This window comes from Helianthus annuus, chromosome 16 (assembly GCF_002127325.2).
Source record: "Helianthus annuus cultivar XRQ/B chromosome 16, HanXRQr2.0-SUNRISE, whole genome shotgun sequence".
NCBI lineage: Eukaryota > Viridiplantae > Streptophyta > Magnoliopsida > Asterales > Asteraceae > Helianthus > Helianthus annuus.
The window spans coordinates 158,214,740-158,286,828 of record NC_035448.2 but is presented as its reverse complement, the minus strand read 5'-3'; positions in this window follow the sequence as shown (position 1 = coordinate 158,286,828).

Genomic DNA, 72,089 nt, shown 5'->3' with positions numbered 1-72,089 from the left:
ATAAAAAGTTCTCAGTGATTTTTGATGATGCTGGCTGCTATGTGCTGAAACCTGGATTCAAAATTCCACAAGAATGGATTCTCTTATCGGCTCCGAGAGTTAATGATCTTTATATTCTCGACATGAGCCAAGCGATTACTACATCTGCACAAGTCACTTGCTTTGTCTCAAAAGCCACAGAAAAGGAGTCTATATCTTGGCACAGAAGAATGGGACACATTCACTTGAGAAAGATGAACCATTTGGTGAAAAATAATCTTGTGAATGGTGTGCCTGTAAGAAGTTTTCATTTGCAAGATATCTGTGTCTCGTGCCAAAAGGGGAAGCAAACAAAGAAGTCTCACCCTTTGAAGAAAATCAACACTGTCAGCATGCCTCTCGAACGTCTTCATATGGACCTTTTTGGACCTATGAAGCACAAGACAACGTTTGGTGATGCTTATTGTTTAGTAGTTACTGATGACTACTCTAGATTTTCTTGGGTATCTTTTATGGCACACAAGAGTGAAACTCCTGGCATCCTCAAGGATCTTCTTACAATGTTAGAGAATCTCTATTCGTTGAAAGTAAAAAGGATCCGAAGCGACAATGGAACCGAATTCAAGAATCAAGTTATGGATGAGTTTTGTACTTCTAAAGGCATTCTTCATGAGTACAGTTCTCGTTATACTCCACAACAAAATGGTGTCGCTGAGAGGAAGAATCGGACGATTATAGAAACTGCAAGAACAATGTTAGTAGAGTCGGAACTCCCTATTCAATTCTGGGGAGAGGCTGTATCGGCTGCTTGCTACACGTTGAACAGAGTTCTTACAGTTAAGAGACATGGCAAGACTTGCTTCGAACTCCTTCAGAAAAGGAAACCGGATCTTTCTTACCTTGAACCGTTTGGTGCTCCTTGTACTATGATTGAGCCAGATGGAAAGTTTGGTGCAAGAGCTATCGAGGGTTTCTTCCTTGGATATGCTACTCCGAATTTTCGTGTTTGGAATCTAGCTACCAAGAAGATTGAGCTATGGAGCGAAGTTAGGGTTCAAAGGTACACGAGTCCTGTTAGGGCTCCGGGTGATCCGTGGATGTTCGATTATAATGGGCTATTTGACTCCTTCAATCTGCCAACCTTTGACGAAGAATCAGCAGCGGCTCGGATGTTGTTGGAAAGTGACAATGCTGCTGTCTCGCCATTGGTTAGACCTATTGTTGTTGACCCTCAAGCTTCTTCGTCAGTCAACAATATGGTTCAAAATGAGGTTTATGAAGATGCTGTTGATTATAATGACTCTTCTGAAGATGATGAATATCATGATGCAGCCGAAGGATCTTCAGCTCCAGCTGCTCCTGTTCAAGGTGCTTCTGTAGATACACCTCATACGCAGAATGTAGACACTGCTGAAGGGAATGCATCCACCTCTACACACATTCCTGGTGTGGAGTTGGTTGTTGATCTTAATCTTACCAACTTGGGTATCAACGCTCGTGTGCCAGATAATCCTGAAATGAGGATTCACGATACCCATCCCCAGCAGAACATAATAGGAGATGTCCATCGCGGTGTGCAGACGCGTAATCAGCTGAGAAACAACCGGAATGCTGGTTTGTATTCAGCTATAAGAGAATCTGGTCAACAAAATGACTGGTCCTTCGCGTGTTACGTGTCACAAGAAGAACCAAAGTCGTGGAAAGAAGCATTGAAAGACAGTGCTTGGGTTGAAGCCATGCAGGAAGAATTACAGCAATTTCACAAGCTTGGTGTTTGGAAGCTTGTTGAAAAGCCTGAGAATTACAAGAAGATTGGCACTCGATGGGTCTTCAAATGCAAGAAAGACGACCGTGGAGTGGTTATTCGAAACAAAGCTCGTTTAGTCGTTCAAGGTTTTCGTCAGATAGAGGGGATCGACTACAACGAAGTCTATGCACCAGTTGCACGTCTGGAAGCTATTCGGATCTTTCTGGCTTATGCCTCATTCAAAGGATTCAAGGTTTACCAGATGGACGTCAAAAGTGCATTTCTACATGGTGTGGTTGAAGAAGAGGTATATGTCGAACAGCCTCCAGGTTTTGAAGATCCTGTTCATCCCGATCGGGTTTGGTTGCTCAACAAAGCTCTCTATGGTCTTCATCAAGCGCCACGAGCTTGGTATGCAACCTTATCTACATATCTGCTGGAGAACGGTTTTCGAAGAGGTCTTATCGATTGTACTCTCTTCATCAAAGAACAAGATGGAGATCTTCTTCTGGTACAGGTATATGTTGATGATATTATTTTTGGTTCTACTAATGATGTTTTGTGTAGGAATTTCGAGCGCATCATGCAGGATAAGTTCGAGATGAGTGCTATGGGGGAAATGAATTTCTTCTTGGGCCTACAAGTGCAACAAACGGAGTCTGGGATATTCATCCATCAGACTAAATATGTTGGTGACATCTTGAGTCGGTTCCAGATGTCCGATGCAACGCCCATTGGTACCCCATTGCCAACTAATCACGGAATTACTCCTGACTTGAAGGGTGAACCTGTTAGCCCTTCATACTATCGCGCGATGATCGGATCCCTTATGTACCTCACAGCATCAAGGCCAGATATAATGTACCCAACGTGCCGACTTGCCAGATATCAAGTTAACCCGAAGGCCTCACATCTTGCAGCTGTCAAAAGGATTTTTCGTTATTTGAAGGCGTACCCTGACACCGGTCTGTGGTACCCTAGGGATAATAACTTTGACTTGGTCGCATTCAGTGATTCTGATTTTGGCGGATGTAAAATCGACGGCAAATCCACAACGGCTGGATGTCAGTTTTTAGGAAATCGCCTAGTCACATGGCAGTGCAAGAAGCAGACGTGTGTCGCTACATCAACATGCGAAGCTGAATACATTGCTGCCTCAAGTTGTTGCTCACAAGTTCTTTGGATCCAACAAAAATTGCGGGACTACGGTTTTGAATTCCTAACTACTCCTATATACGTTGATAATTCTGCTGCTTTAGATATCACTAAAAATCCTGTGCAGCATTCAAAGACCAAACACATCGAAATCAAATATCACTTCATACGTGATTGCTTTGAGAAAAGGCTAATCGATGTTGTTAAGGTCCACACCGATGACCAACGTGCCGACCTTTTTACCAAAGCATTTGACAAATCAAGATTTGACTTTTTATTATTGGTAAACGGCATTAAGGTCAAGCAAGAGTAAAACCAACATCGGAAAATCATTTTTGTAAATACCCTTGTGTTTTTAAATTTGTCTTAGTTTATTGATTTTAGGGGGAGTGAATCCAAAAATCGGAAAATCCAAAAACATCGAAAAATTTCAAAAACACAAAAACAATAGAAAAACAAAAATGAGTTTCCTGGAGAGCAAAAGAGAAAATGATAGTACATCAGTGGTCTATCCAAACCTCTTTAAACCTTAAATGAAAAACGATAAGCAGCTCTATATAAGATGTATCGGTAGGCTCACAATCATTTTAAAGTGTGCAGGGTGATATAAATCTTAATCGACTGAAGACCAGGTGGGAACCATTCATTGGCATATGGTCTTAGTACCGAAATTTCGTTTGATAGATTGCCGAGGTTCTGAGATATTCGGTCTTTATGCTGCTTATCATCTGGGTATCATGGTTGTATCTTTTACCGAAAAATAACGGGGACGCAAGTCTAGATCTTCCATGATACTATACATACGTGTACATATTACATACTGCATTCGACCTCAATAAGTGATAAACAATCACATGTCCAAAACAAATAAGTGATAATATATCACATTTATCCGGGAGTCAAGTTCGTCTCTCTGCTGTACGAAAGTACTGACCTGTTCACGGACTTGCTCCTGTGCCCTCATGCATACGAAAATCAAGTTCCTCATCAATAAGTGATTATATCACATAGGGCTTGTTTTCAATTCAAAATAAGTGAGTATCTCACATTTTATACGGTCAAACAGATGATAATCGGTATACTCACCGGTAAGATGAACTCTCGTGCATACCTTGATACGGGAATGTGTCGTGATGTGGATGAACACCGGTCGGTAAGTATAAATCATACCTTAACGTATCCCCTCGCCATGATTACATCTGATAAGTTGAGCTTAAGTGGACAACAATACCGATAATTGTTATAGGATGCTTATCTTAATATTAACTAACTGAACAACAAGAGTGTTTTGGCATGACCGTACACTGATATGATTCTCTTACCCTCGAAACTCGCAAAAAGAATGTCTGTATATATTTATTTACTGCTTAACTTTTATTGTTGTCGTTTTAAACAGTTTCGTCGTTTGGTGCATATCAGCACGACATTAGCGGTGATGTCGTTTGATAACACTCAAAGGATTTTAAATTGTTGTCTTTTAATTTCAAAAATACCAAAAAGATTTTAGGCATGTTTTAATATAAACTTTATAAAAGCCAAAAAGATTTTCTTTCTTCTTTATTTTCGATCGTACGATGTTGGAGCTCGAGTCTTCGTTACCTGAAACCTGAACGAAAACCGAATTGACTAAATCTTCATAAACGGTCGAAATTTGCAAGTTTTGAAAGTTAAAGGCTAAAATTGACAAATTTATTAAACTTTCAAACTGTCGGACGGTGTTTGATTGTGACATGGTCATTCGTGTGTCATTTGTTTATACTATATTCCAAGCAGTTGTTCTCATTATGCGTTTAGATTTCTTGCATGTGCAGATTCTAAAGGCAAGGAGAACATGGTCGATGACAAGATTTGGAATGAAGACACGACGAGAAGGCGCTCAAAAGATGAAGATGATCGAGTTGCCGCTGGCCATCATCAACACCACTAGGATCTCACTTCATAAAGTTAAAGTATTTCACGAGCATAACTCAAGGGGGAGCTTATGCTAAGGGGGAGTTTGTCAACACACTTCCTACATGATACGGGTAGTTTGTTGATACACTCTCTGCTTTCAAGACGTGAAGACTTTGAAGATCCTCCGACATTGAAGACTTGAAAGGACATCAGAGTTTTGGTAACTCGAAGACCAAAGACCGTCGAAGTTCGAGACGAGTCTACAACTATAGAAGATAAAGACAAAGCTACAGCCAAGGGGGAGTTTGTTGGTGCACTTGTGTCTGTACTTTGTCTGTATTCGGTCTGTATGTAAACGATGTCCTAAGTTAGTCTGTAAGTTGACCAAGTCAACTATCCTCCTAGTTTGACTTGGCCAATAAGTTGTAATATGTTTGTCTGCATCGATGTTTGTCTGCATCGAAGGATAGCCTCGAAGGATACTGTTGATCCTTCGAGGTGCTCGAAAGATATGCTTCGAATGATTAGACCTCGAAAGGTGATCTTTCGAGGTCCTTACTGATCCTTCGAAAGCACTATATCCGAAAGATGATCCTTCGGACCATCTATCGGATCCTTCGACCAGACATCATGGGCTGGGTATATATATACCCATGCAGTGTTGTGTTTAAAGATAGATGCACACAGACAGAAAGTTAGGAAGTTGAGAGCATTCTGTCCGAAACACACACACACACACTCTTTGAAAGTTTGCAAACTGATTGTAAACATTGTGCTTGTAACCGGAAACTTTCTACGTATTAATACAAGTGGTGTTAATCGTTGAGTCTTGTGTGTTCTTGTGTTTTGTTCTTGCATCATCCCGGTTTGCTCGCTAGCTTGGATTCCGCACTCGCTAGTGAGTTTGTATAACAAGGTTTAGGTTTGTTCTCGATCCTCCGAGAGGGACCTACAATCCTAGATTGGCCAATGCATTAGCTTCTGTATTCTCCTCCCTTGGTACCTGTGTAAAACTGAAGGAAACAAAGGAGAGTGCCAATTCTTTGACTATCTCTAAATATTTGGTTAGTTTTTCACCTTTAACAGCATAGGATCCATTAAAGTGATTAGTGATTAACAATGAATCCACGTATACCTCAAGATACCTGATCCCCATATGCTTAGCAATTTGTAAGCCAGCGATTAAGGCTTCATATTCAGCCTCATTATTAGTGGCTTGGAACTCACAAGCTATGGAATGGGGTATTATGTCCCCCTGTGGCGATTTTAGTAGTATACCAAGCCCCGTGCCTTTAACATTTGATGATCCGTCAGTATGTAGTATCCAAGGATCCTTAGTTTCATCCAGCTGCTGGACTTCCAATTCGGCTTCCTTTTATAAATCACTACTGAAATCAGCCACAAAGTCTGCTAATGCTTGGGATTTGATGGCTGTTCTGGGCTCATATCTTATATCATGGGCACTAAGCTTTACTGCCCACTTAGCCATTCTTCCGGACATCTCTGGTTTCCTGAGGACATTCTTAATTGGGAAATTAGTTCTAACAACAATAACATGGGTTTCAAAATAATGTCTTAGTTTAGTAGATGCCATAATCAGTGCAAGAATAAGTTTTTCAAGGTGTGAATACCTGGATTCAGCATCAAGTAAACTCTTACTTACATAATAGACAGGATATTGTGTACCTTCATGATCCTTAACAAGGACTGCACTTACTGCTTTTGAGGATACCGCAAGGTATAAGGATAACACATCTCCTTTTTCTGGTTTCATCAATGCTGGTGCTGAGGACATGTATTCTTTTAGGGCTTGTAAAGCATTCTCATGCTTTTCAGTCCATTCGAATTTCTTGTTCTTTCTTAGGATATCATAGAATTCTTTACACTTTTCTGAGGATTTGAATATAAATCTGTTTAAAGCTGCTATCCTGCCTGTTAGTCTTTGCACATCCTTAGCGTTGGCAGGGGATTTGATATTCACCAATGCTTTGACTTGTTCCGGGCTTGCTTCAATGCCCCTCTGGGTTACCATATATCCTAAGAATTTACCTGCTTTAACACCAAAGTGACATTTTGAAGGATTAAGCTTCATGTTATAATTATCAAGGATTTCAAATGCTTCCTCCAAGTCCCTTGGGTGATCCTCAGCTTTTTTGGATTTCACCACCATATCGTCTATGTACACTTCCATAGTTTGTTCAATTTGATCGTTGAACATCATATTCACTAGCCTTTGATATGTTGCACCTGCATTTCTTAATCCAAAAGGCATAGCAATATAACAATATAAACCTGTTGGGGTCATAAAAGCCGTATCCTCTTGGTCAGATGGTTCCATCTGGATTTGTTGGAATCCAGATGATGCATCCATAAAGGTTAACAGTTCATGACCCGCCGTTGCATCCACCATGGAGTCAATGTGGGGTAATGGGAAAGGATCCTTGGGACATGCCTTATTCAAATCAGTGAAATCGACACATACCCTCCACTTTCCATTTTTCTTTTGAACAACAACCACATTGGCCAGCCATTTTGGATACTTCACTTCTCTGATCATACCTGCTCGTAGTAATCTTTCTACCTCTTCCTGGATAATGGCATTTCTTTCTGGTGCAAACTTCCTTCTTTTTTGATGGATCGGTTTAACTGACCTGTCAATGCCAAGTTTATGAGTGATAATATCCTTAGATATACCTGTCATATCCTCATGTTTCCATGCAAAGGTAGATTTTCTTCTTTTGAGGAAGGATACTATGTCTTCTTTCATTTTATCAAGGATCCCTGATCCGATGTAGATCTTGGATTCAGGATCATCAGGATCCAAGAGGATTTCGTCCACATCCTGCTCTCTTGCCTCCAAGACACCCCTTGGAGGATACTTTAATTGCTATCGCTCCCTTGATTTCGAGGCTGGTTTCATTGATGAGGTGTAACAATCCTTAGCCTCCTGTTGATCACTATCGATCTTGATTATTCCTCTGTCAAATGCCCAAAATCTTCATGGTATGCACACCACTTTGATTTATCTTTAGTTGCGGCTGTTTTGTCATTTTTTCTGGGCCATCTGGCCTTTTCTCCTAGATTCTGCATTGCAAGGATTAGTTCATGATTATCAACGGAAAAACAGTATTCAGGAATTGGAGGATAATCTTCATCATCCTCCTCTTGGTCTACAGCATGCACATTCTGATTGTCAGTTCTGTTATAGGATTTGAATTTGTTGCTTTTGAAAGAGGATCCTTGCTTTTCTTGTTTTGAGGATCCTACTTGTCTCTCCTGGATCCTCTTGTCATCCTCTAGCCGGATGAACCTGAGTGCCCGAGTTCTTACTTCGTCTAGGTTCCTGCACGGTGTCATAACAAGATCATCATAGAACAATGAATCCTTAAGCAATCCCATCTTGAAGGCCTCAACAGCTGTGGCCACATCCAAGTTAGGAATGTCCAAGGATTCTTTACTAAATTTGGTTATATAATCCCTTAATGATTCATTATGACCCTGAGTTATCCTATATAAATCGCTAGTCAATCGTTCAAATTTTCTACTACAAGAAAATTGATTATTGAATAAGTTAACTAAATTAGCAAACGAAGTAATAGAGTAAGGGGGAAGACTTAGCATGTAACGACCCAAAATCTGAATGTTAATGTTTGTTGTATGTTATTATGTGACACGTCAGGAAATAAATAACTAGGCTATTTAACCTAGTTAAGGGTATAGTCAAAAGTCTTAAATGATAAAGGTAATGTCAGTTATGTTTTAAAAGTAAACCAAGGGGCTAAAATGGAACAAATGAAAGTTAAGTTATAAAATATCTAACACACACAAACACACACATACGTGTGTTCGAGAGAGAGAGAGCAGGAGGCTCCCATGGAGCCTCAAACCCTAGTTCCATCTTTATGCTCAAATCGGAAGGCAAGATGAAGCTCAAATCCATAACCGAGCATGGATTAATGATCTCCAACACGAGGGGATCATAAGGTATGTCGAAAATCTAAGATTGGTGATCATGTGTAAAATGGGTTATGTTCTAATCCGTGAGTTCAAGTGAAATTGAGCATTGGTATGTGTTATAATCATCATATAGAACATGGATTATGCATGGTTTAGGTTAATTTGATGTTTAAGGGTGAAACCCGTTTGTTATGGTGAAGATGATGACATGGATAAATCATCTATGTCTAAATTCTTGCTTAAAATTGATGTATTTTGATTTGTAAGATGGATTCTTATGAGGGGAATTGAAAGAAATGTGATACTAGTATGTTTGATGTTTATGCATGTATGATCCATGTTGATTAGAAGGAAGAAATTGATGAATTATGTATGAGATTAGAAGGATATGCATGAACTAGTTGTACACTATGCTTACAAGGTAGTACACATATCAAAAGCATGATGAAATTATGAAGAAATTAAGATTAGATCACTTGTAAGTGATTAATAAGTAGTTATGAAGTGGGTTTTAGATGATGTAATGTAAATTGATGATTTACTTATGTTAACAATGTTTGGAATCATACATGTGTGTGAGTGTTTAAAGAAATTGGATAAGAAATGGTGAATTGTTGTTAGATGAAGTGGACAAAATGTGATGATAATATGTATGATGTTTAATTTTAAATACCACATGTTGATTAGTAGAAGGATTTGATGAACTATGTATGAATTTAGAAGATTGTGCATGAATTAGTTGTACGTTATGCTTAAAAGATGGTACGCACCCCAATCGTATGATAAAATGTATGTATTGTCGTCCGTATAGTCGATTATGATGTTGCGGGTATATAATGATAAGTCGAAAGTTAAACTAAATGAACCGTTGAACTTCTAAAAGTCAACCGTGTATAAGAAGGATGGTTAGGCGGGTTGTCCTAATTGTAAGATTAAGGTAAGTTATATGGAGCGCGTTTGACGAATGTGTGTTTAATGCGATGACATGATGGTTTACATGAGTTTGAAATGATATGAATTTGGTCACATGTATTATGCTTGCTAGAAGTAACTAATGAAAGTCAAATAGGAATTATGCGATCGATATGATCGTTAACATGTACAATTATGTATGCTAATAAGAATGTGATTTCGATGACATGGAAGTATAGGAATCATGTCGAGACGGAATCAAGCACGGAAGGCTAACGGGTCAAAAGTGGCGAGGAAAACGAGTATGAACATGGACGCACGAGGTAAGTGATTTCCGTAATCACTTCGTAGTACAAGTAAGTAATAAAGTGTTGTAATGAATTAAATATGATGTTTGAGGTCAAATATGTGTTAAAGTCTTTCGTCGTAAATGATGGGTTTAAGGTTGACCAAAATGCCCATGATGGGTATTTTGGGGTAAACGAACTTAAAAGTGGTTTAGAAGCAAGCTATTCGATTAGAGTAATGTTTTGGACAGGTATGGAAGTGGGGATGATGGTTTGGTCAGTCGTAGACCAATTAATGCGCGAATACCCTTAACGGGTCAAATAGTTAGATAATAGTTAAGTCGAATGTATGTAAGTTAAGGATTTCCGTAATCCGGAGGTAAGATTTTATGTTCATATGATAGAATGTGAATTTACAAGCATGTAGGAAGAAACGGGAGGTCAAACGGGTAAACGGTTCAAAAGTTACGTGCGTTTTAGTGCGTACGGACGATGAAACGAACCTGCAGAAAACTGCAAAAACTAGAGGGCGTCGCCGACGGGTAGGGGGCCCAAAGGTGGGATCCTAAAGAATATGTAGTAATATGGTACCCAAAGGTGGGATCCTAAAGAATATGTAGTAATATGGTACCCAAAGGTGGGATCCTAAAGAATATGTAGTAATATGGTACCCAAAGGTGGGATCCTAAAGAATATGTAGTAATATGGTACCCAAAGGTGGGATCCTAAAGAATATGTAGTAATATGGTACCCAAAGGTGGGATCCTAAAGAATATGTAGTAATATGGTACCCAAAGGTGGGATCCTAAAGAATATGTAGTAATATGGTACCCAAAGGTGGGATCCTAAAGAATATGTAGTAATATGGTACCCAAAGGTGGGATCCTAAAGAATATGTAGTAATATGGTACCCAAAGGTGGGATCCTAAAGAATATGTAGTAATATGGTACCCAAAGGTGGGATCCTAAAGAATATGTAGTAATATGGTACCCAAAGGTGGGATCCTAAAGAATATGTAGTAATATGGTACCCAAAGGTGGGATCCTAAAGAATATGTAGTAATATGGTACCCAAAGGTGGGATCCTAAATTAAGAATTTCCTTAAGTAGATACGTATGAAGGTATGTATGTATGCATGTATGTATGTGTGAATATAAGTGGTATGTATGAATGAATGTATGTATGTATGTATGTAGGTGTGTATGTAAGTAGTATGTGTATGTGTATATATATATCCAAGTGAGTATGTACGAAAGTGTGTGCACGTATGTAGGGTTGTGAGAAGGCATGTAATAGGTATGTATGTAGACATGTATGCATGTATGTATGTAGGTATGCACGTATGTAGGAACGTACGTATGAATGTAGGTACGTGGGTTTGTAAGTAGTTATGTGTGAACGGATGCACATATGTAAGTATGTATGAAAGTATATACGCATGTATTCAATGAAATTGAGTATTGACGATAACAATAATGTGCCTTGTGAACGAAGTGTAACGCAGGTAAAATGAGAAAGTCTCACCACGGAATGTACGATCAGATGGAAAGCTGGGATGTAAAGAATTAACGGAACAAAAGTAAACGTGAATAAATCTTGTATGTTTATAATGCGTACTAATGTTATGAATTTAATGTGGTGAGCGCAGGTAGTACGAGTCATGAGGATCATCAAGGAACAGAGATCGAGGATCGAGTCACTAGTGAGATTGTACGGGAACGTTGATGTATATAATGTAGTAAACATAAGCTATGTTTTACTTAGTAAATAAGTTGATTGATGGATTTATGTGAAAGAGTTATGTTAAAGTTAATTTTTAAATAAGTTAAGGTGTTTATAATAAAAGAAAGTTTATGGCTTGAACTTCCGCTGCGACTTTTAGTCAAATACGTATTAGGGTCTTACAAGTTGGTATCAGAGCCCTGGTTTGAGGGAATCAAGTACGAGAAGGTAAGTACTTGAACTCAAACTTGTGTGCTCTTGAGATAAGAAATCCGTACAATCCAAGACTCGATCAAGATCCAAAGGTAAAGGGTTGATGAAAGTATGCATTTATGTATACGTATAACAAAACTGACGGTTTTGTATGTGCAAGGTAAGCATAAGTGTTGGAAGAGGATGATCCGTGAATGCAGCCTAGAATGAATACTAAGGTAGGCAAAGAGGTAATAAGACAAGTAGGCAAATGAACCCAGGTATGTGAATTTAATGTAAGGATGTAAGCAATGGTAAAGTTCATTAAAGGAAGGAAAAGTTTTAAATGAAAGACAAGGATTGTATGTAATGAGGTACTGAAAGTGATACACGCGCCGAAACCTAAGTCTACGGACATAAGGTGACAATTACATGAAGGCACGAAACTACTATGTGGATTGCGTACCTGGCCAGTACACGAGAAACGTATGACGTTCGTGAGATTATGATAATTGTTACAGGTATGTCCGGTAGAGTTGGGTAGCAGGCGGGCGTGTGGGGGAAATGGGAATTAAGACTCTCGGGAAGTTGAGAGTACTATGTAGGAATGAAAAGTATGAGTGATAAAAAAAATGAAGAATGTTGAATCCGTAAGAAGGTACGGATCAACAAGATATGAATGCAATGTATGAATGAAATGTTTGAATCCACGAGATGGATTCAAGGAATGCAATGTATGAATGAAATGATTTGAATCCATGAGACGGATTCAAGGAAGGAAAGATATGAATAATATGTCTGAATCCGGGAGATGGATTCAAGGAATGAAAGCTATGAATGCAATGTTTGAATCCGTGAGACGGATTCAAGGATGAAAGGCATGAATGATATGTTTGAATCCGTGAGACGGATTCAAGGTATGAAATGCATGAAGAGAATGTTCGAAACCGCTAGACGGATTCAAAACATAGAAATAATGAAAGGTATGGATGCTATGATTGCGTCCGAAGGACGAGTTAAAATATAGAAATGATGAAAATAGCCCACATCGCGATGTGTCAATAGTTTGACCGTGGTTGTGTCAAACGAATCATGTGAGTAAGTGTAAAGTAACTGGATGAAAGAATGATTAGGATTGGCATGCAAACCCAAATTTTTAATTTTAAAATGAAAGAAAGAAGTTTTGAAACCGGGATGAGTTAGATGTGTTAGTAATCGACTCGTGGGAGTCATAATGTAAGGCGAGCTACCACCCGGACAATAAGTTAAGTATGAATAAGAAGGGTAAGCTTGGTCACGAGTACCAGAATAATGTAATGAATGTCTTTTCAAGTAAGTATGAATGGAAAGAAGCACGAACGTGTACCTCGATGCATCTATGATAAGTAAGAGATGTCAGTGGGACTTGAAGGGTCAAACCGCAAGGGTGACGAAATAAGTAACTAGAGTAAAAGAATTGTATGTAAGGAATGAAGTATGGAATGTGTTATAGCATGTACGTAGGAAAATTGTAGAAGAGTTATAGATGGGTAATCACCTAGTGTAATGAATGATTGAATGATATATGCTAACCGCTGATGTTGTTGGTGATAATGTTGGATTAGTGATGTGATGAAACCAATCGTATTGGTGAAAGGACGTGCACGAGCGGAAGCTCATTACACGAAGGAATGAAAGTTGGCCTAAACGGTTAGTACTCGAGAAGAAGATGATCGATCTGGGTTGCAGATCGTGGTTTAGGAAATGAAAAAGAGGTTAGTGAAATGTTTAACTCATGATTGGAGAGATATGAACTATTTATATACGTGAACTAAGTAATATATGAAGAGAAAGTAATAGTAATGTAAAATGAACGAAATGATTTAAAGATAATATAAAGGTATGCAAGGTATACGTAACTGTCGAAAACGTAGAGTAAGATTAACGTTAGAGTTAAGCAGGTAGGTGTGACTATGAAATAGTAAGTTTTGTGGTGGTAACAAAACAAAAGTTGAATGTTATACAGAGTATGTAGAGAATGTAAATTTTTAGAGGTGAGATGGAGTAATTAGATCCATTAAGAATGGATCATATTAAAGGATGGAAGAGTATGTGTAATGACCAGTTATTGACAGGTCAAGTAAATGAAAATGCAAATGAAATAGGAAAGAATGATCAGGCAAGTATGGGCTAGTGGTCGTATGGATGGACTGGAAGAAAAGATAATGTGTGTTCGATGAAAGTGAGAAAGGTTTCGGGGACGAAACCTTGTTTAAGGGTGGTAGACTTGTAACGACCCAAAATCTGAATGTTAATGTTTGTTGTATGTTATTATGTGACACGTCAGGAAATAAATAACTAGGCTATTTAACCTAGTTAAGGGTATGGTCAAAAGTCTTAAATGATAAAGGTAATGTCAGTTATGTTTTAAAAGTAAACCAAGGGGCTAAAATGGAACAAATGAAAGTTAAGTTATAAAATATCTAACACACACAAACACACACATACGTGTGTTCGAGAGAGAGAGAGCAGGAGGCTCCCATGGAGCCTCAAACCCTAGTTCCATCTTTATGCTCAAATCGGAAGGCAAGATGAAGCTCAAATCCATAACCGAGCATGGATTAATGATCTCCAACACGAGGGGATCATAAGGTATGTCGAAAATCTAAGATTGGTGATCATGTGTAAAATGGGTTATGTTCTAATCCGTGAGTTCAAGTGAAATTGAGCATTGGTATGTGTTATAATCATCATATAGAACATGGATTATGCATGGTTTAGGTTAATTTGATGTTTAAGGGTGAAACGCGTTTGTTATGGTGAAGATGATGACATGGATAAATCATCTATGTCTAAATTCTTGCTTAAAATTGATGTATTTTGATTTGTAAGATGGATTCTTATGAGGGGAATTGAAAGAAATGTGATACTAGTATGTTTGATGTTTATGCATGTATGATCCATGTTGATTAGAAGGAAGAAATTGATGAATTATGTATGAGATTAGAAGGATATGCATGAACTAGTTGTACACTATGCTTACAAGGTAGTACACATATCAAAAGCATGATGAAATTATGAAGAAATTAAGATTAGATCACTTGTAAGTGATTAATAAGTAGTTATGAAGTGGGTTTTAGATGATGTAATGTAAATTGATGATTTACTTATGTTAACAATGTTTGGAATCATACATGTGTGTGAGTGTTTAAAGAAATGGATAAGAAATGGTGAATTGTTGTTAGATGAAGTGGACAAAATGTGATGATAATATGTATGATGTTTAATTTTAAATACCACATGTTGATTAGTAGAAGGATTTGATGAACTATGTATGAATTTAGAAGATTGTGCATGAATTAGTTGTACGTTATGCTTAAAAGATGGTACGCACCCCAATCGTATGATAAAATGTATGTATTGTCGTCCGTATAGTCGATTATGATGTTGCGGGTATATAATGATAAGTCGAAAGTTAAACTAAATGAACCGTTGAACTTCTAAAAGTCAACCGTGTATAAGAAGGATGGTTAGGCGGGTTGTCCTAATTGTAAGATTAAGGTAAGTTATATGGAGCGCGTTTGACGAATGTGTGTTTAATGCGATGACATGATGGTTTACATGAGTTTGAAATGATATGAATTTGGTCACATGTATTATGCTTGCTAGAAGTAACTAATGAAAGTCAAATAGGAATTATGCGATCGATATGATCGTTAACATGTACAATTATGTATGCTAATAAGAATGTGATTTCGATGACATGGAAGTATAGGAATCATGTCGAGACGGAATCAAGCACGGAAGGCTAACGGGTCAAAAGTGGCGAGGAAAACGAGTATGAACATGGACGCACGAGGTAAGTGATTTCCGTAATCACTTCGTAGTACAAGTAAGTAATAAAGTGTTGTAATGAATTAAATATGATGTTTGAGGTCAAATATGTGTTAAAGTCTTTCGTCGTAAATGATGGGTTTAAGGTTGACCAAAATGCCCATGATGGGTATTTTGGGGTAAACGAACTTAAAAGTGGTTTAGAAGCAAGCTATTCGATTAGAGTAATGTTTTGGACAGGTATGGAAGTGGGGATGATGGTTTGGTCAGTCGTAGACCAATTAATGCGCGAATACCCTTAACGGGTCAAATAGTTAGATAATAGTTAAGTCGAATGTATGTAAGTTAAGGATTTCCGTAATCCGGAGGTAAGATTTTATGTTCATATGATAGAATGTGAATTTACAAGCATGTAGGAAGAAACGGGAGGTCAAACGGGTAAACGGTTCAAAAGTTACGTGCGTTTTAGTGCGTACGGACGACGAAACGAACCTGCAGAAAACTGCAAAAACTAGAGGGCGTCGCCGACGGGTAGGGGCCCAAAGGTGGGATCCTAAAGAATATGTAGTAATATGGTACCCAAAGGTGGGATCCTAAAGAATATGTAGTAATATGGTACCCAAAGGTGGGATCCTAAAGAATATGTAGTAATATGGTACCCAAAGGTGGGATCCTAAAGAATATGTAGTAATATGGTACCCAAAGGTGGGATCCTAAAGAATATGTAGTAATATGGTACCCAAAGGTGGGATCCTAAAGAATATGTAGTAATATGGTACCCAAAGGTGGGATCCTAAAGAATATGTAGTAATATGGTACCCAAAGGTGGGATCCTAAAGAATATGTAGTAATATGGTACCCAAAGGTGGGATCCTAAAGAATATGTAGTAATATGGTACCCAAAGGTGGGATCCTAAAGAATATGTAGTAATATGGTACCCAAAGGTGGGATCCTAAAGAATATGTAGTAATATGGTACCCAAAGGTGGGATCCTAAAGAATATGTAGTAATATGGTACCCAAAGGTGGGATCCTAAATTAAGAATTTCCTTAAGTAGATACGTATGAAGGTATGTATGTATGCATGTATGTATGTGTGAATATAAGTGGTATGTATGAATGAATGTATGTATGTATGTATGTATGTAGGTGTGTATGTAAGTAGTATGTGTATGTGTATATATATATCCAAGTGAGTATGTACGAAAGTGTGTGCACGTATGTAGGGTTGTGAGAAGGCATGTAATAGGTATGTATGTAGACATGTATGCATGTATGTATGTAGGTATGCACGTATGTAGGAACGTACGTATGAATGTAGGTACGTGGGTTTGTAAGTAGTTATGTGTGAACGGATGCACATATGTAAGTATGTATGAAAGTATATACGCATGTATTCAATGAAATTGAGTATTGACGATAACAATAATGTGCCTTGTGAACGAAGTGTAACGCAGGTAAAATGAGAAAGTCTCACCACGGAATGTACGATCAGATGGAAAGCTGGGATGTAAAGAATTAACGGAACAAAAGTAAACGTGAATAAATCTTGTATGTTTATAATGCGTACTAATGTTATGAATTTAATGTGGTGAGCGCAGGTAGTACGAGTCATGAGGATCATCAAGGAACAGAGATCGAGGATCGAGTCACTAGTGAGATTGTACGGGAACGTTGATGTATATAATGTAGTAAACATAAGCTATGTTTTACTTAGTAAATAAGTTGATTGATGGATTTATGTGAAAGAGTTATGTTAAAGTTAATTTTTAAATAAGTTAAGGTGTTTATAATGAAAGAAAGTTTATGGCTTGAACTTCCGCTGCGACTTTTAGTCAAATACGTATTAGGGTCTTACATAGCAGCCATTTAAGAGCTGATCCAGTAAGAGTGGATCCAAATCCCTTGCACAGGCATGCTTCCTTTAACCTTTCTGGAATAGGATTGATCTCCATCCTCTCCCTGTATTGTGCTATGTGTTCCTCAGGATCCGTCGTACCATCATACAGCTTCATAGTAGGGATATGGAATCTTTTGGGTATCTCAGCATCACAAATTGGTGGTGCAAAACGAGATACCTTATGGCTTCCATCTGCAATCTCCGGGATAGGTTTGACTACCCCTGGAACACTTGATATCATATCCTTCAATTTTTGTAGTTCTCTGGCCATAGCATGATTGATACCTGTATCCTGCATGAATCCATGGTTAGTGGTAAGAGAATTATTAAAAGTGTTACCTCCCATCGGGTTCAAGTTAGGAACATTGGATGTGAATCCATATTGCTGGGATTCTGGGATGATGGATGGACCTGTGGAAGCAATGGTCTGCATCGGAATAAAATCTCCTTGATGGACATCTGGACTTCCTGTTTGCAAATTCTTCAAGGATCCTAGTATCTGAAGGGATCCCTGAATATGGGATGATCCTAGAACTAAGGAGGATCCTTGAACCTGGGATAATCCTGGAACTAAGGAGGATCCTTGAACCTGGGATAACCGTGGAACGAAGGAGGATCCTTGAACCTGAGATGATCCTGGAACGAAGGAGGATCCTTGAACCTGGGATAATCCTGGAACGAAGGAGGATCCTGAGTTCATGAAGGATCCCATATGCTGAGTATAGGATCCTGCCGGTTGGAAATATGATCCTGATGCCTGAGTCACTACTGTTGGGCCGAAATGCACTCCTCTTAATCCACCCATATGTTGAACGTCTGGAGCCTCTGATGGCTGTGAAGTAACCATCGGAGTATCAAAATTCAAAGATTTGGGCATCAGTGGGGAATGATCCTCTGTCGTTTTCTTTTGTCTTTTGAGATCTCCGATTTCTCTGAGGATCCTATCATTAGTTTCATCCTGCTGCTGCATACGATCCCTCATCTGCAAAATCAAAGTAAATATATCACTAGTACTGGGAGCAGAAGAAGTTAGAGCAGAAGATGAAGGTTTAGAGAAGATAGGAGTTGGTCTCTTCTCAGCATTTTTCTGAGATCCAGCTGGTGGTGGAGGCAAAGGTGGAATGCCATTAGATGAATTGACTGCAGACATCGCTGTGGACGTATTCTTCAACGATGAAGCCATGCAACACTTCCGGAATGATCACCAACAGAAAATCTTTCTTATGAATGAAGCACCAATGGCCCCACGGTGGGCGCCAAACTGTTTTGGTCAAAAATCACTTAAAGATAATGCAACCAAACTTTATGTAAACGGGGAATGATGCTTGGTATGATGAACAAAGTGAAGGATCACTCAAATGTAAAATGCACAAGTGACACAAGGATTTATACGAGGAAAAAGCCCTTGATCAATGAATGATCTCCGGCATAAAAAACCTCGGGTGATGGAAACTACCGATCACCAAACTTCAATATAACAAACAAAGTTTACAACTTCGGATGGTAAGCTCGTTACCCCTTTAGAAAATAGAAGTAAATTTAGCCTAAATAATCGCCCTTGAATTGTGCTGAGTTTCCATATTTGTCATAACGTCCATCTTTGATTATGCATGTGCGAGATTATCGTGACAGATTCCTTGTTTACGTTGCTAAGACCGGATCCAACTCGTAATTCCTGCAAGATAATATTAAGTCCAAAGAGAACAGTCGTTAGTATGAGGATCCTTGGAATGATCCGTGATCCTGATCCTGGAGCTCCTCTGAGGATCACTATCAGCCAAAGAAACAAGGATCACTTGTTAGGATCACATGTTAGGATCATATGTAAGGATCATAGGTCATAAAAATCCAGCCCTAACATTAGTGATATAATCCCTTAATGATTCATTATGACCCTGGGTTATCCTATACAGATCACTAGTTAAACGCTCAAAGTTTCTACTACAAGAAAACTGGTTATTAAATAGGTTAACTAGATTAGCAAACGAGGTAGTAGAATAAGGGGGAAGACTTAGCAGCCATTTAAGAGCCGATCCAGTAAGAGTGGATCCAAATCCCTTGCACAGACATGCTTCCTTTAACCTTTCTGGGATGGGATTGATCTCCATCCTTTCCCTGTATTGTGCTATGTGTTCTTCATGATCTGTTGAACCATCATACAACTTCATGGTTGGCACGTGGAACCTCTTGGGTATCTCAGCATCACAGATGGGTGGTGCAAAACGAGATATCTTATGGCTCCCATCAGCAATCTCCGGGATAGGCTTGACCACTCCTGGGACACTTGATATCATATCCTTTAACTTTTGCAATTCTCTGGCCATGGCATGATTGATAGTTGTATCATGCGTAAGGCCATGGTTAGTAGTATAAGAATTATTGTAAGTGTTACCTCCCATTGGGTTCAAATTAGGAACACCGGATGTGAATCCATATTGTTGAGACTCTGGAATGATCGAAGGACCAGTAGAAGCAATGGTCTGCATTGGAATAAAATCTCCCTGATGGATATCTGAACTCCCTGATTGCAAACTCCTTAAGGATCCCGGAATCTGGAAGGATCCATGGAACTGAGAGGATCCTTGAACCTGAGAGGATCCTTGAACCTGGGGGGATCCTTGAACCTGCGAGGATCCTTGAACCTGCGAGGATCCTTGAAACGGCCAGAACCCTTGAATCTGTTGCGCTCCTGAGTATCCTCCTGAGCTAGCGAAGGATCCTATATGCTGAGGATGGGATCCTACTGGTTGGAAGTATGATCCTGAAGCCTGAGTCATTGCTGATGATCCGTAATGCACTCCTCTTGGTCCTCCCACATATTAAACGTCTGGAACCACTGAAGACTGAGAAGTTATAACCGGAGTATCGAAATTCAAAGATCTGGGCATCAATGGGGAATGATCCTCTGCCGATCTCTTCTGTTTCTTGATGTCTCCAATTTCTCTAAGAATCCTTTCATTGGTCTTATCCTGCTGTTGTATATGCTCCTTCATCTGCAAAATCAGAGTAAAGAAGTCACTAGTAGTAGGAGTATAAGAAGCAGAAGAAGTTGGAGGTTTTGAGAAAATGGGAGTTGGTTTCTTCTCGGCATTTTTCTGAGATCTAGAAGGTGGTGGAGGCAAAGGTGGAATGCCCTGAGATGAATTGACTGCAGACATCGCACTGGAAGTGTTCTTTGATGATGAAGCCATCTGCTTGGATGCAATGAACTGAAATGATCACGAAAACGAGAATCTCTTAGGGATGAAGCACCAATTGCCCCACGGTGGGAACCAAACTGTTTTGGTCAGAAATCAAGCTAAGACAATGTAACCAAACTTTTTGTTGTGAGGAATGATGCTTGAATTGATAAACAACAATGAGGATCACTCAGAAATGAATTGCACAAGTGACACAAAGATTTATACGAGGAAAAAGCCCTTGATCAATGAATGATCTCCGGCATAAAAAACCTCGGGTGATGGAAACTACCAATCACCAACTCAAATTGAACAATAATCGTATTACAACTTCGGATGATAGCGAGCTAAGTACAAGGATCACTATAGTGTATCGTGTAAAAATGTGTGAAAAAATGCTAAGTGCTTTGCCGAGAGCTAGTGAGAGCAGTTGTACGAGTGTGTGTAGCCAAAAAATAGCCAAGTGTGCTCTAATTAGCTCGCTACCCCTTTTAAAAATAGAAGTTAACTACACTAACTAACATTCCGCAAATCATGCAAGTCTTCCACGACTCCATAATGTCCACTTTCAGCCAAGCACGTGCGGAATAAACGTGGAATATTCTCCAGGAACATTGCCAAGACCAAGTCCAAGCTGATACTCCTGCAAAATAATACCGAATTCAAAGTAGACAATCATTAGTATAAGGATCCTTAGGATGATCCATGATCCTGATCCTGAAGCACTTCTGAGGATCACTAACTGACACAGAAGTAAGGATCATCAAACAGGATAATAATTGAGGATCACAGGTCATTAAGAAATCCTCCCCTAACAAGAATAATACCTGATTACTAGCAAATTTTGTTGACTAAGTAGTGAAGACCCAATATATGAGAAGTTACTAGGGATAGAATGATCAAGTATTTATATGTGTGTGGTTTGTTGATGAATAACCTTGCCTATGATGTATAAACATTAGATAAATTGATATGCAATAAAGTTTGATTGATTATTGTAGAATGATTGAAGAAAACTAGCTTAAAAACATGTTTTAGCAAGATAGGTAAAAGTCCCAAAAATGCGAAACCCGCCATGTGTTTGATGAAATGCTTGAAAGAACAATTATGTGTAACTTGGAAGTTAATGGAACAAAGTTTGGGATACTAAATGAACGAATGATTATGTTGATATAGGCGTGAAGGAGGAGGGCTCGAGTGCTAAGAAATCGGAAGGATCACAAGATCGAGGTATGTTCCGTTGCATACAAAAATCTTAATTAAATCTCGTTTTTATTTCGATAAATAGCCATGATGTAATGATAACAGTGACTAGTAAATAAGTAACAAATCTTTCGTGGATTTGGTTATGTTAATAAAGGATATATTAAGCTAAGCAAGCCAACCGGTTCGAATCGAACCAGGTCAAGTAATGAAATGGTACCACTCGTCTAGAACGGGTGGCCATAAATGTAAAGCGAATGTATAAGGTTCAATCCGTTAACCGGAACGAACTAGGATTATGTTGGAAGCGAATAACCCAACTATACGGGTTAAATGTGTATGCTTAACTCTCATTAAGAGTGTATATGCCAAACCCAAGCAATTGGGTAGTTGAAAGTGTAAGAAAGATGTAAGCTCATATTACGGATGAAACTAAAATGATGAGATTATGATTTAGCAAGTAGGATGACTAATTTTTAAAGCTTTGTTGTTGAATGTAGGTAAATCCTCACTTTAGGCTATTTGGAGAATCGGAGCGAGCACGTGTCCATGTCATGTTATACCAAATGCTTCCGCTAGCTTATGTTCATCTTTTTGGTCCATGACTTGTTATTTTGTCCAACTTTGTTAGTAGTCGTACATTTGTAAAACTTGTTGTCTTTGCTTTGGGTAGTTTAATGTCAAACAGATCGTAGAATGTTGTTTAGTTAATTATGTTAAAAACAGGGGGCATGTTCGTTTCACGAACGGGTCATGCCCAATTTTTGTAAAAAAAAAATTACTATGTATCAAAGTTGGTATTTTTGATGTCTTTAAATTACTCTTGTAAGTAATTTATTATTTATGGAGAAGCGGACCTTACATTATATGGCACGCGATGCACTGTTTACACGGATCACAAGAGCCTACAGCACATCTTCAACCAAAAGGAGCTTAACATGAGGCAAAGACGCTGGGTAGAACTGTTGAATGATTATGATTGTGAGATCAAGTATCACCCAGGGAAGGCGAATGTGGTCGCCGATGCCCTGAGTTGGAAGGAAAAGATCAAGCCCATATTGGTCAGGGCTTTGGAAATGATTGTCCTGACAGACCTCTCATTGCGCATTCGTTCCGCGCAGAGAGAAACTCTTAAGGAAAGGAATATCGGGGATGAGTATCTCCGTGGGATGGAGAAGCAATTGGTACCAGACGGGGAAGGAACTTTGTGCTTCATGAAACGAATTTGGGTTCCTTTGTTTGGTGGTTTGAGAAAGGTTATTTTCGATGAGGCTCACAAGTCACGGTACTCGATTCCTCCCGGTGCGGATAAGATGTACCAAGATCTAAAGGATTTTTACTGGTGGCCAAGGATGAAAGGAGATGTTGCGGTATATGTTGGGAAATGTTTAACTTGCGCCAAAGTGAAAGCCGAGTACCAGAAGCCTTCAGGTCTTCTACAGCAACCTGAAATACCCAAATGGAAATGGGAACAGATTTCAATGGACTTCATAACGAAGTTACCAAGGACGCCCAAGGGCCACGATACGATTTGGGTGATAGTAGACCGTCTAACGAAATCTGCGCACTTTCTGCCTATCAAGGAAAAAGACAACATAAGTAAACTTGCTGAAATATATATGCGAGAGATTGTTGCACGTCATGGAGTGCCTCTCTTAATCATCTCTGATAGAGATGGACGCTTCGTGTCAAGGATTTGGCAATCCTTTCAAGAAGCATTTGGTTCTCAGTTGAATCTGAGTACCGCATTTCACCCGCAAACAGACGGACAGAGTGAACGAACGATTCAAACACTCGAGGACATGTTGCGAGCTTGTGTAATGGATTTAGGTGGAAGTTGGGACACCCACCTACCATTGGTTGAATTCTCATACAATAACAGTTACCATGCAAGTATTCAAGCCGCACCGTTCGAAGCTCTTTATGGACGAAAATGACGATCACCGATTTGTTGGACTGACGCGGGTGATAGACAACTAGTTGGTCTGGAATTGGTCCAGGAAACGACAGACAAGATTGCACAGATCTGAGAGCGCATCAAAGCAGCTCGTGATCGACAAAAGAGTTATGCGGACCTAAGAAGGAAACCTCTGGAAGCTGAGGTAAGAGACACGGTTTTATTGAAGGTTTCACCCTGGAAGGGTGTGGCACGCTTTGGGAAGCGTGGGAAGTTGAACCCCAGATACATTGGTCCATTCAGAATTCTGGAACGAATTGGTTTGGTAGCATACAAGTTGGACCTACCTGCTGAACTTAATGGTGTTCATGATACATTCCATGTATCAAATTTGAAAAAGAGTCCAACTCAAGAAACAGTAGTCATTCCTGCCGACGAAGTTCATGTTGACGACACACTCCACTTTATTGAAGAACCAGTTGAGGTTACGGATTGGAAGATTAACAAAACACGCCGGAGTAGTGTCAAACTTGTCAAGGTTCGTTGGAATGCACGACACGGACCAGAATTCACATGGGATCGTGAGGATCGAATGAAGGAAAAATACCCACATTTGTTCCCCAAGACCCCGGCAACAAGAAGCAGAACCTAAAACTTTCGGGACGAAATTTTCTTAACGGGAGGAGAATGTGACAACCCTCACAATTATAGGTACTGTACAATTAATTAATTTTAATAATGTGCTTAATAACTGTGCTTGATTATAACTGACAGTTCAAACTACTTTATGATTTCTGCATCATACATACATATGCATCATATTTTATACTGTCACTCCGTATATTACACACAAACTTTAGTGACATACTTGATGCACAAAGCACAGTTAGCACACTGAACGGATAATTCAGAAACATGCTGACAATGCCAGCAATAGACATACAGTGTTTTTAAGGCCCAGTATGGGCCAGGGATAAGGTACTACACTAGTATGGAGTGTCGGGAAGTGAGGACCATAGAACTGCGTCACTAGGTGCTAGTTACAGTGCCAGGAAGTGCCTAAAACACACTTTAAATGCAGAATTCTGCACTCATTAATAAAATTCAGCATTTTAAAATACTAGTAAAATGCAAAAAAAGGGCAGAATGGTCCTGTATACTTTCCTAAGTACCGGGGATTAAAAGTGTTGCAAAAATATATATATAAGATACTTTAAGGAATAATTAAACACTTTAAAGGAACGACATCCAACCGAATGACCGGACATTACCCGGGACACCAAATTTTTGCCAAACACATTGTTTATTTATTTCTTGGCTTGTAGTGATCCCCGAACACCCTAACACTCACTAAATATCAAATAAATAACATATGGAAGCTTATTACTTGAAATCTAACTATCCATTACCTGTTAGTTGAAAATATTGCAACCACCCCCCCAAAACCGAAATCGGTCCCAAGGGACCCCACCAAATCATCTTCACCATACTACACATCTTCTACTAGATTTAATTCTTTTTTTAATAGATTGGTTGCTTGTTGAGTTGTACAAAATATAGGAAGACATCTATTTAAGCATGGCCAAGATCACCACAACCATACTTCATCATTTCACTCCCTCACTTCACTCTCTTCTCTCCCTCTCTCGGCCACTCTACCACCGCCAACATCACCACCATTCCACCACCATCTCGTCCATATTTGAGCTTCAAACAAGCTTGTAAGGTGATTCAAGAAGGTTGCAAACTTGTGGAGCTTCAAAGGAGTCTTGTTCTTGCTTGTTCATCATCTTTTTCTCATCATCTTCTTCACTAGATTCTCCCTAGTCTTGTGCTAGTAGTAAGTCTTGTTACACTTTGTTTCATCTTGTTTCTTAGTTAAAATATGTAGTATGATGATTATGTTTAAATCACAAGAACAAGAACACTAAGAAGATGAACATGAAACTTTACATTAAGCTTGAACATAAAAGGTTAACTTGAAAGTGAAATGCTACTAGTTTGATGTAGTCATGAGTATGTCGTTAGTTTTATGATGATTTTTGGTTTTGTGATGTTAATCACCCTATGATCTTGTTAAATAATGTTAGGAAACATGATTTATCAAGAAAAGAAAATGGTTATGGGTTACGAAAAAATAACCACTTCCTAGTTAGACATGAACTTGATGAAAATGATTTTTTTTCACAAAATATAAATTAACTAGTAAGTTGATGAGTTTGTAAATCTAAGAGTTTACAAAGGATTTTTGTAAGAAACCAAGTTAGAAAAGCGGTTTTTGGAAAACCATGACAATTACAAACACTTACACTATTTTTAGAGATAAAGACAAGTATGGAAATGTTTTATTTACAAGAAGAGTTCAAGAGTTTTATTTTAGCAAAAAAATTGTTTACAAGTTGTAAACACTAAATATTTCTAAGAAAATGATTTTTAAAGAAATAAATACGTTTCGGAAGGTAACTAAGTCTACTAAGAGCTTTACCAAATTACTACGCGTTTTCGAAATATATCAAGTTCATGACTAGTGTGAAACGCATATATTTTGCTCTTGGTAATGTAAAAATGATTCAAGGATTGTTGTTGATTGATTTTGAAAAGAAAATGATATGTTAATAGCATGGACACCTCCGTTTTTAGGGGAAACTCTGGCGAAATTTTCTAAAAGTAACAAGACTTAGAAAATATTTTTCCAAACCAATATTACAAGTATATTTTATGACTTGTGTTTCAAATATAAACTTCGCCATAAATTTTGTAACAAAATAAAAGTATCGGATGTCACACCCCAACCGATGGCAGAATCATCGGTGCGCGGCACTGAGCGAAACAGATTGTTCAAAGAAATTCCATAACAACTATTATTACCAAATAGTTTCAAATATCACGTCCCATACCGTGACCCATAAGATAAATCTAGTTATTACAGACATAGATATTCTTCAAACAAAACATGTTCCGACAACTCAGATTTAACATATAAATATAAATTGTCTTGGTTTCTAGACTCTTCCTAGCCTCGATTTCATCACCACGCGTCTAAGCATCCTAGCAACTTAAGCACCTGTCACATACGTTAAAATAAAGTCAATACATAAAATGTAAAGGTGAGCATACAAGTTTGATAATAGCATATAGAGTTCGAATAGTTTACGCATAACCAGCACGTACACAGAGAGAGCAATGATGCATGTAAATTATCAACATGGACCTATCAATACCAGTGACTGCGGGTTGACTGTCCGAGACAGTTCGCAATACATGATCACCACCGTAAATCATGCAAGTAGATTGTCCTTAACAACCCCCGTGTGAGCGGGTGCTGAGTCCAAACTATAGTACTACGTTGCTAAGGCAGGTAGACAGCTTTCCACGTGTAAACATAATAACAAGCATACATTTAATCACATAATACATGCGATTGGTTAGCGTTCAAATAGTTTGTATAGTGTGTTCGTTTGTGATTTTGATAGGTAACGTATGTAACACCCAAAAGTGCTAAAGCAAAAAGGGTTCGAGTATACTCACAGTGATTGATTGTGGATTGAAGGGAGCACTGAGAGTAAGATTAGCCTGAATAGTTCGATAGCATAACGATAAGTAACGCGGAAAAGTAAACAAGTATGGGTGGATCGAATGGGCTGGTCGATCGAACGGCAGGTTCGATCGAACGGCCTGTTCGATCGGCTGGTATAACCGATTGGGCAGTCCTGTTCGATCGGCCGGTTGGCTCGATCGGCTGGACCATTCGAGTGGATTGTTTCTTCCTCTGGTGTGTTTGTGTTAGAGGATTTGAACTTTGGAAGTTTTTGTTGCAGTATTTGAGAACACTGAAGTGTTCCTACCTTTTCAAGTCGTTTGATCGAACGGTTCGTTCGATCGGCTAGCTCACTCGATCGGCTAGCTCACTCGATCGGCTAGGAGCTTCAAGTTAGTCCCCAACTGAATGTCACTCGATCGAATAGTCTGTTCGATCGGCTGGCATTCCCTACTACGAACAATTTGTGAAAACGATTAAGTGTTGAAGCATAGTATCTCATGATCCGAACAGTAATGTTTATCCATCGAATGACCCATTCAATTGAATATTACTTCTTCAACACTATACTTCAATAGTTTGGGAGTGTGGGACCATGTGCTAGCCGATCGGCTGGCCCGGTCGATCGGCTGGCATGTCCGATCGGCTGGGCTGTTCGAACAGCCTAGCCGTTCGGCCAGCTTTTCTGACCTGGTCAGCCTTTCGTCTAACACCTGGCTGTTTGTTTATTTGTCATTCTTTCAAGGTATCTTGACAACGTGTTGAACCATAATAACCTCCGTTCCTACTTGTTTCCTTGGCTCGGACAGGAATCACCCAAGTCCGGCCGGTAAACGGTTCGGAGTGTCGGTTTAGAGTTTAACCGATATCGGGTTAACCTTGTATATAGAATCCGAATCTTGAACCTCTTAGCTGTTAGAATGGTTGTTTAGCCAGTTCAAGCTCCGTTTCTATTGATTTGAAAGCATTGAGTGTAAAAGAGTTGAAAGAAAGTTGGAAATCCTTCTTTTAATCCTTCACATCATGAAAATGTTTAGATCTATGATGGATCTTAACTTGTTCATGTGGAAACCGGTTAGATCAAAGCTAATCATAGTGGAATGAGGCCAAAACATGATGTTCTTCAAGAACACCATGATGACATCACCCCAGAACACTTAGATCTTGGTGATTTCACGGTTAGAATCCAAGTTTTGAAAGATAGAAAGGTGTAGAATCAAGTAATGATCTAGATTGTACAAGAATTAGAGTGAAAACTTACCGGGATTGAGAGAAATCTGAGGAAAGGTGAAGTGTAGGATCGAATGCTGACCCAAACGAGTCGTTCAGAGGTTAACTCTTGCGTTTCAGATGCGGAATAATAAGAAATGCAAGTAGATATAGCTTGTTCTTCTTCCTAATTGCTTGTTGTATTGATTAGCAACGTTTTACAGCTCAAACGTCACACCGACAGAGCTTCGGCGTGGAATACCATCAATCACTCCTCTGGTTCGCTCTTGACACACCTATATATAGTGTTCTGGGTCCGCTCATGTGGACATGTCCATATGAGCGGTCCAGACCCTACCACATAAGCGGCCCACATGACAAATAAGCGGTCCATGACTACTATGACCCTATGAGCGACCCAGACTCCTAAAACCTATACAGACTCCCATTTTCTCGTATTTCGTGCCCTATGCTATACAATACAATGTAAGACCTGATCCTAGACACTTAGACGGAATCAACAGATGTAGTGCACCAACAGACTCCCCCTCAGATGTTGATGGAGTCGCCAACACTGTGACAACTCGACCTTTCGACTTTGACTTTGACCATTGACTTTGACTGGTTGATTTGTTTGACTTGTAACTACACACATGTTATAATGAAACGTGTTTTGAATATTGCATGATATGTGTTAATGATATGTGTTAATAATATAATGTGAACCTAGTGCACATTCGAAATAGTTAGGCCTTGTATACTTTGCGAATCAATCCGACGGAACAGGAGCATGATCCGTCAAATCAAACTCGACGAAACAGGAAAACCTGTTTCGCCAACCTCACCTCGACGAGACATGTGTTCCGCCGGCCCAAACCAGTTTCGCCAAAGCCCAGTTCGGGCCCAGTAGGGTAGAACGCGTATTTACACACGCACAGACCTATGTTCGATACTTTTTGGCAAAATAGGAAACCCTAGGATCCCTCTGAGCATCGGCAGCCCTGTGATACTCAAGCTCTAACTCTAAGCGATTTAAACCATCATCTTCGATATCTCGGTTAGTGTATGCTTGTTAATCGGTTTCTTGATTTCCTAGATTTCTCTGTATATATTGTGTGTGTATGTTTGAATTACGATTGGATGTGAATACATGTGTGAGGTAATCTTGATTCGTATGCATGATTAATCGGTTACGTATCCTTATGTGAATTATGATGTTGATTTAGGAATACTATTAACTGATCAGACTAATGTGATTATGTAGTCTGGCGAAATCTGAATTTGTGATGCTCATGACGGTTTGGTCGGTCGTTATTGTTGTTGACTGAATACCGATCAAATATATGTTATTATAACGAATCTATCTACGTTCATATAAACTGCGGTTCGTGTATTGATTAGATGATGATTGCATGTTGAATGACTTCCGCATGATCGATGATGTGTCGGCAGATTAGGGTTTCATGTGATTGCTGTGTAACTGTTGAAAACGTAACTGATATGTTTGACGTAACTGTGGTCTTGACGAATTAAGATGTTGACGAATTTGGATTTGACGAAATGGAACTCTTGACGAAACAGGATTGTGTTTCGCCAAGAGTAATCGGCGAATTAGGATTTTGTGTTTCGCCAAGGATGTTAACGAAATAGAATTAGATTCGTCAGAGAATGGTTGACGAAACACATTGTGTTTCGCCAACCTGTGTTTCGCCAATAAGTGTGTTTCGCCAACTAGGATAATATGCACAGTAACATGATTTAACCTTGTTAAGGGTTAACTGGATTATTTAACTGCTGTTAAGTGTGTACATAACTTATGTGATAACGACTACATACTGATACTTGTATGATTACCTATACGTGCACAACTTGGATATGAACTAATTTGAATACGTGCATACCCTAGGACGTGATTGATTTACTTTGAGCACATACTTAGCATACCGAGCAAACCCAAGGTGAGTTCACACTCCTACTAAGGCATGGGATTCCCGGGTCGTGGGAATGGGATAAAGGTTACGATTGACTAAGAACGTACATATGCTTTCCTAGACTATCACCTACCATGATCCTCGGATGTCAGGACGGTTCCGTAGGTTAGGATAACACCTACGTGGTCATATGCCAATTACTGCCTCGGATGTCAGGCACGCACGTAAAACCTACGTGTACGCATTACTTACTTCTATCCTCGGTACAAAGGATACGTACGTGAAACCCACGTACACCCCCGCGTCTCCTATCCTCGGTTGTGAAGGATACGTGCGTAAAACCTACGTACACCCCATACGCGCTACTGTTCTCGGAAGAAGAACAGGGATGATACGAGTAGTTGATACGAATAGTCTAGTGGTCACATAACATGGGAAGCCCCCACCTGTATAACTTACTATCGGCCCAGTAGAGCCACCCGTTACTTACTGTTACGCACTTACTTACTGTGAACTCGCTCAACTAGTTTGTTGATCATTCTGTTACATGCCTTGCAGATCGTTAGGTACATGGAGCTTGCACAAAGAGGAGCCGGTCGTTGTGGACAAGGATCGTATTACTTTGTTAGACACTTATGACATTTCAGTACTTTTAACTTGGGTTTACAACAATGCTTCCGCTACTTAAACAATGCTTGGTTTTGAAACATCAATCATGTCATGATGAACTACTTTAATGACTTTTATTATTATTAAATGCTATGTTTGATATGATTGATGGCTTGATCCTGGTCAGTCACGCTCCCAAGCGGTGGTACTCCGCGTGTGGATTTTGGGGGTGTGACAGATTGGTATCAGAGCCATTGGTTATAGAGAACTTGGTTTTAATACGGGAAAAAGTTTTTATTAAAACCAGACTATAACCCGAACAGTGCTCTCAACGATCCACAACGACGCTTCACTCCACGTGCAAGACTCGACATTTTAGGTAATAAGGTTTATGTTTATTGCCTACTTGCTAGAATTACTTAGAACTTTGCTCGCGGTATGCTTAGACTACAATGCTCACTATTTGCTATCGCTTAAGAACCCTTACGTGCTTACACTTTTCTGTCATCGCACTATTCGCGAACTTTTCTCACCAATTTCGCCTTTGACATGAAGATCAATGGCTGGAAGAATTAACATGACACAAGCCCAGTTAGAGGCTCTTGTTCAAGCCCAAGTTGCTGCGGCAGTTGCAGCAGCTCAAGCAGGTAGTATATCCTGCAGTATAGGCACACACTAGGATCTTTAGATCCTACATTAACACTCGTATTTAACTTCGCCCTGTTCGTACACAATAGGTCAACACGCGCAGCAGCCTGTCTGCACATTCAAGAACTTTATGGACTGCCGTCCCGGCACGTTCAGCGGCACAGAAGGAGCGGTTGGACTCCTCCACTAGTTCGAGAAGCTAGAATCAGTATTCGAAATGTGTGAATGCCCTGAGGCACGCAGGGTGAAATACGCCACTGGCACGCTAGAAGGAATAGCCCTAACTTGGTGGAACGCCCAAGTTCAGATCTTAGGGTTGGCAGCTGCTAACGCCACACCCTGGAATGATTTCAAGGAACTTATCAAGAGGGAGTATTGTACGCGTGAAGATATTCACAAGTTGGAAGACGAGCTGTATAATTTGAAAATGGTTGGATCAGAGATCGAAGCGTATACTAAACGGTCGAATGAGCTGGCCGTTCTGTGTCCAACTATGGTGGACCCTCCATACAAGCGTATCGAGATGTATCTCAAGGGGTTGGCACCAGAAATCCAGAGCCACGTTACCTCGGCTAACCTCGACAACATCCAGGAAATCCAGCGTCTCGCTCATCGCATCACCGATCAGGCAGTGGATCAGAATAAACTGCCTAAGCGTGTCAGCGCTACTGCTACAGTCACTCCTTCAGCTACTCCCGTTACCCTCAGTGACAACAAGAGGAAATGGGAGGGGGATTCAAGCAAAGCATCAGTTTCGGTTCAGTCCCAGAATCAGCAGCGAAAGACTGACAACTATCAAAGCCCTAACCAGCAGTCGTCAGGTAGCCACAGGCAGGGTGGATATTGCGGAAACCTTCCAAAGTGTAACAACTGCAACAAGCACCACAGCGGCCAGTGTAACAGGGGCCGTTGTCAAAGATGCCTCAAGATGGGTCACGAGGCCAAAGACTGTAGAAGCCCTCGTCCTGCGAATCAGAATCAGCAGCAGCCACCGGCACAGCAGAATCAGCAACAGGGCAACAAGGGGTGCTATAATTGTGGTGCTGAAGGCCACATCAAGAGACACTGCCCACAGCTCAACAGGAACCAGAACAACAACAACAACAACAACCAGGGCAACGGCAACAACAACAACGGAGGAAATAACAACGGCAATGAAGCTCGGGGACGCGCTTTTGTGCTTGGTCGAGGCGACGCAGTGAACGATCCCAACGTTGTTATGGGTAAGTTTCTCCTCGACAATATTTATGTTACTGTCTTATTTGATTCGGGTGCGGATACAAGCTATATGTCTGTGAAAATGTGTCAACTGCTAAAACGTGCACCAACACTTTTACCCACCAAGCATGTAGTAGAGTTAGCTAACGGTAAAAGTCTAGAAGCCACGCACGTAGTTCAGGGTTGTAATCTTATCCTTGCTGGCCAAGCCTTCTCTATTGATCTCATTCCCATAGTTTTGGGTAGTTTCGACGTTGTGATTGGGATGGATTGGCTATCCCAACACCAGGCAGAAATCTTATGCAGCGAGAAGGTTATTCGCATTCCTCGATCTGGTCAAGAACCTCTCGAAGTTCAAGGCGACAAGAGTGGTGCAGTGGTTGGCATCATCTCTTTCTTAAAGGCGCAGAAATGTTTACGAAAGGGTCACACAGCCATTCTGGCACTCGTTACAGACGCATCAACAAAAGAAAATAAATTGGAGGATATTCCAATTGTACGTGATTACCCTCAGGTGTTTCCTGAAGACTTACCTGGCTTACCGCCTCATCGTCAGGTCGAATTTCAGATCGAGCTCGCTCCAGGAGCAGCACCCATAGCTCGCGCACCATATCGTCTAGCTCCATCAGAATTAGAAGAACTGTCTAAGCAGCTACAAGAGCTCTTGGAAAAGGGTTTCATACGTCCAAGCTCTTCGCCTTGGGGAGCTCCAGTACTTTTCGTGAAAAAGAAAGACGGTACGTTCAGGATGTGTATCGACTACCGTGAACTCAACAAGGTGACGGTGAAGAACCGTTATCCTCTACCACGCATAGACGACTTATTCGACCAGTTACAAGGGTCGTGTTACTATTCCAAGATAGACTTGAGGTCAGGGTATCATCAGCTGAGAGTCCGGGATGAGGACGTCTCCAAAACCGCTTTCAGAACTCGTTATGGTCACTACGAGTTTCTTGTCATGCCATTTGGGTTAACGAATGCGCCTGCCGTATTTATGGATCTGATGAACAGGGTGTGCAAGCCGTACTTAGACAAGTTTGTGATTGTCTTCATCGATGACATACTGATTTACTCCAAGAGTCAAGAGGAGCATGAGCAACACCTGCGATTGATTTTGGAACTCCTTCGAAAGGAGCAGTTGTACGCCAAGTTTTCCAAATGCGACTTCTGGCTTCGTGAAGTCCACTTCTTAGGCCATGTGGTGAACAAGGATGGGATTCATGTCGATCCATCCAAGGTAGACTCGATCAGAAACTGGCCTGCACCGCGCACACCAACGGAGATACGCCAATTCTTGGGTTTGGCGGGGTACTACAGGCGATTCATTAAAGACTTCTCCAAGATCGCTCAGCCGCTCACTATGTTGACACAGAAGGGTGTCACCTATCGCTGGGGAGAGCCCCAGGAGACCACTTTTTAGTACCTAAAGGATAGGCTTTGCAGCGCGCCTATTCTCTCATTGCCAGAGGGCACAGATGACTTCGTGGTTTATTGTGACGCATCGATACAGGGACTTGGGTGCGTATTGATGCAACGGGATAAGGTTATTGCTTACGCTTCACGTCAACTCAAGGTTCACGAACGGAATTACACGACGCACGATTTAGAGCTGGGAGCTGTTGTTTTCGCGCTTAAGATATGGCGACACTACCTGTACGATACCAGGTGCACGATTTACACCGATCACAGGAGTCTCGAGCATATCCTTAAGCAAAAGGATTTGAACATGCGTCAACGAAGATGGGTCGAACTACTGAACGATTACGAATGCGCTATCAAGTACCATCCAGGCAAGGCCAATGTTGTGGCAGACGCCCTCAGTCGGAAAGACACTCTACCTAGACGCGTACGAGCCTTGCAGCTCACTATTCAGTCCAGTCTTCCTGCACAGATACGAACTGCTCAGATAGAAGCTCTAAAGCCCGAAAACGTCAAGGCTGAAGCCTTACGTGGCTCAAGGCAACGAATGGAACTAAAGGAAGACGGCGCCTACTATGTAACGGGGCGTATTTGGGTCCCACTTTTTGGCGGATTACGCGAGCTGGTAATGGATGAAGCTCACAAGTCCCGCTACTCGGTACATCCAGGGTCGAATAAAATGTACCACGACATCAGAACTACATACTGGTGGCCTAGTATGAAGGCCCACATCGCTACTTACGTCGGCAAGTGTTTGACATGTGCAAAGGTCAAAGTGGAATATCAGAAACCAGCGGGTCTACTTCAGCAGCCTAAGATACCTCAATGGAAATGGGAAGAAATTTCCATGGATTTCGTTACAGGCCTACCTAGATCCCAGCGGGGGAATGATACTATATGGGTGATCGTGGATCGACTCACCAAGTCTGCACACTTCCTAGCTATAAAGGAAACGGATAAGTTCTCCACTCTCGCAGACGTCTATCTTAAAGAAGTTGTTTCGAGGCACGGAGTGCCCACTTCCATCATTTCGGATCGGGATGCACGATTCACGTCAGAACTTTGGCAAGCGATGCCTAAATCCTTCGGCTCACGATTAGACATGAGCATAGCATATCATCCTCAGACGGATGGGCAGTCTGAGCGAACGATCCAAACTCTTGAAGACATGCTTCGGGCATGCGTTATTGATTTCGGCAACGGCTGGGAAAAGCACCTCCCTTTGGTGGAGTTCTCGTATAATAATAGTTATCACACCAGCATACAAGCCGCTCCATTCGAGGCATTGTACGGGCGTAAATGCCGGTCACCTCTCTGTTGGGCAGAGGTGGGGAATAGTCAGATCACGGGTCCAGAGATTGTAGTGGACGCCACCGAAAAGATAGCACAGATACGACAACGCATGGCGGCAGCACGCGACCGTCAGAAAGCCTACGCGGACAAGCGTAGAAAGCCTTTGGAATTTCAGGTCGGGGATCACGTTTTACTTAAAGTCTCACCCTGGAAGGGTGTGGTTCGTTTTGGCAAACGGGGCAAACTAAATCCGCGGTACGTTGGACCGTTCGAAATCATAGAAAAGATTGGCAAAGTAGCCTACAAGTTGAACCTACCAGCTGAACTCGGTGCAGTTCACAATGTCTTTCACGTGTCGAATCTGAAGAAGTGCCTGTCAGATGAGACCCTCATAGTTCCTTTTAAGGAACTCACTATTGACGAGCGGTTGCAGTTCGTCGAGGAGCCAGTTGAAATCACGGACCGGGATGTTAAGGTCCTCAAAAACAAGAGAATCCCTCTTGTTCGAGTTCGTTGGAACTCCCGTCGTGGCCCAGAGTACACCTGGGAACGCGAAGACCAGATGACAGAAAAGTATCCCCAGTTATTCGGAACCAATACAACTACTGCTGAGGCTGAAGCTACTACCACGGAATTTCGGGACGAAATTCCAGATCAACGGGGGGAGGATGTGACACCCCAGGAAAACCAGTGAACGTTGCAACCTATCTGGCTTCCTCAGTAAGTACGTACCAAATTTCGGGACGAAATTTCTTTCAAGTTGGGGATAATGTGACAACTTGACCTTTCGACTTTGACTTTGACCATTGACTTTGACTGGTTGATTTGTTTGACTTGTAACTACACACATGTTATAATGAAACGTGTTTTGAATATTGCATGATATGTGTTAATGATATGTGTTAATAATATAATGTGAACCTAGTGCACATTCGAAATAGTTAGGCCTTGTATACTTTGCGAATCAATCCGACGGAACAGGAGCATGATCCGTCAAATCAAACTCGACGAAACAGGAAAACCTGTTTCGCCAACCTCACCTCGACGAGACATGTGTTCCGCCGGCCCAAACCAGTTTCGCCAAAGCCCAGTTCGGGCCCAGTAGGGTAGAACGCGTATTTACACACGCACAGACCTATGTTCGATACTTTTTGGCAAAATAGGAAACCCTAGGATCCCTCTGAGCATCGGCAGCCCTGTGATACTCAAGCTCTAACTCTAAGCGATTTAAACCATCATCTTCGATATCTCGGTTAGTGTATGCTTGTTAATCGGTTTCTTGATTTCCTAGATTTCTCTGTATATATTGTGTGTGTATGTTTGAATTACGATTGGATGTGAATACATGTGTGAGGTAATCTTGATTCGTATGCATGATTAATCGGTTACGTATCCTTATGTGAATTATGATGTTGATTTAGGAATACTATTAACTGATCAGACTAATGTGATTATGTAGTCTGGCGAAATCTGAATTTGTGATGCTCATGACGGTTTGGTCGGTCGTTATTGTTGTTGACTGAATACCGATCAAATATATGTTATTATAACGAATCTATCTACGTTCATATAAACTGCGGTTCGTGTATTGATTAGATGATGATTGCATGTTGAATGACTTCCGCATGATCGATGATGTGTCGGCAGATTAGGGTTTCATGTGATTGCTGTGTAACTGTTGAAAACGTAACTGATATGTTTGACGTAACTGTGGTCTTGACGAATTAAGATGTTGACGAATTTGGATTTGACGAAATGGAACTCTTGACGAAACAGGATTGTGTTTCGCCAAGAGTAATCGGCGAATTAGGATTTTGTGTTTCGCCAAGGATGTTAACGAAATAGAATTAGATTCGTCAGAGAATGGTTGACGAAACACATTGTGTTTCGCCAACCTGTGTTTCGCCAATAAGTGTGTTTCGCCAACTAGGATAATATGCACAGTAACATGATTTAACCTTGTTAAGGGTTAACTGGATTATTTAACTGCTGTTAAGTGTGTACATAACTTATGTGATAACGACTACATACTGATACTTGTATGATTACCTATACGTGCACAACTTGGATATGAACTAATTTGAATACGTGCATACCCTAGGACGTGATTGATTTACTTTGAGCACATACTTAGCATACCGAGCAAACCCAAGGTGAGTTCACACTCCTACTAAGGCATGGGATTCCCGGGTCGTGGGAATGGGATAAAGGTTACCATTGACTAAGAACGTACATATGCTTTCCTAGACTATCACCTACCATGATCCTCGGATGTCAGGACGGTTCCGTAGGTTAGGATAACACCTACGTGGTCATATGCCAATTACTGCCTCGGATGTCAGGCACGCACGTAAAACCTACGTGTACGCATTACTTACTTCTATCCTCGGTACAAAGGATACGTACGTGAAACCCACGTACACCCCCGCGTCTCCTATCCTCGGTTGTGAAGGATACGTGCGTAAAACCTGCGTACACCCCATACGCGCTACTGTTCTCGGAAGAAGAACAGGGATGATACGAGTAGTTGATACGAATAGTCTAGTGGTCACATAACATGGGAAGCCCCCACCTGTATAACTTACTATCGGCCCAGTAGAGCCACCCGTTACTTACTGTTACGCACTTACTTACTGTGAACTCGCTCAACTAGTTTGTTGATCATTCTGTTACATGCCTTGCAGATCGTTAGGTACATGGAGCTTGCACAAAGAGGAGCCGGTCGTTGTGGACAAGGATCGTATTACTTTGTTAGACACTTATGACATTTCAGTACTTTTAACTTGGGTTTACAACAATGCTTCCGCTACTTAAACAATGCTTGGTTTTGAAACATCAATCATGTCATGATGAACTACTTTAATGACTTTTATTATTATTAAATGCTATGTTTGATATGATTGATGGCTTGATCCTGGTCAGTCACGCTCCCAAGCGGTGGTACTCCGCGTGTGGATTTTGGGGGTGTGACAAACACACCTTGACTTCAATGCTGTGTCTTCACGTCTTTAGTTTAGATCAGTCTCTGGGCTTTCTCTTCTTTCAATCTACAGACTCCCCCTCTCGATTTACTGGCATTCTTTTGTTCTTCAGTAACATCTTCAGGATCTTTGTCTGGCTTTCAAACACTCTAATTCTCTTGATCAGATCTCTTGATTCCTTAAGTTCATCAGTATCAACAGTTGACATGATCTTTAGTATCATAATCGATCAACCTGGCTCTCCTCTAATTTTAGAAACCAAAACCTGATTACCTGCACATTCTTAACCTAGAAATAAATTTTCTAATTTTTTTCATCTATCAAATACCTATGCACCAACATATTACTCCCATCAAAACACTCTATGATGAACCACTTGAAGAAGGTTATATTAATACACACATTTAGATTTTCACAAACACTCCCCCTCAAATTCTGCTCATCATGTTTAGCACTCAGAATTTTGAAAATCAGTTTTCCAACATCAGTTGTCGAAAATCTTTTTGACTTTTTCAAAACTTTATGCTAAAACACACACAAAATCTTTTTGGATTTTCTGAGAGACAATAATTGACACCACTTGTAGGTAAAAACAAACAGAAATATAATATTTACAAACAATATTTTTGTGAGTTCGTGCAAGAGGATCATATCAGTTTATGAGACAAATCACCAACACTGTTAAGCTTAATTTCATTATAAGCTTTAAACAATTTACCTAGATTGTCAGTATGTTTGTCCTCTTAAATTTTCAACACAATTTTCAATCGATTCGAGATACGATATTAATGTTTTAGAGACTTAAACTTAATTGTGTATCACTCCACTTGAATATACTCCTGTATCCAGATCCCAAATATTCAGTCTTACAGGTGAGTATACCACAGCTGATATCTGTAAAGGGGTTAAATGCGAAACCGTGAGAGCTCAGGTCAGAACTTCCGTTCAGCAGAGAGATGACGGCTCGACTTTTGGTGGGTCCCCTTTAGAGGATCTTTTTGCATTTCAACAGTAGTGACTATCAATTTTATTGTTTCATCAGCATGCTGAGGGCGAGGCTTATGTTTCAAAGCTTTAGCAGAAAGTATTATCCGGGGACTAGGTCAGTATTTCCATACAGCAGAAGTCCCGGGATAATACCCCAGATATCACTGAGTATAAAGACCTAGTATCTCAGAATACGGGACCTTTCAAACAAGATTTCGGGGGTTACCCATATATTCAAGAATAGTTACCCACGAATTAAGCAAGTTTGAATTTAGGTTTATATCTCGTTTCAATTTACTAAATGTGCGAAAATCTACTGACACATCCGCAGTAAGATTGTTTAACTCTTTTTAACTTTACATTTCTTTAGCTTGTCGTGATAGTCCACTGATGTACTATCATTTCCTCTTTTACGCAACAAAACTCATTTTTGAATTTTATCATGTTTTTGGCTTTTTCAAATTTTCAAATGTTTTTGGATTTTCAGAAATTTCCCTACTCCCCCTAAAATGCAAACACATTTTAAAGAAAATTTGAAAACTTCAAGACTCTTGACCTACAAGAAACATAAAATGCAAAAACAAACTGTACAGAAACTTGACAACTGACACTGAATCACATCAAATCGCCATTCACTAGGCATAAACAATCTGAACTCCTCCTATCACAAATCATTTTCTCATTTAGATTTCAAAACACTTAAGTATGTTTTAATCAAAATGATTTTTCCGGAAAATGAATTTGTGTTGATAACAACCACTTGTAGGAGTATCAATTTTAAGAACGGGGATGTGGTTCATCATCTTGTCTATCTTTTGCCATGAATAGTAAATCAAATACAATTTAATGTCCCTGATTTACCATTTGCATTTAATAACCTTCTGTATCACTTGTAAATGTAATTACTTCAACGTATCCAAGCATCTCAAAATTTAACCACAATTACCACTTGTGGGATCAAGATTACCACTTGTAAATACTCAAAAACTACCAATTGTAGGAATATTACGTCTACATCACCATTTTATCAATTAAAATGCCGATTCCAGCTTCGCAATTAACCACCTGGAAGCTCCGGCGTAGTCCTTTCACCTGCAAAACATTCAAACATTAATCACAATCAATCAAACAAATACATCAAAAACTAGAATGATGCCGATTCCTGATCCACGATATAAACTTGGGATCTCCGGCATAGTCCTTTGACTATTCTGGGAAACAAACTTCCCTCCAAGTCTTCTCAGACTTGAGGACTTTCAACTCTTCAGCTGTAGGGTTGTATGTCGCCTTTTTAGTTGCGTAAAAATCTTTTACCCCTTTAGCTTTCCCACTCAACATTTTCCCAAATATCTTCTTAACATTTCCGTTGAATGTTTTCTCGACATCAAATTATTTTTCATCATCATAAAATTGGTTTGAAATTTCAATTTTACCAATTTTCTTTTTAACTTCCTCAAATTTCAGTGATGGAAGAACATCATCATTCACTGAAACTTTCTTCACAACTTGTGGCTCTTCTGGCTTTGTGGAACCAGATTCATCGCCGACTTTTTCTTCTACCCTTTTAGCAACCCATACTTGGTTGTCATTTCCTTTTCTTTTGTAAAATTTTGTCTTCTTCGAACATTCCCCAACCTCATTTTTCGAATTTTTAAAAATTTTGGATTTCTCAGATTTTTCAACAACTTTTTCTTTCATCTTCTGAGAAGCTCCCTGTTTTGCTTTGATATCTTTCGAACAATCCGATGCAATGTGACCAGCTTCATTGCATTTCAAACAGGTTTGAGTATTTCTCGGATGAAACACTCCAGTTCCATTCTTTCTCCTCTCAGCAAGAAACTCTTTGTTAGACTGTCTCCAAAATGGTTTCTGCTGTTCATCTTCCGAGCTTCCACCTGATACAAATTCAGTGTTTGAATTAAAATTTTTCTCATTTTTATGATTTTCTGGTGGAACAAAACCTAAACCTTTCTTTTTGTAGCTACGATTTTGGTTAGGTTTCTTTGGAAAACCAGGACCAGAATTGTAACCTTTTTTCTTGTTTAGACGTTGTTGAACTCTAGAAGTATATTTTTTAGGTTTATCAAAACTTTTCAATACTTTTAATTCAGGAATATTAACCTCTATTAGTTTAAAAGTTTTGTTGATTAATTTCGTTTTGATACTCATTATCGGAAACTCTTTGTTGTAATATAATTTGTCAGAACCATTCAAAGTATACACAACTTCGAATGTTTCATCATTCAAATCTGCCTTTGATAACAAAAATTCTTTACTATAAGACCGTTTAACCGACGAATTTTGATTGTTGACTGACGACTTTGGCTTTTCAGACTCAGATTTCGACTCTGTCTCCTCATCAGTATCCAACACCTGATCGACCACCTTTTTGATTATTTCAGACTCATGATCAGTATCGGATGAGGTAAACGTCACATCAATGTTTTCTGGTAAGACGTCAGTTGTGTCGGTTTTAAGCTTTATATTGACTGCTTTTGCAAGTTGCTCCTCATTTGGTTTCCTAGGTGAATACCCATCCCAAATTGGAGGCGGACACTTGTTATAGCTAACAGTCGGTTTCTTACCACAATCTTTCTTTTCTTTCGGCTTCTCATCTTGAAAAGCTTCCATACCTGCAACAGTTGGGTAAACACGATCAATAAGATAACTAGCTCAACAATAACCTCCTAATCCTCTCGTTTTCAATCTTTTCAGTTTCTAACTCTTGCTTCCATTTGGCACTCTCTTCAATGTAAAAATTTATCGCTTTTTGCTTCGACATTAAAGTTGCATTCATCATAGTCAGTGCCTGTTCTCTTTCTGTGTTTGTCTTTTGGAGACCAGTTACTGTTTTGTTCAACACGTCATACGATTCCTTCACATAATTGAGAATGAACAGTAACTGTTCTTTCTTTTTCTCGTACTCAGCTATGATATCATCTTTTGCTGCACACTCTTTGCACGCTTCCAAACACTTTTCACAAGGTTTGACGACTTCAATAATTTTTTCAACTTTGACTGTTTTAATAACTTCAACCACTTTTTCTACTTCAATCACCTTTTCTACTTCTTTCACAACCTCACTAATTTTCTCAGCAACATTTTTAGTATTCTGAACATCACCTTCAGATTCAGATTGTTGTTCTTTAGCAGCTTGTTTCTCTTTCAGTTTCTCCATTCTTTCTGCAAAATAAAAATGAAAACTTTCAGGAGACATATGAGATTTTGCAATATTTATATGTTTCTCTTCCTCATCATCACTGCTACTATGATCTGGTGATTGATCAAATTGAACTGATTTTTCAGAATCAGCATCAGATACACTAGAATCAGATGGTGTTTTGTCAAATACAACATCCTGTTCTTGAACAGTTTCATCTTGTACAATTTCATCTGAACTATCTGAAACATCCTCAGAGTGTTCTGAAAGTCTATCAGTACTATCTGAACTTTCATCAGATGACACAGATTTTTCATCTCCACTTGACACATTCTCTCCAATAGATCTCATCCAAGTAGCAAACAAATTTGGCTCTCGGACAATCTTGGCAATGAAAGCTTTAAAACCTCCCTTTTCATCCACGAACATATCCCAACTGAAACCTTCTGGTAGTTTCTCATCATCTTGATCGATAACACGTTCTGTTGTGGCTTCAGATGATATGTAATCACTCCAGCTGAAAATCTACAACACAAGCTCTTTTGGAGTCTTCAATCTTTCTCCCATGAGCTGTCTGAGGTTCTTGGGATTGACCAACTTGTTGATAGATAGCTTTGCGGTAGTAATCATCTTTCCCGAATTGATTCTGTGCTCCGCTAGCTTCTCTTCCTTTGCACTCCCGCTTGAAATGGCCTTTTTCCCTGCATCGAAAACAAGTAACTTTAGATTTATCAAAACCTAAAGTTGAAACATGAGCATCTAAAAAGTCATTTCTCCCGGTAATGGTTTTGAATTTCTCAGCCCGACGAAGAACACTCGCAAGACACCATTTGATATCCATAAGTTCCATTTCCTCAGCGTCTATTTGATCGTAATCCTCTTTGGTGAGCATAGGATTTCCAATTCGACCAGCAACAAGACCTTCATAAGATAACAGAACTGAACCCAGAAGTGCCATATGATCTTTAGCAGTGTCTTCGGAGAAGCTTTGACCTTCTGGAAGGTTGAGAGCTATGTTGCACTGAATCACATATCCGTTTCCAGTTTTTGTACTCTGAGACTGAAAACTAGTGTTAGTCTCTTTTGGATTTACACTCGGAAATGATGAAAACCCGCTGCTGCTCTTGTTTGAACCCTGATCAACTTTTTCTGATGAATCTCCAGCACTGAAAGCGGTTTGAATCTTTGAACTTCTTTCAGCTTCAGAAACTGGAATACTACCTTTATAGTACATTTTAACATCCTGTTGACCACTAGGATTATTCATCCTCGCGATCTTTTACTGTTCAAGATCCTGACTCTCAATTTTCTCAATAAACTGACCAATTGTTAGTTTGTCATAAACATCCGTGTTTTTCAGTATCATCAAATACGTTCCCCACTCTTTCTGAGGTAACGCATCAGCCAATTTATCAACCCATTCCTCACGACCTTTTTCAACTCCCAACATCGATAACGATCGCACTAAGTGGCAGTATCTCTCGATTAGCTTTTTAGTATCCTCTCCCGGCAAACTACTAAACAAATCAAATTCCTTTTTAAGCAATGCCTTCTTGCTTTTGATCATACTTTCACTACCCTCGAATTTTACTTTAAGAGCATCCCAAATTGATTTTGCAGTTTTGTCGTGTTGTAGCAGAATGAATATATCTTCATTAATAGCCTGCTGTAACAAACTGATCATCATTTTCTCTGCTCTGTACATTGCACGTTCTTGTTCTGAGAATTCAGATATCTGTTTAATGACTTGCAACTCTGTTCGAGGCAATGTGTACTTTTCCAATATGCATTCCCACGATCTGAGATGATTTGCCTGAACCCAGTTTTCAAAGCGATCCTTCCACCCATAATACTCTTCAATGCTCATCAATTTCGGGGCTTTTGAGTTGTTCCCGTCTCATTTTCTAAGTTCATGGCTTGAGCAATCGCGGCTGGAGTGGTAGATGTAGCAAAGGCGTTGTAAAACTCAGAATTCATGATGACTTAGCACGATTTTCAAGGCAACTTACAGAAAAGCGATCCAGAGAAATTCTTAGGAGCGGTCCAGTACACTCGAGCGGTCCAAGTGACTAATTTTCGAGCGATCCAAAATCTGTCTTTCAAGCGGTCCAGGGATATTCTAAGGGCGGTCCAGAAAGAAACAAATGAGCGATCCAGAAAATCTTTGGAGCGACCCTAAAATGTTCTTACGAGCGGTTCAGGACAGTTCGTTCGAGCGATCCAGGGATTGATTTTTGGAGCGGTCCAGAGGCAAAACTGTACGAATGAGCGGTCCAAAACGTTGACCTAAAAGCGATTCACAGTGACGTCACTTCGAGCGGTCCACATTCCGAACATGTTTTGATCTGTTTTTAAGCTGAATTTCGGCCTGAAACTTCCAAGGATTTGTCTAAGTATGATGTTATACAGTCTGTGAGCTTTTGAACGAATTTCAACCATGAAATTTCCCGGAAATAAGAAAAAAAGGTGTAGAAGTGAGAAGAAATGATGAAAAACAGCTACAATCTGCAGAAAACTTCCTCCAAAGCTCTGATACCAATTGTAGGATCGAATGCTGACCCAAACGAGTCGTTCAGAGGTTAACTCTTGCGTTTCAGATGCGGAATAATAAGAAATGCAAGTAGATATAGCTTGTTCTTCTTCCTAATTGCTTGTTGTATTGATTAGCAACGTTTTACAGCTCAAACGTCACACCGACAGAGCTTCGGCGTGGAATACCATCAATCACTCCTCTGGTTCGCTCTTGACACACCTATATATAGTGTTCTGGGTCCGCTCATGTGGACATGTCCATATGAGCGGTCCAGACCCTACCACATAAGCGGCCCACATGACAAATAAGCGGTCCATGACTACTATGACCCTATGAGCGACCCAGACTCCTAAAACCTATACAGACTCCCGTTTTCTCGTATTTCGTGCCCTTTGCTATACAATACAATGTAAGACCTGATCCTAGACACTTAGACGGAATCAACAGATGTAGTGCACCAACATGAAGAATAGGAGTTGGCCGGTCAGAACTTTCCAAAAGTGGAAATGAAGACAAGGTTAGCCCTATTTATAGGCTTCCAAAAGAGGAAAGTGGCAGCCGATCGGCTGGGAGTTCCGATCGAGTGGGCTGCTCGATTGGCTGGCAAGGTGCTAGCCGATCGGCTGGCCTGTTCGATCAGGATGCTTCCTGTTCGATCCGCCACGCACTTCGAGTATTTTTGCGACGGTCTTTGACGTTTCGATTCCGATGTACGATGATACGATTTCGATGGAGTTCCTAGTCAAATTACTTTTAGTAGTTGGGACTATATCTACATACAAGCATCTATATTTCACGTTTCGTTGTCAGTTTCGATTGAGTTCGATTGCCTTTCGAGTTTCGATTCGATTTTCGATTTATTGCTTGAATACCACACCCAACATAAAGTAAACACGCACAATTAACACATAAGGCACACACACACGTATAACAATACCATAATTCACATAATTCGAGTCTCGAGTTCGATTGATTGTTAGATCGGTTTGATTGCTGATTAGGTTAACTTTATCGCATTGTTACTTCCTATCATTCACAAGCGTAGATCGGTTCGCGTTAAAACACATTCGATTACTTCGATTCTTGCTGATTACAACACTTACTCCACATAATACAACTAAAACACAAAATCGACTATCTACAGTCAGAGAAAGTCAAAGTTGACTTGGAATTTGACTTTGACATTCGAAAACACGGGGTGTTACAGCCTCCCCTTGTTTAGGGAATTTCGTCCCGAAATTAGGCTCGAAGGCTACACGACACCGTGATTTACCAATTTGATGCTTCAGATCTATTTATTTAAAGAACTGCGGGTACTTGGCCTTCATGTCGCTTTCGAGTTCCCAAGTGAACTCCGCGCCTCGTTTGCCTTCCCACCGGACCTTCATGATCGGGATGCGAGAGCGCCTGAGCTGCTTGGTTTGGCGATCCATGATTTCGACAGGCTTTTCCACGAAGTGTAATGTTTCGTTGACCTGAAGATCGTCGAGTGGTACGATTAGATCATGATCAGCAAGGCATTTTCGGAGGTTAGAGACATGGAAAGTCGGGTGGACGTTACTGAGTTCCTCCGGTAATTCGAGTCTGTAGGCGACTTTTCCGATTCTTTCCAGAATCCTAAAAGGTCCAACATATCGAGGCGCGAGTTTCCCTTTCTTGCCGAATCGGACTACACCCTTCCAAGGTGATACCTTTAGGAGTACGTAGTCACCAACTTCAAATTCAAGGGGCTTGCGTCTTTTATCGGCGTAACTTTTCTGTCTGTTCCGAGCTTTTACCAAATTGTCTCTTATCTGGTGGATTTTGTCAGTCGTTTCTTGTAGAATCTCGGGACCGGTTAGTTGCGAGTGACCGATCTCGTGCCACACAATAGGCGATCGACATCTTCTACCATACAGAGCCTCGAAAGGTGCCATTTGGATGCTGGCATGATAGCTGTTATTGTACAAGAATTCCACTAATGGCAGGTGTTTGTTCCAACTACCACCAAAGTCTATAACACACGCTTGGAGCATGTCTTCAAGAGTACGGATCGTTCTTTCAGTCTGTCCGTCGGTTTGAGGGTGGAATGCAGTACTCAAATTAAGCTACGTACCAAGGGCCGCTTGAAACGTTTCCCACAATCGCGAAGTGTGTCACACCCCTTTCTGCGGCGGAAGCACGAGGTGTGATCATGAAAGGTTCTCATTGCATACGAAAGGTAAACATACTACATGCTCATGAAAATAACTTCAAATACCATAACTTGAAATCATAAGTTAGCGTTTACAACGCGAGTTAACATAAAACATTGTCTTAAAAGGTTTACACTTTATTTAAAGACAAACACAAGCGACATCCACGAGCATAAGAGAGACCACGCGCACATCCATCCTAGTTACCTGAAATACATGTGAGTTTTGGAAAAACGTCAACATAATGTTGGTGTGAATTCATGCCGTTTTGTTTTGCACTTTTGTATACTTTGTATGAAAACATATTTTGTGAATAAATCGAGTTTTCATTAAATCCAGTTTCATGTGTACACCACGTACTCATGTATGATTCAAATTCTTCTAGAGTACCCCACGTACTCAAGTATAATCCATGCTTTTCTTGAGTACCCCATGTACTCAAGTATTCATCAAGTTTTAGAATGGTATGAGTTTTTATGTAAATTAAGTATTCCTGTATGTATCAGGATTGTTAATGGGTTGCAAAGCCATTAACATGTGACACGACATAGGAAGTCACCAAACCTTAGGCATTTAATTGGTATATTCTGAGACACAAAAGCACTACTCGATACTCGCCCTCATCGAGAGTGTGGCTGCCCGGCACCCGTTAGATCTAACCTTTTGTTCTGCGGTCTAGGTATATTGTTGATTAATGGTGCTTCTGTACCCTATTCGTGACACGATTCCTCGCATCATTTTTCATAGCGCATCCTACTTGGTACTCGTTTCTCACCAAGCGCGCTTCCCGTATTCTTATATCACATCACACTTGGTACTCGTTTCTCACCAAGTGTGTTTCTTGTATTCTTATATCGCTACACACTTGGTACTCGTTCTCACCAAGTGTGCTTTTTATTATCATACCATTTGTTAAACATAAAAATATTTGTAACATGTATTTCACCCCCGAAGTTATAAAACTGAAAACAGTTAAGAGAAAAGGGGGAGCATGAACTCACAACTTTGCGTTCCTTGCGTCGTAAACTTCACCGGTTTTGCTTAATTAACGTCGTAACCTATACGCGTTTTCTTAACGTTAGTCACTAGACTTGCGTCGCACAAGTTCAGTCACTCACTTTCGTGTATATTTTCTTGTGTTAAAAATATTTTATATTTTTAACTAAATGTCTTACTTATATTATTTTCTCACAAATAGATATAAGTCTTTTGTGTTTTGCACTTTGCACCCGAATTATGCGTCTAGTATATTGCATGTGTATTTTCATGTTTATACTCCTCATGAGTGTTTAGTGTATTTTTACGTCTTAATACGCTAGCACGTATAACACATACTATATACACTTAGCACAAAAGTTAGTGATAAAATAATATATATTTTTCTCTCAAAAATATACATACTTATATCCATTTTTATTCTTGAAGAAATCCTCATTTCTTATCACCAAAAATTAGGGAAACCTTGGTAATACTCTTAAATACATTTTTAGGGAATAAGTTTCTCAAAAACTTATATTTTTCTAAGTATCAAAATTTATAAAAATTTTGGCAGAGTTTCCCCTAAAAATGGAGGTTTCCCATGTTTTCAAAACATGTGTTTATTTTCTTTTAAATCGTCAACAATCATCAACAACACTTATCAACAATAATCATCCACGAATATCACTAATTTCTCCATTTCATGAACTTGGTTATTTACTAAAATTGTGTAGTAACTTACTAGCACATTTAGTAAGTCTTGTTATCTTTAAAAATAAGTTTAGTTTCTTAAAAACCCTATTTTCAAAGAATATAAAGTTTCACAACTTCTAGTCGGTTTTTACGAAAATTATTTCTTTGTTAAAACTTTTGTTACACAAGTGTCCATACACTTGTTTGTTCACAAAAATCACTTTTGTTTGTGTAAGATCCGGTTTAGAACATGTGGTTCCTTTTGACGCTTGGTCTTTTGAAAATACCACTTGTAGATACATAGATCGGCAAGTTTTAAACACTATTTTACAAGTAAAAATACTTTTACACAAGTTCATGTTTCTCGTGTGGTAGAGTTTCACCTTTTAACCCTTGTACCGTCCGAAACAAGCTTATGTCAAGATCTATGATCTTAACAAAGTCGGGTTAAACGGTGATCCGAGCTACCACAACGTAGATCGGGCCTAAATAATCCCACAAATCAAATACTACAACATTTACACATCATGTGAGCTTTTATCCATCATTTAAGTGTCTTTTAGTAGACTTTAATGTATCAAATTGCAAGATTCCAAGTTTTAACTGTTATCTATCATATTAACCACTCTAGATTAGTTCAAGAATGTGTTTTAAGTAACTCACCACTAGCTCGAGGCTAGGGAAGAATCTAGACGCGAATGTGGTGGATAAAAGCTAGAGAAAAAGGTCCTTCGTGCTCCGAGTGCACCAAGCCTCCTAATACGTGATCCTTGATGCTTGGGTATGCTTGGAATGGCTTGAACAAGGCTCGAAAAATTGATGGGTGATTAGGGATGTTTGGCCGTGAGCTTTCTAGAGGGAGAGAGGAGAGTTGTTTGGTGTTGTGAAGTGTGAAAGTTCATATGTGCCATCTCACGGTATTTATAGACATTCCATATGGCATATTCCTAGCATATTCCTGGCATATTCTTGGAATATTCCTAGCATATTCCTGGCATATTCCTGGAATATTCCTAGCATATTCCTAGCATATTCCTGGAATATTCCTAGCATATTCCTAGCATATTCCTGGAATATTCCTAGCATATTCCTGGCATATTCCTGGAATATTCCTAGCATATTCCTGGCATATTCCTGGAATATTCCTAGCATATTCCTAGCATATTCCTGGTATATTCCTGGAATATTCCTAGCATATTCCTAGGTTTTCTGCGTTGTCTGCGTTTTGCAGTGTAAGCACTGTGTCGCGTAGGAACCCACGGTACGCGCTTAAACTTGAAAAATAACGTTTTTAAGCGTTTCAATTTATTTTTCAACACGAACCTGATTAAAATAAAATTTTAATCATAACAGAATATTTGTGGGATTAAATATTATCCGGGCGGCAACCAACGTTCGTTTCGCAGTTTTGTCGTAATTAGTTCTGCACTTAAAGTGTGTTTCGGGTGCCTTTTAGTGCGTGTTTTAGCTTTCGTAACGACCATAAATTAAACCCTGATATGTACTCTTGGGTTTTAATGTACCTTTGTCGTAGGACCTACACCTAGGCCTCAATTCTAATGTCTGACTGCTTTCTGCAGTTCCGTTGACACAGTGTGTCTTACCGGTGAGTTTACTAATATTTCTGACGCAACGCTCTCGTTTTTGCATAAAGCAATATTTTGTAGTATACAACGTGCATGAATTCACTTGCTTAGCTTCTAATCAGTCAATGTTGACATTTAAGCTCATAATTGCAGTCATTAAATAATTAAAATGTACGGAAGTTACCGGTTTTGTGCCAGTTGTCACAAAGTGAACCGAGCGTCGCGATCTGAAATGATGTCACGGGGCGTACCATGATTACGAATGATCTCGTCGGTGTAGATTTGGGCTAGTCGTTCCACCTTATAGTCTTCGCGTATCGGTAAAAAGTGGGCTGATTTCGTTAGACGATCAACTATGACCCAAATATTGTCGTGACCTGATGGCGTGGGCGGGAGTTTCGTTATGAAATCCATAGCTATACTCTCCCACTTCCATATAGGTATCGGCGGTTGTTCGAGTAAGCCAGAAGGTCTTTGGTGTTCAGCCTTGACTCTTGCACAAGTTAAACAGCTTCCAACGTACAGAGCGATATCCCTTTTCATACCCGGCCACCAGAACTTATAACGCAGGTCCTGGTACATCTTGTCTGCACCGGGATGAATAGAATATCGGGACTTGTGGGTTTCGTTCATGATAATCTTTCGCAAATCAGTCCGCTTGGGGATCCAGATTCGGTCCAGATAATAGAATATCCCATCTGGTTTGCTTACTAACTGAGCTCCATCGTGATAGATCCTTTCCCTCTTCAATGTACGCTCGTTAAAGCAAGCATGTTGAGCTTCTCGGATGAGGGTTTCGAGGTTGTGCTGTGCTTGGATGTTTCGAGTACTGAGCACGTAACTCTTTCTGCTAAGAGCGTCAGCAACCACGTTCGCCTTGCCTGGGTGATAACGAATCTCACAAGTCGTAATCATTGAGAAGTTCTACCCATCGGCGTTGACGCATATTAAGCTCTCTCTGATTAAAGATGTGTTGTAAACTCCTGTGATCAGTGTAGATTGTACACTTTGTGCCATACAGGTAGTGTCGCCAAATCTTTAATGCAAAGACAACCGCGCCTAGCTCGAGGTCATGGGTTGTATAGTTCTTCTCGTGGATCTTGAGCTGACGAGATGCGTAGGCTATAACCTTGTCTCGCTGCATGAGAACACAGCCGAGACCAAGGTTAGAAGCATCACAGTAGACAATGAAGTTGTCGCTTCCGTCGGGCAGAGTAAGAATCGGTGCGTTGCACAACATATGCTTGAGGGTTTGAAAGGCAGTCTCTTGTGCGTTTCCCCACACAAAAGGCTTTTCCTTATGGGTAAGAGCGGTAAGCGGCACAGCGATCTTGGAGAATCCTTCGATGAATCGTCGGTAATAGCCCGCTAGTCCGAGAAAAGAACGAACTTCTGACGGGTTCTTAGGCGTAATCCAGCTTTTGACGGCTTCAATCTTCGTAGGATCGACATGGATACCCCGACTATTCACTATGTGACCCAGAAACTGAACCTCCTCCAACCAGAATTCGCACTTGGAGAACTTGGCATAGAGTTGGTTCCCCTGGAGTAACTCGAGAACCAAATGTAGATGTTGCGCGTGTTCGGCTTTCGATTTGGAATAGATCAAGACGTCGTCGATGAACACGATGACGAAACGGTCAAGGTATGGCTTACACACGCGATTCATCAGATCCATGAAAACCGCGGGTGCGTTGGTTAAACCAAAGGGCATGACAACAAATTCGTAATGGCCATAACGGGTTCAAAAAGCAGTTTTAGGAATGTCTTCCTCCTGAATCCGTAGCTGATGATATCCTGAACGTAGATCGATCTTAGAGAAGCATGCTGCACCTTGTAGCTGGTCAAACAAATCGTCAATTCGGGGCAAAGGGTATCAGTTCTTGATGGTTAGTTTATTCAATTCCCGATAGTCGATGCACATCCGGAACGATCCATCCTTCTTTTTGACAAAAAGGACTGGCGCGCCCCACGGAGAGGTGCTTGGGCGAATAAAGCCTTTTTCGAGTAATTCCTGGAGTTGATTCGAGAGTTCCCGCATTTCGGATGGTGCGAGTCGATAAGGGGCTTTGGCAACGGGGTTAGCTCCAGGGATGAGGTCGATACGAAAGTCGATATCACGACTTGGGGGTAGTCCGGGAAGATCGTCAGGGAACACCTGAGGAAATTCACGAACCACTGGAACCTCTTTAACTTCAACTTTCTTTTTCTTTCCTTTCTCCGCTACTACGATGTTGGCCAAGAAGGCTCGGTATTCTTTGCGGAGATACTTGCTGGCTTGAATACACGACATAAGCTTGAGACCTTTCGAGGTTGTTTCACCATAAACACATAGAAGATCACCATTCGCGAGCGAGAATCGAATCATCTTTTCAAAGCACACAACTTCAGCATGGTTTTCACGAAGAAAGTCCATGCCTATTATGACATCAAAACTTCCGAGTTGCATCGGAATAAGGTCGATCGGAAAGATGTGATTGTTGAGTTCGAGGGTACAATCACGGAGTACTGAGTTAACGGCAATAGTCCTTCCTGTAGCAACTTCGACTTCGAATGACGAGGATAGATAAGAGCGCTTACGACTAAGGAGCTTCTCGAATTCAAATGACACAAAGCAGTTATCGGCTCCAGTATCAAACAAACATGATGCATAAATACCATTCACAAGGAACGTACCATTAACCACGTTGTTATCCGCCTAGGCCTGGCGGGCGTTGAGGTTGAAAGTTCGGGCATGGGCTGTTTGCTGCTGCTGCTGGGGCTGCTGTTGTTGCTGTTGTTGCTGGGGCTCTTGCTTGACTACCCTGTTCGGGCACCTGTTTGCGAAGTGGTTAGGGTCACCACATGCAAAGCAGACTCGAGCATTGACTGCTGGAGCTGGAGTTGCTGGTTGGCCTTGAGGAGCAGGGAGTAGGGCTTGGTTGACAGTAGCTTGAGCTGGGGTTTGACGAGGACCATAACGGCAGTTCGCAGTGAAATGACCGTAGAGGTTGCAGTGAGCGCAAAAACGACAAGCTAGACCCACTGGATGATGATACGAACATGTCGGACAGAGTGGGTGAGGGCCTGTGTATGCACGCTTTGCTGGCGGTGCATTGATCACTGGAGCTGAACGCTGGTGCTGCTGCTGTTGAGCTAGTACAGATTGTAGAGGAGCAGCGTTAGTCGCGGCAGCACAGCTCTTGGTGCTGGAATTGTTGTTGATATTCTTCTTCTTCCTTCTTGAAGACTTGGAGGATTGAGCAGGTGGGTCGGTGGGTGTTGCAGTAGCTTGATGCAGGGACTTGGTTTGCTTATCCCAGAAACCTGACTTGACTCGCTTATCGTTGATCTCAGCGGCGAGTAGGTAGGTTTCCTCGATTGTTGCTGGCTTGGCGGCGTGAACGAAGTCGGCTACACAGTCGGGTAGAGCTCGGATGTACTTCTTGATGGCTTGATCTGAGGTCTTGACTTGGTCAGGACAGATAATGCTAAGCTGCTTGAAGCGAGCAGTGAGAGCAGCGTTGTCTCCATCCTTCTGCTTGATTTCCCAGAACTCGTCCTCCAGCTTTTGGCGCTCATGAGGAGGGCAGAATTCTTCGATCATGATAGCTTTCAACTCCTTCCATGATAGCCCGTAAGCTGCATCATTTTCGCGCTTGTTTCGTTCGGCCGTCCACCAGTCTAGAGCACGGGACTGGAAGACGCCTGTAGCATTGAGAGTACGGAGATGCTTAGGACATCCGCTCTGGCGCAGAGTGACTTCGACCGAGTCGAACCAGTGAAACATGGCTGTTGGACCATCTTCGCCAGTGAACTCTTTTGGTCTGCATGCCTTGAACTGCTTGAAGCTGAAAGCCGCCTTTCTTGAATCCTTGGAGATCTCAGTTCGGGATTCTTCTGACGACTTGCTAGCGTTTTCATACACCTCACTCACAGCTTTCGCCACGGTTTTGGAGATGATAGCAGCGAGACGTCGGTCTCTCTTTTCTTGGCGGGTCAGACGTTGACGGGATCCAGACGACGACATGGTCTGCAACAGACATCGTCACAGGACTCAACACAACGTAATCGAATCTCTCCTCACACGTCTACCACTATCTAAAGCTTAGAATCACGTCGAGACACATAAGCACGTAAACACGTATGCACAAAACCACAGATGCACGTAAGCACAGAAGCACATAAGCACAAAGTCACATAAGCACGAAAACACGTAATCATTTAACCACAGAAGCGGTCAGAAAATAGAAACCTATCCTTCAAAGTTCGAGTACCGTTCGAATATTGTATCGAATAGCCTAGCTTAGTCGTGTAGCACAGTATAGTATGATATCGCCTAGCTTTGCGATAGCTGAGCGTCGTTTAGGGATAGAATAATAATGCGAGTCGCGTGTGTCGATTGAAATTTGGTAGCAGAATCGAATAACATCCCGAAATAAAACAGAGAAGCAAATATAAACACAAAGCAGAAAAGGCACACATAAACACATAAAAATCAACAAGAGTACCAGACGACTTGGTTAAATTCGAAACATTTAAAATCGAGAGATAGATTGTCTGCGGCTACTAAACATCGACTACCCAAGACAGTTCGACTATTCGCAGTAGACTTGTCGTCACTTTCGACTCTAGAGGTCGTGTTTCTGCCTCGATTCTCGGGCATTCCACACGCGTTCCCTAGGTCGTACTTGTGAGTTCAGGTCGTTGGAGTCCGTAAATGCCTTGGTGAGATAAGTAAGTACAGAACAAACTGCCAAGGTCAGGGTTTCACCCCTTGGCTTAGCAATTTCTTCCTTGTTTTTAATGAAAATAGAGGAAACTATGCATCAAAATATGGATTTCACTCCTGATTTGGTATAATCCCCCTTGTTTGTTGGTAAAAATAATGAGATGAGCATGAATAACGAAATAAAATCGGCATAAGTCAGGCAGTTTGGTCAGGAGTTTGCGGCTTTCACACCTATTCCCAACTAGACCTACCAACTTTTATTTGAAAATTCGAGTGTAGTGATAGGGAAGGATTGCAGAATAAGCACATAAACTGGGTCTGATGGTTCCTAACTATAGTCTAGGTCTCTAAGACAGCGACCCGGACTAGGTCGTGTCTGCCTAATTCCCTATAGTTATGGCTCTGATACCAATCTGTCACACCCCAACCGATGGCGGAATCATCGGGGCGCGGCACTGAGCGAAACAGATTGTTCAAAGAAATTCCATAACAACTATTATTACCAAATAGTTTCAAATATCACGTCCCATACCGTGACCCATAAGATAAATCTAGTTATTACAGACATAGATATTCTTCAAACAAAACATGTTCCGACAACTCAGATTTAACATATAAATATAAATTGTCTTGGTTTCTAGAATCTTCCTAGCCTCGATTTCATCACCACACGTCTAAGCATCCTAGCAACTTAAGCACCTGTCACATACGTTAAAATAAAGTCAATACATAAAATGTAAAGGTGAGCATACAAGTTTGATAATAGCATATAGAGTTCGAATAGTTTACGCATAACCAGCACGTACACAGAGAGAGCAATGATGCATGTAAATTATCGACATGGACCTATCAATACCAGTGACTGCGAGTTGACTGTCCGAGACAGTTCGCAATACATGATCACCACCGTAAATCATGCAAGTAGATTGTCCTTAACAACCCCCGTGTGAGCGGGTGCTGAGTCCAAACTATAGTACTACGTTGCTAAGGCAGGTAGACAGCTTTCCACGTGTAAACATAATAACAAGCATACATTTAATCACGTAATACATGCGATCGGTTAGCGTTCAAATAGGTTGTATAGTGTGTTCATTTGTGATTTTGATAGGTAACGTATGTAACACCCAAAAGTGCTAAAGCAAAAAGGGTTCGAGTATACTCACAGTGATTGATTGTGGATTGAAGGGAGCGCTGAGAGTAAGATTAGCCTGAATAGTTCGATAGCATCACGATAAGTAACGCGGAAAAGTAAACAAGTATGGGTGGATCGAATGGGTTGGTCGATCGAACGGCAGGTTCGATCGAACGGCCTGTTCGATCGGCTGGTATAACCGATTGGGCAGTCCTGTTCGATCGGCCGGTTGGCTCGATCGGCTGGACCATTCGAGTGGATAGTTTCTTCCTCTGGTGTGTTTGTGTTAGAGGATTTGAACTTTGGAAGTTTTTGTTGCAGTATTTGAGAACACTGAAGTGTTCCTACCTTTTCAAGTCGTTTGATCGAACGGTTCGTTCGATCGGCTAGCTCACTCGATCGGCTAGCTCACTCGATCGGCTAGGAGCTTCAAGTTAGTCCCCAACTAAATATCACTCGATCGAATAGTCTGTTCGATCGGCTGGCATTCCCTACTACGAACAATTTGTGAAAACGATTAAGCGTTGAAGCATAGTATCTCATGATCCGAACAGTAATGTTTATCCATCGAATGACCCATTCGATTGAATATTACTTCGTCAACACTATACTTCAATAGTTTGGGAGTGTGGGACCATGTGCTAGCCGATCGGCTGGCCCGGTCGATCAGCTGGCATGTCCGATCGGCTGGGCTGTTCGAACAGCCTAGCCGTTCGGCCAGCTTTTCTGACCTGGTCAGCCTTTCGTCTAACACCTGGCTGTTTGTTTATTTGTCATTCTTTCAAGGTATCTTGACAATGTGTTGAACCATAATAACCTCCGTTCCTACTTGTTTCCTTCGCTCGGACTGGAATCACCCAAGTCCGGCCGGTAAACGGTTCGGAGTGTCGGTTTAGACTTTAACCGATATCGGGTTAACCTTGTATATAGAATCCGAATCTTGAACCTCTTAGCTGTTAGAATGGTTGTTTAGCCGGTTCAAGCTCCGTTTCTATTGATTTGAAAGCATTGAGTGTAAAAGAGTTGAAAGAAAGTTGGAAATCCTTCTTTCAATCCTTCACATCATGAAAATGTTTAGATCTATGATGGATCTTAACTTGTTCATGTGGAAACCGGTTAGATCTAAGCTAATCATAGTGGAATGAGGCCAAAACATGATGTTCTTCAAGAACACCATGATGACATCACCCCAGAACACTTAGATCTTGGTGATTTCACGGTTAGAATCCAAGTTTTGAAAGATAGAAAGGTGTAGAATCAAGTAATGATCTAGATTGTACAAGAATTAGAGTGAAAACTTACCGGGATTGAGAGAAATCTGAGAAAAGGTGAAGAATAGGAGTTGGCCGGTCAGAACTTTCCAAAAGTGGAAATGAAGACAAGGACAGCCCTATTTATAGGCTTCCAAAAGAGGAAAGTGGCAGCCGATCGGCTGGGAGTTCCGATCGAGTGGGCTGCTCAATCGGCTGGCAAGGTGCTAGCCGATCGGCTGGCCTGTTCGATCAGGATGCTTCCTGTTCGATCCGCCACGCACTTCGAGTATTTTTGCGACGGTCTTTGACGTTTCGATTCCGATGGACGATGATACGATTTCGATAGAGTTCCTAGTCAAATTACTTTTAGTAGTTGGGACTATATCTACATACAAGCATTTATATTTCACGTTTCGTTGTCAGTTTCGATTGAGTTCGATTTCCTTTCGAGTTTCGATTCGATTTTCGATTTGATTGCTTGAATACCACACCCAACATAAAGTAAACACGCACAATTAACACATAAGGCACACACACACGTATAACAATACCATAATTCGCATAATTCGAGTCTCGAGTTCAATTGATTGTTAGATCGGTTTGATTGCTGATTAGGTTAACTTTATCGCATTGTTACTTCCTATCATTCACAGCCGTAGATCGGTTCGCGTTAAAACACATTCTATTACTTCGATTCTTGCTGATTACAACACTTACTCCACATAATACAACTAAAACACAAAATCTACTATCTACGGTCAGAGAAAGTCAAAGTTGACTTGGACTTTGACTTTGACTTTGACATTCGAAAACACGGGGTGTTACATCGGAGGTCGATTTTTGTAATACAAAAATGGACAAGTATATATATATTAAGAATATATATTTTGCTAAACCGATTGTGTGATGATTTGTGAATTTGGGAACTAGTTATATTATTTAGAGAAAAATAATATAACTTAACAAAATACCGTTATTGGTATGATTTGGATGGATAATATGTTGATAACGAAAAAATATGAATTATCACAACGTATAACATATTTTTGGAAACAAGTAGAAAATATATTATTTCGAGAAATTACGATATATTTTCCTAGCATACATGGAAAAATAGATATTTTGGGATAGATAAGTTATTATATTTTTCTAAAGTGGGACTTAAGAATATATAATGTCAGAACTTTAATCACAAAATACATGTATAAATACCCCCATCCTTGGGAAGGAAATACACGTATAAAATACTTGAGAAGTATGAACACGAAATAGTTGCCTAACTATTATTCCGAAATCCTAAAAATAAAACTTAAGTTAAAATAATTATTATTATTTTAACAAGAAATTAAGACTTGGAATAATGACAAAGTAAAGTAACTTAAACCCGTAAATACAAAGGCAAGGCACGGCCCGTTCGTCTAATAAACATTAGTACACTGTAGGGGGTCGTATTTGCTGACGAGACCGGAGATTTGAGTATGATACAGAAGATGCACTCCAGTGATTTCATGTCCCCCTTTTCTCTTAACTGTTTTCAGTTTTATAACTTCGGGGGTGGAATACATGTTACAATTATACAGACATTTTTTATACATGGTATGGTTAGCTTAAGGAGGGACTTTCATACACCGTTAGATCATGTGAAGGAGTAGGCTTCTACTTAATCCTCATCGTAGAACCGAGGGACATGAGTGATAGATCTATTTGGGCGTAGCGAGCCCACACCCATGAGGCCGGGGCGGCCCATAGTGGTGACTGTGTCTTACAGCCGAAGCCCGGTACAAATTTGCTAGGTTTGAGTCTTCCTACAACACTTCACACATATCAATGGCCTTGCAAACCATTGGTGATCTCTTTTTATTTCCTTATTGCTACATACCAGGGACTTTTATACATACATCGTTTACAAAGGATTATACATACTCACATACACATGAACTCGCTCAACTTTTGTTGATTTTTCAAACTACATGTATTTCAGGGAATTGATCGGATCTGGCGGGCGATACACTTTAAGCCTCGTATTAAATAAAGATGTCATCCAAGAATGTTGGGTTTGGGAGGTGTAACCCTTACCTGGACGGGTCACATGTCTCCAAACCCCGTTTTATTTAGGGTCTTTTGTGGTGTCTTATGAACACGTTTAAACAAGTATGGTCTGTAACTTAATTTGGGTAGTTGTTTCAAGACAATGATGTTAAGATATTAATGAATGGATGAACATCTTGTGTTTTATTTTCATATAGCTATGTTATGATTGTTGCTATGGTATTAAGAATTCACACCAAATAAACCCACGCTTCCGCGAAAGCCAGGGTGTGAAAATTTGGTCATTTCTGGGCATGTTTATGCCAAATTTCACATTACCCATGATCTGGATATTTTGACTACTGATTTTCTTAATGTATTCTTAACACAGCTAATTTTGGTCCTTTTTAGAGGATTCTCAACCTGTTTTTCAATACATAAGATCTACACGGCTAAAGTTTTAATTTCCTCTTTTTATGTTAATAAAACACTCATGTTTTCATCTGAACATGAATTTTTGTTGACATGAGGCAAAAACTTTAGCAGTAATTATGATAAAAACATCACAAGCTTCATAACAACAATCGACATCAATTTTGTGAAATAACATAACTATACCATAGTCATCAGACATATTTTCAGATCTGAGAGCTATAGGTAATTTCTTCATGACGTCACACGTTATGTGAAGTCTGTGTGTCTTATGACATCTTGGTTGTTTTATAGAGCTTTTGAATTACTCGTTACTCTATTTTTCAACAACTACAATTAACCTTAGTATCAATGAATCTTGAGCTGAACTGTTATGTCAAATTGATTGTTAGATCGAATTTGACTGTCCAAGCTCTGATACCAATTGTTAGGATCTGAGGCTGTCATGATTGTGTTTGTTTGTATAAATTGAACACATTAATAGATATGAATTGAGATTTAAATGCAGCGGAAATGAAAACAAACTTTGTAAACACAATCAAGGAGAAAATAATTTTGATAAACATATGCTTCATATTGAGTCGAATGATTACAATACAAGTCAAAAGATTACAAAGCATGCTTACAAGCTAAACTCCCCCTCAGCCTGATACTCCAAGGTTGATTGCACAAGATGAAAGGATTAGACATGAGGAGAAGAACCCACTCAGTCAATCAAATGTAACAGTACAAGGTACTGTTATATTTATAGGCAAACCAAACCACTGAAGCATCTCGGCTTACATCACCATGAAAGCGACATCTAACAACCTAACAGACTCTATCCACTGATCTATAACTACTGACCATACAGACACTGATTACATTCTAATCACTGATGTATAAACACTGATTCTTCATTCCACTGTTGTAGTCAACCACTGATATTGACCATCGGTGCTTTCTTCAAAGGGTGATCAGACCTTGAATGGGCAGTACTTCAGTTCTTCATCAGTGCTTGGATTCCATCAGTAGATTGAGCTTCAGTCTTTAACCTTCATCAGTACTTTAGTAACAGTTGTCTTATTGAGCAGTGCTTTGAAGTCTGTCAGTTGCCAAATAACCACTGTTAAGGGGAAAGCTTAATGCAAACAGCTGATTATGATGAATCCACTGTTGTGAACTAGTTTTGGCTTTCATTATCTGTTCCTCTGTTAGGGTCCAATCCCAACAATCTCCCCCTGGAACAGATAATGCCAAAACTCTTCATTATTCTGGACTTTTATTTCTCATCAGAAGTTCCCTAACTTGTTCTTTAAATTGAATCTCAAAATCCTGAGAACTTGTATCACCCTCATCCCTACACAGTGTAAGCTCAAGGAGATCTTGTAGATCTTCAACACCCAGGCCTAGTGCGTGATCCCTTGATATGTGCTTAACTTCTCCATTGGATGGACACGGGGCCATGCCCAATGGACACGGGGTCGTGCCCGAGCTGTTGTTCAGGCTATAAATAGGGGTGCTTGGCTCATTTGCAAACCATCCCTTGGCACACCACCTCTCTCACACTTCACCCACCACCCACCACCATCACAACACCATCATCCACCACCATCATCCATCATCCATCATAGAGTGTGTGAGTCGTCTCGGGATCCAAGATTGATCGTAAGAGTTCTTGACAATCAAAGGCCATGTTTGCCTAAGTTGTCACGACCCCCGACCCTATCCTGGACGGAATCGGGTGCCGTGAGCAGTCCCGTGGTACCGGTGATTATTTTGAAAAACATTGCAGCGGAAATTTCATCAGGACCGTGAGTTAGGAAAAATATCAGAGTTTAGAAAACACCGGATTTTATTTAAATAGATGGAATAAATTCCATGTTTTACAAAGGTAGCTTTTAATAAAAACAATATTTCTTAAGTTGATTTAATTAATAGAATAAGCCACTTCTTGATGCCTTCGGTGCCGGATCCAATTCTTACTCCAATATACTCTAATTACCTGAAACGCGTTTTAAAAAGGTTTTGTCAGCGGGGAAATACTGAGTGAGTTCATTCAGTTTGCACAAAAACATATTTGTTATAATTTACAGTATTAAGAGCGATTACAATGTTTTTATCAACCAATTATCAAGAATGGGTATTTGTCACTCGACCGGATCTGTGACTGTGGTCATACCACTATTGGGTCCCGTTGCCCCAAATAGTGACGGTTTACTCACACAGAGTAATAATCACTCACATAGAGTAATATTCACTCACATAGAGTGATAATAATAGTAATGTGCACAATACCCCACATACCAGCTGTAATTTGGTGATTACAAAGACTTAATCCCTGTAATTATAACCTTTGAAAATAATTTGAGGTATTGTAATACTTACTCACAAACTGTGAGAAAAGGGTTTATAAAAGAAGAATAACTCACATTATAAACATGCAGATTCATACGGCCAAAGTTTAGTCTACAAATAAGCCTTGATATATTGCAGATTTATACAGGCAAAGCTTAGCCTATTGAAATAGCCTTGTAACCTAGTGCACACGAACTAGGTAGGTAACTTAATACAACAATTACGATAACTCACGAGATCAAATTCTCACAACGAACGATAAAGTGCGATACTTAAACATCCATCAATTTAACGACGAACGACAAAGTATAACCCTAATGTGGGTGGCACTTAAACATCCATTGGATATATTGATCGGTCGGAAAATGAATCGTAATAGCGATCGAGTTAATACCCTGTATCGTAGCAGCAACCTGCTATACTAATTAGTGATTCGCATGTGTGTGTGGTGGGGAGTATTTTCGGTAGTTAAACATATAGCTTAACAGAATGGAATACGTATTTGTGTAAAACCCAAATCAAACCTCAACGATAGTCATGAGATTCGAACCTTAACGAACTTCACAAAGTGTAGTCTTATTCAGACAGTACTTTGGCATCTGTTTAACGAACTCACAAAGTATAGTACTTTGGATTCCGTTTAACGAACTCACAAAGTATAGTACTTTGGATTCCGTTAGTTGGTTCCTGAATCGACCGAACAGAATATCGTATCGGTGATTATTGGTTAGAACACCAACGTATAGAGAGAAGAAGAAAAGAAATGAGCAAAGAAAAATGAATCCTAAGCTTCCTATTTATAGTAAGCAAGCAAGCAAGCACCTCAACCTAATTCTGTCGATGTGGGATAGTGACGTGCCTGCCTACCTGCTTGACGTGCTAGCTAGCTTGCTTATATATATTAATTCAGCTGCTTCACTCGTTTTTCTTGCATAACTTTTAAAATATAACGTTTTATAAAACGACGAATATGTCTTTAGAATGAGCATATTTTTATCTACGTTTTAACCTAAGTTTCATTAAAAACGGAGTAAGGGAAATAAAATAATATATTTAATTATTAATATTAAACGTTCTTATACGACCCCATATATATCTATTTTTAATAAACCTTACTTAGCTTAATTAATCTTGTTAGCTTAATTAATATTGATTAACTGATTAATTAATCATACTAAACTTAATTAGGGTTTCCTTATTGCATAATTATCATACTAAATATTAATTTTAACGAGAGTTGTTACATCCTCCCCACCTTAATAAAATCTCGTACTCGAGATTTGGACTATGATATTTTCTTGGGTTATGTTTCTTCTTCTAATTAAGAGAAACAATGTATCGCGGAATGGAATCAAAAGATATTTTGAGGGGTATGAATTTTAAAAATAGAAATGATTTATAGAAACAATTGGATTCAATATCCGAAATGAACTTACTTTGATCAATTAGGGGAGATTCTGAATTGATAAATATCTATTTGTGAATGGAAGTATGGAAAATGATTTGTCAATGATTATCCGAAAGTCAATATCGTTTACTTAAATGGTACTGGACAATAGAATTTAGTGTATCGTAATCTGAGTACATAATTGTACCAAGAATATGACAAATCAAACGAATGGCGTATGAATAGGGTTTAGCACAGGCTACAAATCTATTCGGACGCTGCAAAGGGTTTGTAAAGAATTCAATGATGACCGAATAAATTTATTGTTTTCGAATTTGAGAGTTTCAAGGAGGCTTTCTGGATATTTCAAAAGATGAAATGTTCAAACGAATAAGATGAAATGGTATATTTTTTTTTCAAGGTGATTGGGTTCGAGCCAAAAGATATATGATTTATAGATTCTTAAAATGAATGTGAAGAACTTTTTGGAATTAGTAAAATTCTTTGTCAGAAGAAAACTTACCTTGATTGGTAGCTAAGGAAGACTTAAGATTGACCGGGTCAAAATAAAATGAAAACATGAAAATGTTTTGTCAGATATTAAATTATGATATGAGAAAATTAATGTGTTGAGATGGGTGATTTGTAAGAATACATGAAAAGACAATAAAGTTAGTGTATTTTTGTCTTATAATTGTATTCAGATGATTTTAATCAAAATGTTTGATTAAAGATAAGTGATATTTTGATTTATTAAAATCCTTTTTCCTTTTTATGTTATCATAAGGCAGAATAATAAATAAATATAGATAGGTTTAAATATTAAAACCCGTGGTAACTTTGACAAAATAATGATATAGGTTTATCCAATATTCTAGAACTTATGATTATTATTTTTAAAATCAAGTGTGTTTAACTATAAGATTATGGTATTTTAAATCATAAAAGTAGAATAATAAATGTTTATTTTAATATCAAGCATACTTAAGTATTGGCTTGCGTAAATAACATTTGATATTTTAATATAAAAGAATATTTCTATAAGTATTTAATGGTTGTGAAATATTAATCAAGATAAACATTTATTTATAATATGTTTTGTTTATGATTATTTAGATAATTCTATTCGTCCCTTTTAATTGTTTTATGAAAATATGTCTTCTCTTTACAGTACAAAGTATATATATTTCTATATATATAATATATAAATATTTTTATATATAATTGAAATTTACTAAATAAGTATGATGACTTAATTACCTAGTCATTATCACGGCGGATATTGGTTAGTGCTGCCTTGTTTAAGCATAGGTGGCCAGTCCATGCCTAACTAAGGCTAGGCTATTCAATACATGCCCTTGATAATAACTCTAGTATCTAAAAATAATACTAACACTATTACTATTAATATATTATTACTAATAATAAAACTAATATTAATTGCCAATAATAAATGCATAAACTTAAATGAGAATATACTTCAAACAAAATTTTATACGTAAAAATATAAATTCTTTACCTTAATGGTTTTAACAAAAATTTTAAATGTAGGAATACTATATTGTAAGTTTCTATATATAATTAAGTTTATATAATGTTTTTCGATCAATGATGATAAGGTAAGAAATATCACGAAAGGCTCGATTTAGGTTGTAAGGACTAAGGAATTAGGACATGAAATGGTGGATCATTATCTTAGCACACAATTGTGTTAAGATTGCTTTCATAAAATAAATCAATAAAGCGGATTCAATATAAATAAATAAATAATTAAATCCTAGATTAGCGCAATCTTCAAATTTGTGAAAATGTCATCACAAAGTGATCGTGATCAAAGAAATGATTTGATGAATTCGAAGACTAAACAAGCATGTTATGGTTCAAGAGAATTGAAGTGCTTGTTGGGACTATTTTGAATATGACGGTTTCAATCCATCATATGGGACTTCGAATTGATTACGTATTGAGAGCAAGTTAACTGGGTTTGGATAAAACGAGTTTTAATAAGGAAGTTCGGACATGATCACAACAGAAACCATGTATAACCTTCAAAAAGAAAATCGAGTTTTTCAAAAAAAAATTTATCGATCAAATATCAAAGAGTAATCATTTTGCAAAACGCGGTTTACAATGCAAAGATCAAGTATAGCGAAATGATATTTGAGGTTGGATAAAACAATAATTTGGAATGAAGCCTTCCTAGGGTCTTATAACTCAAATGAACCACATGCGCAACAAATAGTGCATGTGTATCGTATGGATTTACCAAGAAACGAAATGGATCAATATTTGCTATTATGAAAGAATTCTTTATGGTATGATGACCATTAAAAGAACACGAAAGTCAACTTATTATAGGCAGAAGTCAGAATTGCTATGAAAGGAATATAAGAACTTTTATCTGGAATTTTGTGTGATACCCGTTGTTAAGTGCCATTATCAAGGAATGTCGAATGAACTGAAATGGAATAGGGGATTTGCAAAGGTATGTGACTCCTTTTTCAGTGATAATAATTATGATTTAGTTTAGACTGTGCACCGATGATTGTGAAATCTTGTTCCAACGTACCTCAGCGAAATGTAGATCGTTTGTAGGATCACGTGGCAAAGTGCTTCTTTTTGATTAGTAGTTTTCTACTGACAGAATTAGTATTGGTGTCATCGTGCCCAATTTATACTTTTCAAAGTTCTTGCCTTGGAAAGTCGTGTGTGATATATTTCAGCGTCTGTGGACGTATATTTTAAGTTTCATGTGTTTTCTTGTGTATTAGCACAACTTTATATGTTTCTTACTTGTGCATTGTAAATTTTTTTACTTTCGATGATATCCCATTTTTAAAGAGTTCTCATTGTATGAGTTACGAGGTAAATGATCAAACAAAATAATGTTTGATATTGGAAAAGAGATTCCTGATAAAGAATTCTAGACACGGATGCTTGTGCTTTATTTCAATTTATCAATCCTTATGGTTTTTTTTTTTGGGAATTTCCTTATAGATATACCTATCTATATAATCACATATTTCACATGCTGAAATAAACATACCATTTATCAGGTCAATGTATTTAACAGATTCATATTTCCAAGAACCAGTCAGGTATTTGGTCATGATACTATTTAGGGAAATCTTGTCACTGATTTGACATATCATTTACCCCGTCTTATCCGGTTCGCGCCGGAGCGGTAATCTCAATATGTCCGGACAAGCTGGAGAGTCTGCTACTCTATACCCAGTTTTGCCGGAGAAAATTTTCTATTTCCCATAAATAGTATCTTTTCAAAAAGTGCCTCTTTTATTAGGGCTTTTATCCAGAATCAAGGAAATTTGTATTCCCATAACATATCTTATTCTAGACCAAATAATATCAATAAGCAAGAATAAATAGCAATTAAGTGCTATTGCCTGCTACCGTCATACCAGTATCCATTATATTATACTTATATAAGTAATTTACCTTAAAGTTTATTTTAAGGCAAAATTCTTAAGTTCAAGTCTAAATACCATCCGGAGTGCTATCAGATAATATTAAGTTTCTAATTCTCCGTTTCACTTAGGTATTATTATAACACCTAATTGTGTAAACCAGTGGCTTAGCTTATACTAAGGCATCTTTTCTTATGTTCAAGTCTAACTGCTATCAGCTGTGCTACCATTTAATAGAAATCTCCTAACTCTTTTTATTTAAGCTTAAGTATTATTATCACAACACTTATAGGCTTAAAGCAGTGGCTTAGCTCTGATACCACCTTCTGTCACGACCCCCGACCCTATCCTGGACGGAATCGGGTGCTGTGAGCAGTCCCGTGGTACCGGTGATTATTTTGAAAAACATTGCAGCGGAAATTTCATCAGGACCGTGAGTTAGGAAAAATATCAGAGTTTAGAAAACACCGGATTTTATTTAAATAGATGGAATAAATTCCATGTTTTACAAAGGTAGCTTTTAATAAAAACAATATTTCTTAAGTTGATTTAATTAATAGAATAAGCCACTTCTTGATGCCTTCGGTGCCGGATCCAATTCTTACTCCAATATACTCTAATTACCTGAAACGCGTTTTAAAAAGGTTTTGTCAGCGGGGAAATACTGAGTGAGTTCATTCAGTTTGCACAAAAACATATTTGTTATAATTTACAGTATTAAGAGCGATTACAATGTTTTTATCAACCAATTATCAAGAATGGGTATTTGTCACTCGACCGGATCTGTGACTGTGGTCATACCACTATTGGGTCCCGTTGCCCCAAATAGTGACGGTTTACTCACACAGAGTAATAATCACTCACATAGAGTAATATTCACTCACATAGAGTGATAATAATAGTAATGTGCACAATACCCCACATACCAGCTGTAATTTGGTGATTACAAAGACTTAATCCCTGTAATTATAACCTTTGAAAATAATTTGAGGTATTGTAATACTTACTCACAAACTGTGAGAAAAGGGTTTATAAAAAAAGAATAACTCACATTATAAACATGCAGATTCATACGGCCAAAGTTTAGTCTACAGATAAGCCTTGATATATTGCAGATTTATACAGGCAAAGCTTAGCCTATTGAAATAGCCTTGTAACCTAGTGCACACGAACTAGGTAGGTAACTTAATACAACAATTACGATAACTCACGAGATCAAATTCTCACAACGAACGATAAAGTGCGATACTTAAACATCCATCGATTTAACGACGAACGACAAAGTATAACCCTAATGTGGGTGGCACTTAAACATCCATTGGATATATTGATCGGTCGGAAAATGAATCGTAATAGCGATCGAGTTAATACCCTGTATCGTAGCAGCACCCTGCTATACTAATTAGTGATTCGCATGTGTGTGTGGTGGGGAGTATTTTCGGTAGTTAAACATATAGCTTAACAGAATGGAATACGTATTTGTGTAAAACCCAAATCAAACCTCAACGATAGTCACGAGATTCGAACCTTAACGAACTTCACAAAGTGTAGTCTTATTCAGACAGTACTTTGGCATCTGTTTAGCGAACTCACAAAGTATAGTACTTTGGATTCCGTTTAACGAACTCACAAAGTATAGTACTTTGGATTCCGTTAGTTGGTTCCTGAATCGACCGAACAGAATATCGTATCGGTGATTATTGGTTAGAACACCAACGTATAGAGAGAAGAAGAAAAGAAATGAGCAAAGAAAAATGAATCCTAAGCTTCCTATTTATAGTAAGCAAGCAAGCAAGCACCTCAACCTAATTCGGTCGATGTGGGATAGTGACGTGCCTGCCTACCTGCTTGACGTGCTAGCTAGCTTGCTTATATATATTAATTCAGCTGCTTCACTCGTTTTTCTTGCATAACTTTTAAAATATAACGTTTTATAAAACGACGAATATGTCTTTAGAATGAGCATATTTTTATCTACGTTTTAACCTAAGTTTCATTAAAAACGGAGTAAGGGAAATAAAATAATATATTTAATTATTAATATTAAACGTTCTTATACGACCCCATATATATCTATTTTTAATAAACCTTACTTAGCTTAATTAATCTTGTTAGCTTAATTAATATTGATTAATTGATTAATTAATCATACTAAACTTAATTAGGGTTTCCTTATTGCATAATTATCATACTAAATGTTAATTTTAACGAGAGTTGTTACATAAGTCTCTTACATCACTTGGTGAAGATGTGTGTTTAGTGTAATACTTTTTATTTTTAATCTTTTCGCACTTTTTATTTGGTTATGTATTAATGACTTTAATAACTAGTTTCTTATGTTGAAGGTGATTCTTCCTTATCGTTTGTCCGTGGTGTATTGGCATTATTTTACTGTCTATATAAAATAAAAGAATTTCACCATTCATATCTCCACGGTCTATATGGAGATATGTTGGCTACCTGGTCGGGGGTTAAGGGAACAGTTTGGTAAGAGTCTTGCCATTGTTCAGTGTATAGATCCTGCAAAGGACCTGGGTCAAATTTAGTAGGACCTCCTTCAATACCCGTCGGTATTAGATGGCGGGGGTCCAAACTCTTTGATCCCCTCATAAGTAAGCTACTATTAAAACTTTAACCCGGCTACTTAGGACTGTATCCCTGCTGACTCAAATTACTTAGCCGAGGGTAACGTCACCTTCAAAAGAGGGGCCTACGACATTATGTATTAATAACTTAATTAATTATCTTTCAATAATCCGACCCTTTAGGATTGTATCCTTGCTGACTCAAACTACTGGGTTGAGGGTAACGTCACCTTCAAAAGAGGGGCCTACTACAATAACTAAGATAATCTCTTAAAAAGTGCAAAAGTGCAGAAATAATCAAAGTTACACTGCACACGAGTCGGATCCAAGTGATTCATCTTGTCTACCTGTTTTTACTTTTATTTTATTTTTCAGCATTTTAGTTAGTTTTATTTTTTCTAGTTTAAAACCTTTTTCTAACCTTTTGATTTGATTAGACGTTGAGGATAAACCGGTACTAAAAGCTCTTGTGTCCTTGGATGACCTCGGTATCTTACCAACACTATACTACGTCCACGATGGGTGCACTTGCCCATATGTGTGTTTCGTGTTAGTAAATATCGTGTTTTATAAATTTAAAACTTGGCTAAAAAGTGTAAACGGGCTTAAAATATACATTAAAAACCTATCACACCTAACGCACATCAAGTTTTTGGCGCCGTTGCCGGGGACACAAGGATTTTAAGAAAGTTAGGAATCAACGGCCTAATCGTTTTTTTTTTCTAAATTTTCTGGTTTTTTTAGGATTTTCTTAATTTTTCATCTTTTGCAGAACTCAGCACGGGCCGTGCCCACTGAACACGCCCCGCGCCCAATCTTTGGAACAGGAAATCCTATTTTAAGTCAGACATTAAGTTGAACACGGGGCCGTGCCCACTCAACACGCCCCATGCCCAAGTTTCAGTTACTGAAAACAGAACCGTAAGATCCCGACGGTTGGTAATTTCTGACACAAACATGAGTGATACTGATATTTTTTACTTTCGGCACTCTTATGGTACGCGGTGTCAAATATGTGGTGGCTCTCATAAAGAATTAGAATGTTATTTCCTAAGTTATAAGCCCCATTATATAGACCCATTGTTTTCCTGTAGCCTTAAGAGGGGCGAAAGTAAAAATAATCCCTATCTCTCCCTCGAATGCTCTCAACCGGACCTTCTAGGAGAAATGCTTCTTGATGAACTATTTCAATTAGAAGATCTAATTCTTAATTGGTTAAAAGAACTTAAGATGGATTTCATTGATTCATCTCAAGACGATACCCAAGAAGAATTGTTGGGATCACATTCAAATAAAAACAACTTCGTTGTTCCCGATATTACCTTTAACTCTAGAGAAGACTTGGCCGATAGTCGTCCCTGTGCCGATTGTGCCGTGAAGGACTCTCCATCGACTTCGTTCGGTGCATACATAGACCTGAGCGATTCGGCATACACCTTCTTTAACGAGAGCCTGGAAAAGGGTTGGACTTGTCCACCTACATTTAGCATAGGAATCACCCTCACCGACAACCTCTTGCGTTCTCGTCTTAATCTAGAGCAATTAAGATATCTTAGGCACTTTGGGATTGTTCCATCCAGTAAGGAACCACCCGATCTGGATAAATTCCTTAAAAATAGGAAAACTCCATAAGACAGCTTCTAGACACGGGGCCGTGCCCAGGTCAACACGCCACCGTGTCCACCAAAAGATTCCTTTCTAATTTTTATCAGAATACGGATAAAATGTGTCAGGATTCTGTATGCACACGGGGTCGTGTCCGGCCGACACGGGGCCGTGTGCAGCGTGTTGTCGTTTTCTATAAACACAGCAAGATTCCTGCTCATTTGGACCACTCCAAAGACAAAGATTTGCTGGGATCTTCACTCATACCATCCTAGGTATATTCTAAAGAAGGTTCTCAACAACCATCTTGTCTTTTCCACTTTTGTTCATTGCCTTCTTCTTCAATTTTCACTCAATACCTCTATTAAAGTTTGAAATCTCCATGATTCCAAGCTTTATT